Raw genomic sequence first — 70,376 nt, 5'->3', positions numbered from 1 at the left:
AGCCCCGGGCGACTGCACCTGCCGGGTGGGAGGTGGAGGCAGCGGGGCCCCTCCTGTAGGGCTACGGTCCCAGGTGACCGTGGGGCTCCAGGCCCTGGCCCTTAAGCACAGATGAGCTATATAGGGTCCACCTGGGGGTCTCAGGCAGCCAACCCCCCGCCTGCAGATGATGATGCAGGACGTCAGGGCGGGGCTGGAGCACTTCGCCCTGGAGCAGGACGTGGAGCTGCAGACGGGGCTGGGCTTCCGCCTCTCCAGGGCAGGGCTAGTGAGTGAGGGCGGGGGGGGGGGCAGCCCCTCTCTGCAGGCCCAGCTCCCCGAGGGGTGGCCCCTTCTCTCAGGCTCAGTCTTCATGACGTCTATGTAACCCATTTTTCAGACTGGGGAAGAGAGGCAGAGAGCCGTGGGGTTAATTCAGGGAAGCACACTGGCGCGCCTCCTGGGCTGTCTTCAGCCCTTCAGTCTCCTCTGTTTTTGAGATGCTGAGTTAAAGTTCAGGTTTGGAGGCTAGGCCAGCCTTCAAAGGGCAGGTATTGGGGGCCCTCAGGCCCGAGCCTGGGGGCCGTGAGGAGGGGCATGAAGGCCCCCAGCAGCCAGCCTTTGGAGAAACAGCCTTCTTTGCTCAAGGGCTCTGTGAGAAAGGTGAGTGATGGGGCGTGCCTGGGGGGGGGGCGTTGATGGGAGTCAAATTTGCACCTGGGGTGGGGAACCCAGGCTAGGGCAGAATTTGGCTTCTTGGCAGGCCAGTGGCCAAGGGGTGACCCCACTGGCAGCCTGCGCCTCTCTGCAGGCTACTGGGGCTCAGTAGCATTTATATTAGGGTGCTCAGGGCTGCCCAGGAGGGAACAGTCCCCTCTTTCTGCCTTCTTGGCGGTGGGGGTGTTCATGGGGTTTGACTCCTGCCTTCCTTCTAGAGAGGAGAGCGGCATCCCCTCTGCCTCCCCTGCATCCCTGGAATCAACATGGAAGCCACTCCCGAGCCCTCAGGGAGCTCTGTCCCAACCACGCCCATGCCCTCAGAGCTCTGTCCCAACCACGCCCATGCCCTCAGGGAGCTCACAGTCTTTGAACTGCTACAGAAAGTGCCACCACCTCTCTCCCACCCTGACTGTGGATCCAGCTACTGCACTCAGCCATCCTAGGGAGGCCTGGTTCGCCTGGGGGAGGGGAGGCTCAACTTTTCTTCCGGCTCCAGGGCCGCTTTCAGGCTCTTCCTAGAAAACACATCGTTGCCCCCAAACTTTCCTCCGGTTTTAGGGGTTCCCACCCTTCCTGAAGCCTGCGTATAGATTGAGTTTAAGAAATCCATAATGTGCCGGGCGTGGTGGCGCATGGTTGTAATCCCAGCATTTGGGAGGCTGAGACAGGAGAATCGTGGTTCATGGACAGCCTCAACTCCTTAGTGAGGCCCTTTGCAACTCAGTGAAACCCTGTTTCAAAATAAAGAATAAAAAATAGGGCTGGGGAAGTAGCTCAGAGGTAGAATGCCCTGGGTTCCATCCCAAGTACTGAAAAAACACACACCAAGAAATCCATAACGTGGGTGCGCCTGTGATCCCAGTACTTGGGAGACTGAGACGAGAGGATTGCTGGTCTGAGGCCAGCCTCAGCAACCTAGCAATGCCCTGTGGAGCTTAGAAGTAGAATGCCCCTGGGTTTAATCCCCAGTGCCAAACAAACAAACAATAATTCAACGGGCCCTGGTGAGCACTTGCTATGTGCCAAGGGTGGGGCTGGGCATCCGGGCTGCTCTCTGGCTGGTGCCCAGGGCTTGTGCTGTTGGGGTACAAGGGAGCCAGTTGTCCCCAGCCTGGGAGCTTCCGGGAAAGGGGCAAGCCATCCCAGCAGAGGTGGAATAGGAACTGTGGCCTTAAGATACCAGCTCGGCCTGCACAGGGCCTAGCCCCCTTGTGATGGTGGAGGGGTACTGAAGGGAGGCCACTGGGGACGAGCCTTGTACCCTGGGCACTTCCTCTGAGGCCGCAGTGGGCCCAGCTGAGGCTGTCCGCATGTCAAGGACATTCTGCCTGTTCCTGTGAAGTGAGCAGGAGGAGGTGCTGGGAGGCCTCTGCTACATGGCTATCACCCGCCTCACCAGGATGCCCAAGTGCTCTGCTACTCCAAGATGGGCAAGGCTCCCTCCCTCCTGGAGACGCCCCTCACCCGGAGGGCCCGGCCCGCAGGGTGAGCCCTGCGTGGGGAAGGAAGGAGGTTTGGAGGCAGGGGTACCTATAGGAGGCCAGGTGTGTCTCAGGAGGCTGGCCAGGGCTGTCTGAGCCTCAGATGCCGGCTTCTTCTCACCCCAGGAAGCCAAACTGCAGCTGGCCACCCTTCCCCGTGCTGCCCCATCACACGCATTCCACACCAGTCACCCCCAAAGGGAAGGGGGTGTGCTTCCCTCTGCAGTCCTGACTAGTGTACACCCAGACCAAGCTCCCCTAGCGGGAGGTGCCTGAGAGCCGAGGCTTGCCGTGCACACCTGTGGGCACATTATCTTGCCTTTTTAATTTTCTTTTTATTTTTTGGTATTAGGAATTGAATCCAGGGCATTCTACCTCTAACCTCTAAGCTATACCCCAACCCTATTTTTTTTTTTTTGGTGGTACTAGGGATGGAATACAGACACTTTCTACCTCCGGGCTATGCCCCCAGACCTATTTTATATTTTATTTGGAAACAGGGTCTCCCTAAGTTGCTGAGAACCTCACTAAGCTGCTAAGGCTGCCTTTGAACTTGTGCAACCCTCCTGTCTCAGCTTCCCAAGTACTGGGATTACAAGTGTGCACCACCATGCCTGGCTGCCCCCAGCCCTATTTTTTATTTATTTATTTATTTATTTATTTATTTATTTATTTATTTATTTATTTATTTTGGTGGTACTGGGGTTCCTGGAAACCCTTCTACCTCCGGGTTACACTCCCAGACCTATTTTTACATTTTTATTTGGAAACAGGGTCTCCTAAGCCAGCGCGCGCGGCTGGCTTCGAACCTGCGCGATCCTCCTGTCTTGGCCTCCCAAGTACTAGGATTACAGGCGTGCGGCACCGTGCCCAGCCTCTCCTGCTATTTCTCTTATTTTAGAAGAATATTTTGTGTTGCTCATATAAACGGAAAACTGACATCACTTGTTGGAAATAGAGGGTAACTGTAAACATGAAACCACAAGGTTCAAAAGTCTGGCCCCTAAAATTATCTCATGAGGTCAGGTCTGCTCTGGTGTCTACCCTCCCTCCTGGCCTCGGGTCCTTTTGATATCCAAGGGGCTGTTTAGGGGGAAAGCTGCAGCCGCCTTTCACCTCGTCAAAGAATGGAGGTTGTGAATGGGCTTCAGGTCTCATCCTTGAAAAGCCAGAAGGCGCCTTTGGGATTGTCTAGTCCAGTGGTTTTCAAACTGTTCCCCAAAAAAGTAGATGGGGGGGGGAGAGAGAGAGGGAGAGAGAGAGGGAGAGAGAGAGAAGAAGAAGGAGGAGGAGGAAGAGGAGGAGGAGGAGGAGGAGGAGGAGGAGGAGGAGGAGAAGAAGAAGAAGAAGAAGAAGAAGAAGAAGAAGAAGAAGAAGAAGAAGAAGAAGAAGAAGAAGAAGAAGAAGAAGAAGAAGAGGAGGAGGAGGAGAGAGAGGAGGAGAGGAGAGGGAAGAGAGAGAGAAAGAGAGGGCAAGCTGGAAGGATCCCCAGGGACACCCCTCATTTAGAAGGCTCAGGGCTTCAGGGGACCCCTGCAGGTAGCTGTTCCCCTGAGTGCTGACCAGAGGGTCCTGGGCACCTGGAGAGAGGCACAACGTCCCGGCCAGGGAAAGCATTCCTGGAAAGCATCCCCTCCCAGGCCAGCATTCCTAGCCTGCCTGTTCCCAGGGTTCCTGGGAAGTGAGGCCCTTGGCCGCTCATGATGGCTGCTTGCATGTCTTTCTAGAAAGGAAGAATAAAGTTTATTTGGGAGCTGGGAAGCCTTTGATCAGCACCTAAAGCTTTTTCTTTTCTTCTTTTCTATTTATTGATTGATTTTTGCCATACTGGGGGTTGAAACTCAGGGATACTCTATGACTTAGTTACATCCCAGTTCTTTTATTTTTTATTTTGGAGACAGGGTCTTGCCAGATTGCCCAGGCTGGCCTGGAACTTACCATCCTCCTGCCTCGGCCTCCTGAGTAGCTGGGATTACCGGTGTGCTTCTGTGGCACCTAGCTAAGCTTTTTCCTTTGAAAAATGTCACTTAGTAGCTTGGCATGGTGGCGCAGGCCTGTAATCCCAGTACTTAGGAGGCTGAGACAGGAGGATTACAAGTTTAGACCGGTCTCAGCAGCTTAGTGAGACCCTGTTTCAACATAAAAAATAATGTAGAAAAAAGCGCTGGTGGTGTATCCCTTAGGTAGAGCCTACCTAAAAAAAAAGTTTCTTTTTTACGAGCTGGGCATGTTGGCCCACGCTTGTAGTTCCAGTACTTGGGAGGTTGAGACAGGAGGATTGTAGGTTTGCATCCAGTCTCATCTACTTAGTGAGGCCCTCTGAAACTTAGTGAGACTTGTTTCAAAAATAAAGAATAAAAAATAGGGCTGGGGGTGTATTTTGGAGGTAAAATGCCCCTGGGTTCCTTCCCCAGTAAAACACACACACACACACACACACACACACACACACACTCATTTACTTATTCCCTCAATAATCCTGTTGGTTTTATTCAAGGTGTAGACATCATATTACACATGGAGACAGGACCAGGACCAGGTTCCCTCTGTCCTCAAATAATTCTAATGGGGAACAGACTTAAAACATGTATATGGTCGGGCATGGTGGCGCACGCTTGTAATCCCCACGCTTGGGAGGCGGAGACAGGAGGATTGCACAGGTTCGTAGCCAGCCGCACTGGCTTAAAGAGACCCTGTTTCCACATAAAAAGTATATAAAAAAAATAGGGCTGGGATTGTAGCCAAGAGGTAGAAGGGCTTCTAGGAACCCCAGTACCACTAAAACAAACAAACAAACAAACAAACCTCAAACATGTATATGTTTTTTTGTTTGTTTGTTTTGTTTTTTTGGTAGTATTGGGGTTTCTGGAAACCCTTCTATCTCCGGGCTACACTCTCAGACCTATTTTATATTTTAATTTGGAAACAGGGTCTCTTAAGACAGAGAGGCTGGCTTCGAACCTGCGTGATCCTCCTGTCTCTGCCTCCCAAGCACGGGGATTACAAGCGTGCGCCACCATGCCCAGCAAACATGTATGTTTAAATCCATAACTATGGTATATGACTTATTCTTTCTTTCTTTCTTCCTTTCTTTCTTTCTTTCTTTCTTTCTTTCTTTTTCTTATTTTTGTGATACTAGGGAGTGAACCCAGGGGTATTCTGTCTCTGAGCTACAGCCCAGCCCCATTTTATTTTTTAGTTTGAAACAGGGTCTCACTAAGTCGCAGAGGGCCTCACTAAGTAGCTGAGGCTGACCACGAACCTGTGATCCTCCTGTTTCAGCCTCCCAAGTACTGGGATTACAAGTGTACACCACCACACATGGCTCTTATTTTTTATTTTTATTTTGAAGCAGGGTCTCACTAAGTTGTTGAAGTTGGCCTCAAACCTGCAGTCCTCCTGTCTCAGCTTCCCAAGTCCTGGGATTACAGGTGTGCACCGCTACGCCCTACTGGTTTCATTCGTGATAGTAAATATCTCTAACATATCAAAGTAATTATTATTCTCAGATATACCTTATTTTATTTTTTGGAATATTGTTGGGGAGGTGCAGGAGAGGGAAAGAGCAGTGTGAAGGGCTCAAGTGTCCGGAGTCTTCCCTGCTCCTGGGAGAGCGGACCTGATTGCTCTGAGAGGTCGCCTGGAGGCTGAGCTGCTGCTGCCACCTGCTGGCCAAGAGCGGTATGCAGCTCCGAGCATCCAGGCTGGGCAGAAAGCTCCCACCCGGAGACTTGGGTTATGTCCATCTATCAGCTGGGCCAGCGAGTGGAGGTCATTCGGAGGTCTTGGGAAGCTGAAGCCCAGGGCCAGTGCTCTAAGAGGTGCTGTACACTGACCGTGAGCACATAAACTCATCATCGGAAGAGGCCAGGAAACCAGGGGCACCCTTCTGCCGGGGGAGCCTTGCGTTGCGGCGGCTGTAAGGGTAAAAGAGATCCCTTTGGAGTCGTTGAAAATTGGAGTAGACACTCTGATGTTCCATTCGGCTCTGCAAAGCACTGTGTTGCAGGTTTTTATGAAGTGTGCAGTTGGAAACATTCACAATTTCTTGGCTGGAAGGAAGGAATGGGCGGAATCTTTCCTTTCAGAGCTTCCTGCCTGTGAGGAACCTCAGGGCGCTCTTACAATGACTGCCAGACAGTCTGTACCTGCAGGGCTGGCTCCTAGGAGCCCTCTAAATGTGAGACTTGATCTAACCCTTACACACACCACAGCCCAGGCTGAGGACAGCCTCCGCTGTCTCTTTTTTTTATTTGGTATTGAACCCAGGGGCATTTTACCTCCAAACTACATCCCCAGCCCTATTTTCCTATTTTATTTTTATTTTCAAACAAGGTTTCACTAGACTGATGAGCGTCTCACTACTTATTGAGGCTGTTCTCAAACCTGTGACCATCCTGTCTCAGCCTCCCAAGGACTGAGATGGCAAGCGCGTGCCACAAGCATGTGCCACAATGCCTGGTTTGTTCTTGGCATTTCTACCCAAAGGAGCTGTCCCCTGGGCTCTGGAAGCCATGTAGGTTTAGAGCAGAGATGAAAAGAGGGCAGCTAACTTCCCCAGCCAGTGTCGGGGTGCTTGCTCCAGGTCTCCCCGGCCCTGCTCTATTTTCTAAACACTTTTGGGGCTGGAGCTGCCAGATGTGCACACTCATACCCTCTTCCAGATGTGCACATTCATACCTAGACCCTGCTTAGCACATCTTCTTACGATCCACTCCTCTTAGACTGCAGGAGGAGTTCAGATACTTTGCTGTCTTTGGAAAATGTCTAATGACCAGGAGAAAGGCCAGCCAGCGGCTGAGGTGCATGGGAGGGTCAAGGTCTATCTGGCGGGGGAGGCAGAGGTGACTTAAAGATAAGCCTGAGCCGGGTGTGGTGGCGCCCGCCTGCCCGCCTGCCTGTGCTTGTGCTTGGGAGGCTGAGGCAGGAGGATCACAGCTTTGAGGACAACCTTGGCTACTTAGGCCCTCCGCAACTTAGTGAGACCCTGTTTCAAAATGAAGATTAAAATAGGGCTGGGAGTGTAGTTCAGAGCTAGAAAACCCCTGAGTTCAATCCTTAGAAACACACACACACACATACACACACACACACACACACACACACACACACAATGTGAGCCTATTTGTACACAGAGACTGCTGGAATTTCCAGGTGATTACACCCAGAGTGACTTATCTCTTTCTCTACTTCTCTCTTGAAGCCCTGGGACTGTCCCTGGTGTGGCCAAGGTTTCTGTGAGGGTGGCAAGGCCTTGAAGGACAGGGGGCTGGGGAGCTGGGCGATCAGGCGGGGCGCTCGGCAGGGCGGCAGGATTCCCGAGGAGGCTTCTCGCGGTGTTAGCATCTCAGCAGCGAGCATCTCTGCAGCTGTCCCCAGGCCTGTGGTCCAACGGGAAGGTCTGCTATGGCCTAGATGCCGCTTGGTGCGGGGCTGGCTCTGTGACGGGCCGGGCCGCTGGGAGGGCTGACTGATCAGTGGTGTGACTTTGAGCCAAAGTACTCAGCTACACCAGGCCTTGGCATAGCGGCTACGTCCCCAGCTGGATCTTATTTTTCATTTGGAAACAGGGTCTCACTAGGTTGCTGAGAGCCTTACCAAGTCACCAAGGCTGGCTTTGAACCTGCGATCCTCCCGTCTCAGCCTCCCAAGAGTGTGCGCGCCACCATGCTTGGCTTCGTTTTTTTTCTTCTGTGCAACGCTGGGGCCTGCACATGCTCAGCAAGCGCTCTGCCATGGCCCTTCTTGCTTTTCTCTAGCTGGGGGTTCTGAGTTTCACTTAAGCAAGCCCCACCCCCGCTGTTGGCGGGTTCTCCACCAGGGCCCCAGTGCTGGCTGTCCCCATGTCTACAGCTCTGCTGTTCTCCCCTCTCCCCACCCCCATGGTACTGGGTATTGAACTCAGTACCCAGGGGGCATTCTACCTCCAAGCTACACCCCAGCCCTATGTTTTCTATTTTATTTTGAAACAGGGTCTCACTAAGTTGCAGAGGGCCTCACTAAGTAGCTGAGGCTGGCCGCGAACCTGCGATACCTGTCTGACTCCCAAGTACTGGGATTATAAGCATGCGCCACCACGCCCGGCTCTATTTTTTTTTTTTTTTAAATTTTGAAATAAGGTCTCTCAAGGCTGATGAGAGCTTCACTACCTGCTGAGGCTGGCCTCAAATCTGTGATCCTCCTGTCTCAGCTCGCGAGTACTGAGATCACAGGCATGCGCAGACCACAGCCAGTGGATTTCTTTTTTTTTTTTTTTTATGGTACTGGGGTTACTGGAAGCCCATCTACCTCCGGGCTACACTCCCAGACCTATTTTTACATTTTTATTTGGAAACAGGGTCTCCTAAGCCAGCGCTCGTGGCTGGCTTCGAACCTACACGATCCTCCTGTCTCTGTCTCCCAAGCGCGGGGATTACAAGCGTGTGCCACCACGCCCGGCGTGGATTTTTTTTTAATTGCTATTGTTATCTACTGGTTTATCAGGAAGAAAAATGTCACATTTTCTTCATCTTGTGATATTAGGGATTGAACTGGGGGCGTTCTACCCTTGAGCTACACCCCCAGCCTTATTCTTTTTTAATTTTTATTTTGAAACAGGATCTCTCTAGATTTATGATCACCTCACTACTTGCTGAGGCTGTCCTTGAACCTGTGATCCTCTCGTCTCAGCCTCCCAAGTACTGGGTTTACAAGTGTGAGCAACCTTACCTGGCTTTTTCCCTTTTTTATCCTGTCATATGAGACTGCTTCGGAACTATCTTGAGCTTTGATTTCTCTGTTGTACAAAAGAAACTACACCATGGTTACAGAAGAGGCCGGACCCTTGGCTTCCTTGCACATTTGACTTTATGGGCCGCTGAAAGTCCAGAGTTCTTTGTAATGGTTAGACAGGGCTTGACTCACTCTTAGGTCTAAAATAAGCCTTATATGAGCAGAATCCATTACTCTTCAGAAAGCTAAGTATCTCTTGTGGTTTCCTAGACAATTTAGGATTTTTCTCTTGCAGTAAGAATTCCTAAGAAGTCAAGCTATAAGCTCTTTCTCTTTAGTGTTGAAAAACAGGCCATCAGCCGGGCGTGGTGGCGCATGCTTGTAATCCCCACGCTTGGGAGGCAGAGACAGAAGGATCGCGCAGGTTCAAAGCCAGCTGCTTGCGATGGCTTAGGAGACCCTGTTTCCAAATTTAAAAATAATGTAAAAATAGGTCTGGGAGTGTAGCCTGGAGGTAGAAGGGCTTCCAGGAACCCCAGTACCACCAACCAACCAACCAACAAACAAACAAACAGGCCATCATGCCACTGAAGTGCGGTGAGACTCAACTGGTGGGGGTTATTAGAAACTTTGTGTGTGTGTGTGTGTGTGTGTGGTACTGGGGATTGAACCCAGGGGCGTTTTACCTCTGAGCTATATACACCTGGTGCTATTTTACTTTCTATTTTTATTTATTTATTTATGGTATTGGGGATGGAACCCAGGGGCATTCTACCTCCAAGCTACACCCCAGCCCTATTTTTATTCTTTATTTTGAGACAGGGTCTCACTGAGTTGCAAAGGGCCTCACTAGCTGAGGCTGTCCACGAACCGCGATCCTCTTGTCTCAGCCTCCCAAATGCTGGGATTACAAGCGTGCGCCACCACGCCCGGGGTTATTTTTTATGGGAGTCATCAGAAACTAACCCGTGGTCTAGGGAACCAGATGATGTGCTGGTGTAGGGCCTCAGCGCACACCAGGGGGCGCTCGGGCGTGAACCCCCATCAGCCTAACCAGGTGGGAGGTGCAGAGCCAGCCTCCACGTGGAGGTTAATTTCCTTTCTTTCTGTATGTGGACTAGCTACTGAAACCACAACAGGCCTAGGGCAGATGGACTGTGGCTAGAAAGAATTGTCTACAAAGTGGTACAAAGTGCACCTGGACCAAAAGCTAGCATGGGGCCAGTGCGTGACAGTCCCCTCAGCCCGAGTGACAGTTCAGGGCCACACCACACGGAGCACATCTCATGCACGCTGCCCCAATTTCAGCTGTAAATGAGCAATTAAATCAACCTCTTCTGCCGGGCGGGGTGGCGCACGTTTATAATCCCAGCACTCGGGAGGCTGAGACCGGAGGATCGCAGTTCGCGGACAGCCTCAGCTACTTAGTGAGACCCTCAATAACTCAGTGAGACCCGGTTTCAAAATAAAGAATAAAAAAATTGGGCAGGGGGTATAGCTCAGAGGTCAAATGCCTCTGGGTTCCATCCCCAGTCCCACAAAAACAAAACAAAACAAAACAAAATTTAAGCCACTGGGAAAGGAGAGCGGTGGCTATGTTGATTTGGGGGGGGGTGCAGAGAGAACAGTCAGAGGTGTGGGAGAAAGCAGGGGAGGAGTCACGCTTGGGGTCTGAGCGCCAGTGCAAGCCACGCTGGACGGCCCTGGGGCCAAGTGACTTAAGCACGGGAACATCTTCATCCCAGGGTCGCTCTGTGGCTGCAATGCATGGAGAACTCCGCGTGGGACGGGCACAGGCAGACGCCCAGCGGCAGCCAGAGGCCAGTGTGCATTGTAGGGGCCTTTTTCCCTCGGTTCAGGGGCTTTAGAACAGCTGCTATGGATGAGTTCTTACTATGTTATTCCTTGCTGGAATGAATAAATGTACTGAGCCCCTGCGAGGCAGGCAGTTTCTCCCCAATTTACAGCCAAAAGGAAACTGGGTGATCTGCCCAGGGCACACCCACCCATGTCCCGGGTGAGGTTCTGAAGGAGACAAGTGATCAGAGCATGTATTTATTTTTTAAAAATATAGACTGTGCCAGGTGTGGTGGTGCATGCCTGTAATCCCAGTACAAGACACTTTCAAAATAAGAAATAAAATAGGATTGGGGATAGCTCCAAGGTAGAATGCTCCTAGGTTCTATCTCCAGTACAACCCCCCCCCCCAAAACAGACAGACAAACAAACAAACAACAGGTGGTGACAGCGATATGTAAAGAAGCCTAAGTAGCCGCGGCCATCCGCAAACCACGATCCTCCTGCCTCAGTCTCCCAAGTACTGGGATTGCAAGCATGGGTCACCACGCCCCGCTCCAGCCCTGCATTTTTAATAGGGAGGTGCATCATGCAGCTCCCCTGTACACTCAGTATTTCAGAGATTACTCAGGGTTGAACAGAGCAGGAGCAACAGGATTCATCCCCTCACAGATCATGTGCGCCCGGCTGGGAGGCCAGAGCTCCATCCTTCAGGAGCAGAGCCCACAGCATTAGTCTTGCCAAGTCCAGAGAGGCCCGGGATTGCTGTAACTCTTGTGCAGGATGGAGAGGGGGGAGACTGGCCGGCTTGCATGGGGCTGGCTGGATTCTAGGCACACTGCCGGAAGCCTTGTGGAGTTGTCCAGCTGCTGTCCTGCAAGCAAAACCAGCCTTGCTGCTCATCTAGGGATGCTCTGGCCAACACCATGGGATGGGGGAGTAGGGCAAGGCTGTTTATTTTTTTCTTTTTTTGCAGGTCTGTGGATGGAACCCAGGGTCATTCGATCTCCAAGCTACAACCCCTGCCCTATTTTGTATTCTTTTTTTGTGTGTGTGGTTCTGGGGGTGGGACCCAGAGGCTACCCACCTCTGGGATATGCTCCCAGCCCTATTTTATATTTTATTTGGAAACAGGGTCTCACTAAGTTGCTGAGAGCCTAAGTAGCTGAGGCTGGCTTTGAACCTGTGCAATCCTCTTGTCTCAGCCTTCCAAGCATGGGGGATTATAAGTGTGTGCCACCACGCCCGGCATATTTTGTATTATTTTGAAGCAGGGTCTCACTAAGTTGCGGAGGGCCTAAGTAACTGAGGCTGTCCACGAACCGCTATCCTCCGATCTCAGCCTCCCGAATGCTAGGATTACAAGTGTGCGCCACCATGCCCGGCTTGGCAAGGCTGTTTCAAAGCGTAAATCAGGTTAAAGGCAGTTTTCGGCTTTTATAAAGAGATGAGTAGTTACCTCTGCCTCACCCCTGGCCTCTGCAGGTGGCAGTGTGACCACCACTGCAGTCTGGAAGAGTCGCTAATCTTTCTGAATAAGCTTTTAATGTATTCCATCAAAGGTGATTGGGACTGGACATGCCAATAAACTTGGTAGGATATTTGTAGAGGTGAGCCAAAAAAAAAAAAAAGTATCCTCATTAGGCAAGTGCACATCCATTTCTTAATCAAGTTGTTTACTTAGAGATCTAAATCTACAAACCAATTGGTCATCGGCTTCTCTCAGGTCTCCTAAGTGAGGTGATGGAGGGGTCCTTACAGGACTTGACCCGTGGTCTCTGGTGCACCCCCAGCACAGGTGAGCAGAAGCTCCTCCCTCCCTGGGGCATGTGTGTGGGGCTCCCAAAGGCTTCTGGAAAGTCACCCACGTTAAGAATCAGTTCTGCCAGGCGTGGTGGTGCACGCTTGTAATCCCGCGCTTGGGAGGCGGAGACAGGAGGATCGTGCAGGTTCGAAGCCAGCTGTGCTGGCTTAAGAGAACCTGTTCAAATAAGAAAGTATAAACACGGGTCTGGGAGTGTAGCCCAGAGGTAGAAGTGTTTCCAGGTACCCCAGTACCAACAAACAAACAAACAAACAAACATCAGTTCTCACTACCTAATTCAAAGAAGTCAGCTCAGGGAGTTTGCTGTCTGCTGCTACATGTGAGTTAGAACTCTCGCATTGACCAGCATGAAACAAAACCTTCTTAAGGACGCAGGTTTCACATTCGTGGTAATCTTGGTAACATGATACCCTTTGGGACTGATGGCTCAGTAAGCAGTTCTATTCTCCTAAGGAGCTATATTGTAATTAAGTTAAATATTTCCATTATGTCTTAGCATTCTGATTATGGCAAGTGGTCCTAGTTTACTTATAGTAACATAAATGTTAATAAAAAGCATGAGACAGCCCTTTGTGCTGCCTCTGGGCAACAGAAGCACTGGGGGCTAGAGGTAACCAAGAAAGGCCTTTCCTGTTTGTTTCCCAACCCCGCAGTGTTTACGGCAGTGCTTCGCAGTCTCCCTCAGCACCCACACGCAGGTGTTGTATTCCTCTAGGGTGGGGTCAGCATGCTTCGTCTGTAAAAAGCCAGGCAGTAAATATTTTCACTTTTGGAGCTCAACTCAACTTTGCTGTTGTGATGTGAAACAGACAACACCCAGCAAATCAGCAGGGCTGCGTTCAGCAGGACGTCACTGGACAACAGGTAGGGGCAGGATCAGGCCTGCGGGCTGCAGAAGCCTGCTGACCCTGCCCAGGGGCCCAGGAAAGAGGACAGCTTCGGAGTCCTTCCCTCCCCCTCCCATCCCGATTCCTGACCCTGAGGACTGCGGGTGGGTGTGGAGGTGTGCTTCATTAAAGGTAGACCCATGCCGGGCGTGGTGGCGCAGGCTTGTAATCTTAGTGCTCGGGAGGCTGAGACAGGAGGATCCCACAGGTTCGAAGCCAGCCTCAGCTACTTAGTGAGGCTCTCAGCAACTTAGTGAGTCCCTGTTTCCAAATAAAGTATAAAATAGGTCTGGGAGGCCGGACGTGGTGGTGCACGCTTGTAATCCCTGCGCCTGGGAGGTGAAGACAGGAGGATCACGCAGGTTCGAAGCCAGCCGGGCTGGCTTAAGAGACCCTGTTTCCAAAAATAAAAATATAAAATAGGTCTGGGAGTGTAGCCCGGAGGTAGAAGGGTTCCATCTCCACTGCCACCACCAAAAAAAAAAAAAAAAAAAAAAAAAAAAAAGGTCTGGGAGTATAGCCTGGAGGTAGAAAAGCCCCTGGGTTCCACCAAGACCACAAAAAAAAGGGGGGGGGGATGCTTCACAGTGAATGGGCACAAAGCTTCTAAAAGGAAGACTTGCAGGAGTTCCAGCCAAGTTCTTAGTATGTATGTATGTATGTATGTATGTATGTATGTATTTTTGGCACTGGGGAATGAACTCAGGGACATTCTACCTCCCAGCTACACCTGCATCCCTTAAATTTTTTTTTTTTTTTGTGGTGCTAAGGATAGAACCTGGGGACGTTCTACCTTTGAGCTACGCCCCAGCCCCCCTCCCCCTTTTAATTTGGACACAAGGTCTCGCTAAGTTGCTGAGAGCCTCACTAAGTTGCTGAGGCTGGCTTGGAACCTGTGATTCTCCCATCTCAGCTCTGAAGTACTGGGATTATAGGTCCGCACCACAATGCCGAGCTTGGTAACATTGAACTAAAGATAAGGTAATGTAGTACTCCATTGATGACCCTTCTGCGTACTTTCCTTGACCACGAGCGTCTGTTGCAGAATTAAGCTCCTCCCACCAGGGAGCCAGGGGGGGCCCAGGAAAAGGAAAGGGGCGTGAGGCCGCCCCAGAACCCAGGCTTCCAGGGGCAGGAAACGTGCAAGTCAGCAGGTGCTCTGCTCAGGGCAACACGCTGCTGTGTATTTTTTGGGGGGGTGGTCTGGGGCGTCAGAGGGAGCGACCTTCGTGTCTTGGCACAGGGACGGCACAAATGGAGCTGAGCTGATCAACACGCACCCGAGTGTGCGACGCACGGCTAACCGGTGTTAGGAAGGGGCCTGGGTACTTTCTCAGGGTGCTCTGTGGGAAGCATCCACACTGCTCTCTAGAGGCCAATGCCCAAGTCACAAAGTTAGGAAGACAGTGAATATTTTTCTTCCCTGAGTTCTACCACTGGCTACGTTCCCAAACCTTTAATTTTTTTTTTTTTTTAATTTGAAACTAGAGCTGGGGCTGGTGGCACACACTAGTAATCTCAGTACTTGGGAGGCTGAGACAATAAAGAAAAAAGAATAGGAATGAGGGTGTAGCTCAGAGGTAGAATGCCCTCTGGGTTCCATCCAGCCAGGCTCGGTGGCACACATCTGTAATCCTAGTGCTTAGAAGCCTGAGACAGGAAGATCGCAGGTTCAAAGCCAGCCTTAGCAACTTTAGCAAGACTTTCAGCAACCTACCCTGTTTCAAAACAAAAAATAAAGATGGCTGGTAGAGGTGTAGCTTGAACTAAAAGGTAGAATGCCTCTGGGCCAATCCCCAGCACCAGCAAAAAAAGAAAAAAAAATTTTTTTTGAGATAGGGTCTTGCCAAGTTGTCCAGGCTGGCCTCAGACTTCCATCTTCCTGCCTCAGACTCCCAGTCCAGGCTACGTGGACTATTTTGATGAGGGTGGAGGCCCAGAAAACCCACCAGACCAACCCGCCCCTGGCAAAGAAAAAGGAATTTCTCAGGTACTCAAAGATATTCTGGAGAAGGGATGTGCAGGATTCTGAAGTTGCTAGGGAGAAATGATAAATCACACGTGCTCTTACACTAAGTGAAGGTGAATCAAGGTAGCTCACCCTTGCACTCTGTGGCACAGGTTTGAAGCCAGCTTCAGCTACTTAGTGACACCCTGTTGCCAAATAAAGTATAAAATAGGTCTGGGAGGATAGCCCAGGGGTAAAAAAGCCCCTGGGTTCCACCCCCAGCAACCCCCCCCCCCAACACCAAAAAGCCAAAAAACCAAGAGAAAAAACCCGAGTTACTGATTTTTCCTGAAAATTGAGAACTAGCTGAATTTAAATGACACTTTATCATCTTCACATCTTCTCGAATAATAATTTCATGATTGACCACAAAACTCTTTTTGTTAAGTCGCTTTTGAGGGCAAGCCAAGGAAACTTCCAGATAGAACCAGATCGGTGCACTTGTAATTGTTTGGGATTCCAGTGACTTTATTCTCTGGCTCCCTCTCCCTGTCCCAAGGCCAAGCGCACCGGCTGGCCAGCCCAAGGCCGACTCTGCATGTTCCCGCGGCTCCAAAGCTTGCTCGAGGTGGAGGCGTCCGGGTCAACTCACTTCCGCCAGCGCTGCAGCTCTTTGGGCAAACAGAGATAAATGTAAGGCTCCAAGGGGCCACTTCGATGGATGGTTACTAGCTTCTCCCTCTACAGATCATTTCTTGACATTCTTGTTTTATACATTTAGTTTTTTGGTACTGGGGATTAAACTCAGAGGCAGTCTACCTCCGAGCTATATACTTATCACCTCTATTTTTTATTTTCGAACACTGTCTCACTAGGGTGATGAGAGTCTCAATACTTGCCGAGGCTATTCTTAAACCTGTGACCCTCCTGTCTCACCCTCCCAAATACTGGGATTACAAGCATGTACCACCATGCTCAGCTTGTTTTATAAATTTATTATTTATTTACTTATTTATTTTTATTTTTTTTGCAGATCTGGGGATGGAACCCAGGGGCATTCAACCTCCGAGCTACACCCCCTGCCCTATTTTTTATTCTTTATTGTGAAACAGGGTCTCACTGAGTTGCAGAGGGCCTCACTAAGTAGCTGAGGCTGTCCGTGAACCGCGATCCTCTGGTCTCAGCCTCCCAAGTGCTGGGATTTCAAAGCGTGCGCCACCACGCCAGGCTTGTTTTATAAATTTAGAAAGAATTTTGGGCACAAGGAGAAATTTCTGCTTCACACTCTGTGACCTTGGTTAAGAGATGTGAAAATAACACATCTTTTCAGTATCTACCTACCAATACCAGGTATCAATTGAATAACTAATTTCAGATGCTACAACTGTAAAGAAAACCCTTGAGCACACAGAGATTGCGAGTCTTCATTTTTTAAAAAAGAAGTTGTGATTCAGTTTGTGAACTATATTGGCTTTTAGTGTACAAAGTTATTTTTTATGTTGAAAGTGCCAGGCTTTTATCTTTTCAAAATTATGGGAAAATACTAAATACTAGACTTTTCTGGATAGCCTCCTATAATGTCTTTTTTTTTTTTTTAATGGTACTGGGGATTGAACCCAGGGGCATTCTACCTCTGAGTTACATTTTCATTCCTATTTTTTGTTATTTATTTTGAAACAAGGTCTCACTATTCACTAAGTTGCGGAGGACCACACTAAGTAGCCAAGGCTGGCTGTGAATCTGTGACCCTCCTGTCTCAGCCTTCCAAATACTGAATTACAAGTGTGGGCCACCACACACATCTCTATAATGTCTTTGTGTGTGTGTGTGGGTTTGGGGATGGAACTCAGGGGCATTTGACCTCCAAGCTACATCCCCTGCCCTATTTTTTCTTTCTTTCTTTTTTTTTTTTTCGGTGGTACTGGGGTTCCTGGAAGCCCTTCTACCTCCGGGCTACACTCCCAGACCTATTTTTACATTTTTATTTGGAAACAGGGTCTCTTAAGCCAACGCGTGTGGCTGGCTTCGAACCTGCGCGATCCTCCTGTCTCCACCTCCCAAGCACGGGGATTAAAAGTGTGCGCCACCATGCCCGGCTTTTCTTTTCCTTCCTTCCTTCCTTCCTTCCTTCCTTCCTTCCTTCCTTCCTTCCTTCCTTCCCCTCCCTCCCTCCCTCCCTCCCTCCTTTCCTTCCTTTGGTACTGGGGGTTGAACCCAGAGGCTTTCTACCTCTGGGCTATACTCCCAGACCATTTTTTAAAAAATATTTTATTTGGAAACAGGGTCTCACTAAGTTGCTGAAAGCCTAAGTAGCTGAGGCTGGCTTTGAACCTGTGCGATCCTCCTGTTTCAGCCTCCCAAGCGCTGGGATTACAAGCGTGCACCACCACGCCGGGCTATTCATTCTTTATTTTATTTATTTATTTATTTATTTATTTTTTGCGGGTCTGGGGATGGAACCCAGGGGTATTTGACCTCCGAGCTACACCCCCTGCCCTATTTTTTATTCTTTATTTTGAATCCGGGTCTTACTGATTTGCAGAGGGCCTCACTAAGTAGCTGAGGCTGTCTGCGAACCGCGATCCTCCAGGTCTCAGCCTCCCAAATGCTGGGATTACAAGCGTGGACCACCACGCCCGGCTCCATTCTTTATTTTTGAAACAGGGTCTCACCAAGTTGTGGAAGGCCTCACTAAGTAGCTGAGGCTGTCCACGAACCGCATTCCTCCAATCTCAGCCTCCCAAATGCTGGGATTACAAGCGTGCACCACCACGCCTGGCTCTCTATAATGTCTTTTTTAAAAACTATAAAAATTGCCAGGTATGGTGCTGCACGCCTGTAATCCCCACACTTGGGAGGTGGAGACAGGATGATTGTGCTGGTTTGAAGCCAGCCTTGCTGGCTTAAGAGACCTTGTTTCCAAATAAATAAATAAATAAATAAATAAATAAATAAAGAAAGTAAAAATAGGTCTGGGAGTGTAACCCGGAGGTAGAAGGGTTTCCAGGAACCCCAGTACCACCAACCAACCAACCAACCAAACAAAACTATAAAAATCTATTTTTAGGCCAGGCACAGTGGCACACACCTGTCTGAGGCCAGCCTGGGAAGCTTATCGAGACCCTGTCTCAAAAAATAAAAAGGTTGGGAATGTACCTCAGTCATAGAGTACTTGCCTAGAATGTATCAGGTGCTGGGTTCAACTCCTAGTAACACACAAAGGTTAATACTTAAAAAAAACAAAGGTATGTTGAACTATAAGATAAATGAAATCTAGGCAATTTCCTTCTGGGTAAGACTTTGGGCAAGCTGAACTCTGAACCTCATAATTAGGTTTTTTTTTTTTGGTACTGGGGATGGAGCCCAGGAGGATTCTATCTCCGAGCTACACCCCCCAGCCCTAGTTTTTATTCTTTGTTTTGAAACAGGGTCTCACTATGTTGCAAAGGGCCTCAACAAGTAGCTGAGGCTGTATGCGAACTACATCCTCCTCTCTCAGCCTCCCAATACTGGGATTACAAGCGTGCATCACCATGCCTGGCTTGAAGGGTGTTTGTTTTTAAACGTTAAAGCTAGATTAAAGCTGGGCGCAGTAATCCCGGTACTTGGAGGGCTGAGACAGGAGACTGCAGATTTGAGGACAGCCTCAGCAAACAGTGAGATACTCACCAACCCAGTGAGATCTTGTTTCAAAATAAAAATAAAACAAGGTAGGGTATGGCTTGGAGATAGAATGCCCCCTGGGTTCAATCCCCAGTATCATTAAAAAAAAAAAAAAAAAAAGCCGGGCATGGTGGCTCACGCTTGTAATCCCAGCATTTGGGAGGCTGAGACAGGAGGATGGAGGTTTGAGGACAGCTTCAGGCCCTTTGCAAGCCAGTGAGACCTGTTTCAAAATAAAGAATACAAAATAGGGCTGGAGGTGTAGCTTGGAGGTAGAATGCCCTTGGGTTACACCCCCAGTACCGCAAAAACAAACAAACAAAAAATTTAAGGCAGCCAGGGGTGGTAGTGCAGACCTACAATCCCAGTATTTAGCAGGCTGATATAGGAGGATTATGGGTTTGAGGCTAGTCTCAGCAACTTATTGAAGCTCTGTTTCAAAATAAAAATAAAAAGGCCAGGCGTGGTGGCTCACGCTTGTAATCCCCGCGCTTGGGAGGTGGAGACAGGAGGATCATGCAGGTTCGAAGCCAGCTATGCTGGCTTAAGAGACCCTGTTTCCAAATAAAAAATATAAAATAGGTCTGGGAGTGTAGCCCTAAGGTAGAAGGGCTTCCAGGAACCCCAGTACCACCAAAAAACCCCACAAAAAACAAAAAACAACAAAACAAAACAACACACACACAAAAACAAAAACAAACAAATAAAAAGGACTAGGGGTGTAGCTTGGTGGTAGAATGCCCCTGGTAGCGCTGTATGGGGAGTTAATTCACAGTACAAAAGAAAAAAGAAAAGTAGATTAAGACAGTTATAAGTCTTCGGCACACTGGCAGTGACAACTGTGTTCCGTTCCCCTCCCTTTTTATGGCAGAAAGCTGTTTGGTTTCAATGTTAAAAAGGAGTTCTCAGGCAAAGAGGAGAGCGCTTTCCCTCTGGCAGGGAAACAGATTGGGGAGAAAAAGCTGTGAACACCAGGCCTCCCCTGAGGACATGGAGTGGAGACAAGAGCAATTACGTAAATTCCAGCCCAATCTTCTAAAGGCCATTATAAACAACACCTCTGATAAAAAAAAAAAAACCCAGAGCATTAGACAATAGCTAGTTCACTAGGGAAATAGGATACTGCAAAACTGTGATATGGAAAGCCATTCAGAAAATCCCCCCCCAGGCAGAGGACTGGAGTGACCTGTGTCCCGGCTGAGGATGCGGAAAGGCTTACTGAGGTGCTTACTGAGGTGCTTACTGAGGTGCTTACTGAGAGGCTTACTGAGAGGCTTACTGGTGCTTACTGAGAGGCTGAGAGGCTTACTGAGGTGCTTACTGAGGTGCTTACTGAGATGCTTACTGAGGTGCTTACTGAGATGCTTAGAGGCTTACTGAGGTGCTTACTGAGATGCTTGAAGCTCCAGCTGCAGCACAGCATGAAGTACCCTGCGAAGAGCATCGTCACGCTGCCCACGCCGCTCTTCCTGATGGTGGTGTTGCACCTGATCCAGCCTGTTCGGAGGGAGACACGTCTAATCGTTTCTGCACATGGGAACTGCGGCCATCAACTGTGCTATTCAACTTATCCTGCTTGGCTTAGGCAAAGGAATTGCAATCCAGAGAATTTACGCAGCTATACAATATAGACAGGTGTTTTAAACAGATAAACAGGTTGAACACAGAAGATTGAACAAATCAAACTATTTGCCCTTGTGTTTGGGAGCTTGGTTAAGTGGTGGGACAGAGACTAAGCGACTGGTCGACCTTCCTGGCTTTGCAGGAGCCGCGTGCGGGCGAGGAGGGCGGCGGGCGGCCGGGCAGGAACGCCAGCCGTTCAGGGCTTGGCAGCTGCTGACGCCTTAGCTTTGCTGCTCTGTTATGTGCAACTCCGAAAGGGAAACAGACAAACACGAGACGACAACTGTTCTTTTTTCTCCTTCCTGTTGCCTTAACAGCAAACAGTAAGAGAAGCATCTCCCAATACCTGGAGCCAGTAATGGAAGCCAACAGTTAGCCACTCGGGCCTCACCTTCGTGCACAGCTCCCAAGAGCCTCATGAGAGGCGAGGTGGAGGTGGTAAGCCTGGTCGGGGGTTCCAAACGCCTTATATCAGCCGAGCTTCTTTCCAACAAAGGAACTACGGTTCCAAACAGAAGTCACTGTGAAAAGCATCCGAATCCACCCTTCCCCAATGGTCAGCACTGAAGGTTCCCAGGACTGGCCTTACGGAAAGTACATGCTGGATAGGTGGGTTAATGATCTCTGCACTGAAATGGAGTTAAGTGTTGAAAGTAAAATCCATTCTGGGTCAGAAGGTTTTTCAAATGGCTAAGAGAGTCGCCTGGCGATCAGGACCTAGCATTTATTTTTGACCGATGAATACACTGCCCCAGGTGATCTGTGGACACAGGCTTAATCAAATGAATTACACGTAAGTTCTACAACCTGCTAAACATTTAGCAAGAAATATGGTCTACTGCAGTCTGAGTATTCCTTACCTGAAATGTGTGGGGCCAGAGTGTTTTAGATTTTGATAAATCTGGAATATTTGCACATATATAAGGAGATATTTGGGGATAAAACTCAGGTCTATATACAACACAAAATTCTTTGTATCTTTTTAAGTCCTGGGGATTGAACCCAGGACCTTGCACAAGCTAAGCAGGCACTCAGAGCCTGGAGACAATTTCACGTGGCATTTTGTCCCCTCCCCCTTTGGCAGTGCTCCTGTCCATGCTAGGCAAGCCCTTACCACGGGCCATACCCTGGCCCCTGTCTTTTATTTTTTTTTTGGTGGTACTGGGGATGGAACCCAGGGGCTTTTCTACCTCCGGGCTCTACTCCCAGACCTATTTTTTATATTTTATATGAAAATAGGGTCTCACTAAGTTGCTGAGAGCCTCACTCAGTAGCTGAGGCTGGCTTCGAACCTGCGCGATCCTCCCGTCTCAGCCTCCCAAGCGCTGGTATTACAAGTGTGCGCCACCACGCCCGGGCCCTGTCTGTGTTTTGACTGAGGCATGTTCTGTGAAGTCAGGTTTGGGATTTTCTACTTGTGGTATCATGTTGGTACTTAAAAAGTTTCAGGTTTTGAATTTTCCGATTTGGCATGCTCAATCTGTATTATAAATAAGTTACTGTGATCAGCTACTACTATATACAGTAAACATATCCGTTCTGTTAGACCACTGGTATTGCTGGCCAGTAAACCTTCCTAGTATGTTCAGTACATGAATAACAGGTAGAACCAGAAAAGAAGGCTGTGTAATTCACGTTTTCCTGCACCTGTTTTTTCCTCCACGTTTGTGATGACTGGAAGGTAACTTCTATTACTGAGGGCTCTCTGTCTTGGCACGGTCAGTCAGGACAAAGGACAAACTAGGCAACAGTCTCACCACCCTTAGCAGGGGCGGCACAATTGCCGAGGATGTAAAGATACTAACCAAATAATCATTATTTTAAATAACAATGAAAAGAATCATACTGGCTTCCAATGAATGACACAGATCATTCTTTTGCAAAGCTAATGTCTCTTAATGCATGAACCGGACATGGTGACACAGGCTGAGACAGGAGGATGGCAGGTTTGAACCCAGCCTCAGCAACTTAGGGAGGCTCTCAGCAACTTAGACCCTATTTCCAAATTAAAAATAAAATAGGTTGCCGGGCGTGGTGGTGCACGCTTGTAATCCCCGCACTTGGGAGGCTGAGACAGAAGGATCGCGCAGGTTCGAAGCCAACCTCAGCAACTTAGTGAGGCTTTCAGCAACTTTGTGAGACCCTGTTTCCAAATAAAATATTAAAAAGGTCTGGGAGTATAGCCCAGAGGTAGAAAGCCTCTGGGTTCTACGCCCAGTACCACCAAAAAAACCCCCCAAAAACCCCTAACCAAATAATCAGTATTTTAAATAACAATGAAAAGAATCATACTGGCTTCCAATAAATGACACAGATCATTCTTTTGCAAAACTAACGTCTCAGTGCATGAGCTGGGCATGGTGACACATGCTTGTAATCTCAGTACTTGGGAGGCTGAGACAGGAGGATGGCAGGTTTGAACCCAGCCTCAGCAACTTAGGCAGGCTCTCAGCAACTTAGACCCTGTTTCTAAATTAAAAATAAAAGAGGTCTGGGGATGTAATCCAGAGGTAGAAGGCTCCTGGGTTCCATCCCAAGTAACACACACACACACACACACCCCCCAAAACCATAGCACAAGGCATGGATGGCCTCAGGAACCCCGCCTCAGCAGCGTGAGGCCCAGTGGGGCTTGGACCCATTTCTCCTTATCCAGTCAGGTGAACTATTTACTTCCAGTCGGAGGTTTAGGCCGGCTCCCGTGATGCCATGAGACCCTGAGCTGGGATCTAGAGACAGCCAGGGGAGGCTGCCCCTGCGCCCTGCACCACAGCAGGCCTTCAGGCGTGGGGCCAACGGCTTCCCTGCCGGCTGCCTCAGGCTCCTGGGTTCTGGCTGACCCCGCCAGTGAGCCTCTGCATGGCCTCTCCTGACCCCGTCCTGTTGACTCACCTTCATCACCGCCCTCACACCACAAATCCCACCCAGGGGCCAACAATGCTCCAGCCACAATGACTCTATTCTCTAATGTAGCTATCAAAACCTCTAGCCAGGCTCGGAGGTGCAGGCCTGTAATTCTAGTACTTGGGAGGCTGAAATGAGAGGATCACAAGTTCAAGACTAGCCTCAGCAACTTAGTGAGACCCCGTTTCAAAATAAAAAATAAAACAGGGCAGAATGCCTCTGGGTTCAAACCCCAGTACTCCCGCACCACAACAAACAAAACAAAGAAACTACTCTGTCTAAAATTTCCTGTTGCCGGGTGTGGTGGCGCACGCTTGTAATCCCAGCGCTTGGGAGGCTGAGACAGGAGGATCGCGCAGGTTCGAAGCCAGCCTTCTCGGTTTAAGAAACCCTGTTTCCAAATAAAATAAGAAATAGGTCTGGGAGTGTAGCCCGGAGGTAGAAGTTCCCTGGGTTTCATCCCCAGTACTACCAATAAAATAAAATAAAATAAAGTAAAATAAAATTTCCTGTTACCCTTCTGGCCTAGTCTGAATCCCAGATGTAAATCTGATTCACCCCCTACGTAGGCTTTAAGTTGCTCACAAGCTCATTTTCCTGAGGCCTGAAGCTGTGGTGTCTAATGCAGATTCTCTTTTCCCAGACTGTTCTGTTTCAAAATAAAAAATAAAACGGGGATGGATGGGGGTGTGGCCAAGGCAGAATGCCCCTGGGTTCAATCCCCAGTAACACACACACACACACACACACACACACACACACACACACACACACACACACAAATGTAATTCTTAGCTGGGCATGGTGGTGCACGCTTGTAATCCCCGCGCTTGGGAGGCTGAGACAGGAGGATCGCACAGGTTTGGAGCCAGCCTCAGCTACTTAGTGAGGCTCTCAGCAACTTAGCGAGGACCCTGTTTCCAGATAAAATATAAAACAGGTCTGGAAGTATAGCCCAGAGGTAGAAAGCCCCTGGATTCTACCCCCAGTACCCTCCCACTATACACACACACACACACACACACACACACACACACACACACACATTTTGGATCTTGCTTCAGAAACAGTTTCTGGGGATGATTCTTGGCAATATTTAATTAAAATTACCCCAACTGATTTTTTTCTTTTTTCTTTTTTTTTTTTTGCAGTGCTGGGGGTTGAAATTGTTTTTATTTATTTATTTTTTGTGGTACTGGGGAATCTCTAAGCACTCTACCTCCAAGCTACACCTCCAGCTCTTTTTACTTTGTTTGGAAAACAGGGTCTCGCTAGGCTGCTGAGAGTCTCAAGACATTGCTGAGGCTGTCCTTGAACCTGCCATCCTCCTGTCTCAGGCTCTCAAGTACTGGCCACCATGCCTGGCCTGGGAGTGAAATGGCTAATTGTCCAGGATGTAGGAACAATGGTTAATTGTTCCAGGAATTGAGGAACCAAGGATGTAGTTCTCTCCTTAAACTTGAGCCAGCAAAGCCAGGGCACCCTGAATTCTGCAGACTCATCTCCGAGCTCAGCCGAGAGCACCTCACGGCTGCAGAGGACTCGGGAAGCCTCCTCTTGAAGGAAGGAGGCCACGTACCGCTGAGGGCCTTCAGACCTTTGCACTTGTTGAGTTTTGACATTTAAATCGACATCTCAAGTCTGTTTTCCCTAAGGCCAGGAAAACTCTCGGCAATAAGTCCCTGCAAATTCTTTTTGCTGAACCTCAAAAAGATGATTCCTAATGCTGCGGAACTTTTATTCCGAATCAACTAAAACCGGACTCAGCAGCATCCTCAGAAACACCCGTCTGCTTTGGCATTTCCTATGTTGTGAAACACCATTTTTCTCTTCAGCCAGATGAGAATTCTTTTGGCTCTGGCATCTGTTATCAAAATGTCAAGATCTTCTGTTCTGCCTCTCAAGGCCCAGGGACTGTTCTCATCTGGTGAACTCACTGAACCTGACTCGGCTGCCCTGCAGTAGAGGGCTTGTTTCTGTGACAGGTGTCCCAGCGCAGGGAAGTGCATCTGATTTACTCTCAAAGCCCATGGACCAGTTTGGTAAAGACCACCAGGTCATGTTAGGTGCTATCCATTAGCTGGAAACTGACATTAGGAAGTTATTTTATTTTCTGAAACTCAGTTTCTTTGTCTAGAGAAGATAATGCCAACTTCCTAGGACCGGCATGAGGTTATGTGAAAAGACCTCCAGAGGCCCCCAAGGGTCATGCCTGAACCCCGGTGCCTGTCAGTTCAGGTCCTGCCTTCTGTGCAGAAGGAGTAAGTTGGCTTCCTGAGAGGAGGAAGGCAAATGACCGCCGCGGTCTTGCCTGAGCGAGGGAGGGCATCGCTCATTCTCTTGTATAAGAGGGTGCGGACAGAGCTGGGTGTGGGGACCGACCCTTGTAATCCCAGCATTCGGGAGGCTGAGTCAGGATCATAGTTTGTGGACAGCCTCAGCTACTACGTAGTGAGGCCCTTTGCAACTCAGTGAGACCCTGTTTCAAAATAAAGAATAAAAAATAGGGCTGGGGGTGGAGCTTGGAGATAGGATGCCCCTGGGATCCACCCCCAGTACCACCAAAAAAAAAAAAAAAAAGGTGCGGATAGTAACATCACGTCAGAGCTTTATGAGATTAAATGTGAGGATACGTAATGTGCCCAGCATGACAGTCATCACCCACCAACATTAGTTCCTCCTCTAAAATGAAAAGTAGGAAAAAAAAGTGGATGCATCAGGGATGTTCCTTGGCATTGTAACAGCTAGAAGAGGAAATAAGCCTTGTGTACTAGGAAGATTTATCATGAGGTGAGTGTCTACACATGCAATTGAAAAAAACAGAGAAACGGAGCTGCTGCAAGCGCCTGTTCCCCTCACGGGGCGTTTCCTACAACCTGGCGTGGCGGGAAGGCTGGCGGGAGCCCCAGGACACTGGGCTCCCCTCGCATCCCCCTATTGGCAACGCGACAGCGGACGGACCACTTCTCCCTGCGCCTGGTCCATCAGCTGCCAGACGGAGACGGAAGTGCCGGACACTGCAAAACACTGCAGATGTTAACGCCACTAAGAATGCGTTTAACATGGAGCGGGAGCCTGGCTTTGGGACAGCTTTGTACAAAAGGCCTAGATGCAGAACTTGTATTTAGTGGGGTTGCTGAAGAAAAGTAGCTTTAGCTAGCAATGCTTTTCCCTTAATATGCACCCACTGAAACCCTTTAGAAAGGGCCAGTTACAAGGGCTGGGCGTGGGGCTCAGCAGTACAGCAGATGCTTAGCACTCCCGAGGCCTTGGGTTCAGTCCCAGGGCCCTGCCCCCGCCCCACAGGTAATTACAATACCAAGAAAATGCTTTTGAGACCAGACAAATAAAAGTGTAGTGAGTGATCATTTGCTTAACTATTGGTTTTGAGGTGCAAACCCATTGTGAGTTGTACTAAGTCTCCTGTCAATATAAGCCGGAAGCACCAAAGACCATTATTCAGGAGACAGAATGATGCTGTTGTGTGCCTCTAGGAAGTCTTAAAAGCAAAACCCCCCAAGGCTTCCCGACAAGGAAAGAGACCCGCTTTATCAATTGTCACCAGAAAGGTAACCCTGTAACTAAACGTGAGACAGAGAAGGAAGTGGGCAGAGCGGAAATGCCTGCGGGAACTTGCCAGCTCCTGATTGGGCCTTGATCTACCCTCGGTCACCTAATCTGGCCGTCAGCCAGGGGCACCCAGGAAGCTCCTGAAGAGCCTGACAAGCCAGGTCGATGTCCAGCGTCCCTCCCTGAGCGCTCCCACCCCACCCTGCAGGGCTCGAGTGCAACCTCAGCCTGCCCTGGGTCCTGATCTCTGTGGCTTAGCTCTCCAAGTGCACAGGCTCCTACTCTTTCTGCCACACCCTCCACCCTGGCCCTGATCCTCACTTGGCTTCCTCTGCCACCAACTGCCTGTTATTCTTACACGGCCAATTTTAACTCTGCCATATACCCCCATATCTTCAAATAATTTTTTTTTTCTTGTGGTACTGAGGATGGACCCAGGGACATTCTACCTCTGAGCTACACCCTCGGTCCAATTTTTTTTGAAACAGGGTCTCACTGAGTTGCAAAGGGCCTAAGTCGCTGAGGCCGTCCATGAACCACGATCCTCCTGTCTCAGCCTCCCAAATGCTGGGATTACAAGAGTACGCCACCACGCCTGGCTTCAAATAATTTTGAACTGCATCTTCTACGCCACTCCAAATTTCTAGATGTTGCATTTGATTGTATATCTAGAACCTATTTTCTGTGCAACCTGGTCCCAAATGAATTTTGAGCACACTGCCTTTTCTATCCAGGTGAATTCTGAATCCTTTATACTTTGCTTGAGTCTGTTAAGCTTTGATACACATTCAATTTCTATCAGCCAGGCCTCTCCCCAATGTAGAAACTCAACTGCTACCAAGATTACTGGTCTACCCTGGCCCAACATTCAACTCCTGGTGGAGTAGTGGGATTACCTACAAATCATTCCTGGGGCAAAGAGGAATGTTTTCACAACTTTAGGGCACTGGGCTCCCTAGGTAAAAATAACCTATATGAATGAAAATATTAGTATTCTGAAACATACTCAAAGGGCACAGAACATTCTGGATGGGCTCAATGGCTTCTGTAACTGAGCTTGTTTACCTTGTGAGAGACTTTCTCCCTGGGGACTGGCAGCGTGAGCCTTCTGGGCAGCTGAGTTCCAATACTGAGGCTTCCCTGGCAATACCCCTAGTCCGAGATAACCAGGATAGAGCTCTGGAAACCACTCCAGCCCCACAGAGCCGGCAAGGACCTTTCTGTTCGCAGCACCCACGTGACTGATGAAGGAACTTGTAGAAACGTGGTGCTGGGCTACACAGGAAGACTGCGGGTACCCAGCGTGCAACACAGGAGGCTGCTGGCTACATGCGGGCTCCAGAGAAGTTTGTCCCTTCCTCTCCACTAACAACTTTACATCGGGGACTTGATGACAGTTGTGGAACTGTGCTTCCTCTTCTTGAATAGATTTCACAGCCAGGGAGGCAAGACTTTGAGTACGTGCTTGTGATACAGAAAGCAACTCATGGTAAGCTCCCTCCTGCAGAGCAAAGCCACTTGGAAGTGGGCCTTCATCTTTGGGTTTCTTCTCCGTGGCTGAACCAGGAGTGTTGTAGTGCTCAAAGCCCTGGCCCAGGGAAGCCCACTCTTGCAGTTCTGTGGCGGGCACGCTTCCCTCTGCATGTCCTTTGCGTTCACGTGCCCCTACTCCAAAGCCAAGGCCTTTTTCCTGGGTTTCCTTGACTTGGATTTTATCTGCTGGGCTGATGTGAAGGCCCACGAAGAGTGATTCTGAGTTCTTTTCCTGAGTGTTGGCATCTCTCACGTCAGTAGAGACTCCCGGGAGGCGACTTCTTCCTGTGGAACTGTTCTCTTTGCTCCACATGGATACTCTTACTCTTTGGACCCCACTGCTGAGATTCCTTGGGGAATGAGAATAATCGTCAGTAGGCAAATCTAGTGATTTTACGAGAAGTCCCTGTCGTGGGGCATCAACTGTGTCCAGTTTCATTTTCACAGAAGTGGTGGGTACATCATTAGGCACAGGTGAGGAATATTTTCTATCCTGATTTGACAAAGAAGGTTCCACTGAACCAACCAGCAGAGGTGCTTCCGTCTCTGGAGGATGAGACTCACTTTCCTCTGACCGAGGCAAGTCTTTGGCAAGCTCTCTTTCAGGAGAGGGGTTATCAGATGGATAAAACTGAATCTTAGTTTCCTGCTGTAAGGCAACCTTTGGTTCGATGTGTTTTAATGTTCTGAAGGAGAGCTGAGTTTGATCCTTGACACCCTTGTCTGCCTTGACAGCTCGACCTGCCTTTGTAGCACTGGCTCTTTCTGAGCTCACAGATGGGAGTGGAAAGGATGAAACTGTCTGTTCTGGTTTGACCCCTACCAGTTTGGTAGTTCGTTCTTTACTCTCTGCCTTTGACTCTCTCCCTTTGGCTTTAATTAATTCTTTGGTTGGCCCCTTTGCTATTTTAGCATGTGGAAAAGTAGCTGCTTTGGACTGATTCTGATCAGTCGGTAAAGTAGGCCTGACCTTACAGTATGGCAAGTGGGATTTTAATCGTTTAAACGGCTTCTTGCAGTAAGGACACACTTCCATTCTGGGCTGAATATCACAAATTCTCTTCCTGAAAAAGGTAAATGTGAGATGATGAGAAACATATAGCTTTTAGAGTAAATACCAGTATCTTACGTGTGTATTTTACTTTTTACACTCATTTGGAACAAACTAGGTTAAAGGAAACTTTAAAAATGTTTTAATTCATTCTTTCTTATACAGAGGCAAAGAGTAGACATACTTTGATTCTTTCTGGTTCTATTTATTGTTGGTATTTTACATTTTTCAAATTCCTAAAGATCAACTATATGAAAGAGTCAAAGAGGTTTCTAAACATTCCTAATGAGATGAACAACTATGTCTAGTAGATTAATACTTATAGCCAGATGTGGTGGGATACATTCCTATGACCCCAGTACTCGGAAGGCTCGCAGGACAAAGTTATAGGATAGTCTCAGCTACTTAGACCCTGTCTCAAAAAAGAAAAGTGCTAGGAGTATAGTTCATGGTACCAATCCCCAGTAACCCTCTCCCAAATTAAGAGGTGGTCGAAGGAAAAGATGTCCAAAATACCAGCCAAAATACAATGTTTGCTATTTCAGTTAGTGCAAGTTAACTGGATGTTACATGAGAATAAAAAAATTGTTTCAAAAGTCTTAAATACATCACTCAGGGTTGAAAGAGGAAAGAATAAAAAACTCAGGTCAGGATCCAAAGATTATGGAATAGAGGTTTCAAAACCAGTACGAGGAAATCCACTGTGGTACAAGAAGAAAACGTTAGAACTCCCGTTGTTTAAGCATGAGAAATGAATCTATACTAATGTTCGGCAAGTTATTCATATTCTATAATAAAAATGTGCATGCATACCCCCACATATATGAAGTGTATATATGGCACACAAATAACATATATGAAGAGACGTAATCTCCAGCCTTTTACTTTTTTTTTTGGTACTGGGGATGGAACCCAGGGACATTCTACCTCTGAGCTACACTCCCAGCCCTATTTTATTCTTTTACTTTTGAAACTCACTAAGTTGGGGAGGGCCTCATTAAATTGCGGAGGCTGGCCCCGGACCTGTAATCCTCCTACCCCAAGTACTGGGATTAAAATCGTGCGCCACCACGCCCGGCTTCCACGCAACACCTTAACGTGGTTGCCTATTTCCTTACCCCAGCTCCTCCAGTGGACGAGGATGCTAATTTTGCGGTTGTTTCTCCCAGATCCCCATGCTCCCAGGTCACCGTTCCCGAGTTTGGCAGAAGGAAACTTTAACGTCAACCTGTGTGAGACACAATCAGAGAGTTATACGGCGCCCCATAGTAAGCGTGGCACAGAACCGAAAGCAATACAAACCGGGTTCTGTGCCTGGCAGTTCCCGGGGACGTTACGGGAAGCAGCGAGTTAAGACTTCACCAGCCTCCAGGCACCAGGCGGATCTCGCACATCACACTCACCTCCACGCTCTCTCCCCCGCCGGCCAGCACACGTTCCCTCCCCCTGCACCCCGCCTTCATCTGGGAGCAGCTCCGCTCCTTCCAGCGGGTGGGCGGGACCTCAGGGAGAGCCAGGTCCGGACAGCAAGGGCTCAGCGAGCTCCTGCGCCGGGCACGCCGGGGGGGTTCGCCGCCCTCACGCCCACAGCGCGGATCCCGCCCCTCCCGACTCACCGCAGAGCAGCGCCCAACCTCGGGAGACCTGAAAGTCCAGGTATCCGAACTCGTCGACCCCGGGGCCGCCCGCGAGCGACTTCCCAACCCCCGGACCCGGGACCCGCGGCAGGCCGTCCGCGTCGCTGCCTGATGGGACCCGCCTAATTCTTTCGAATTGTTACCTCGCGGGGGATTAACCCCTAATACTCGTATCTATGACTGTGCGCAGTTTAATTTATTTGCAGCCTGCCTTGCCTTTTACACCGTGCCTCGTTTTGGCTGTGAACAGGCGAACGCTAAGGCCACCTCCGAAGAGGTCCTCTCCGGCGGGCCCTCCCGTCGCACCTTCCCCCGCGAACCCGCCTCTTCCGGTGGGCGGGATCACCGGTTGGCGCGGCCGGCCTCGCGCCACTGCGCAGCCGCGAGGGGGCGGAGCCACGGCGGCTGCGACATGGGGGGGCGCGGAGGAGACGCCGGAAGTAGCGGTGGTACGGGTCCGAAGGAGGGGTACTCACCGCCGGCAGCGTCCACCCGCGCGGCGGCGAGAGCCAAGGCCCGAGGAGGTGGGCGTGGCGGCCGCCCAGACACAGCCTCCAGTGTTCGCTCTGCGCGCGGGGCGGCGCCGCGTCCCTCTGCTCCTCCAGCTGCCATGAGCGAGCGCCTCCGCCCCAGGTGAGAGAGGGAGAGAGAGGGGAGAAGGGACCCCCTTCCTCTGCGGTCCCCGGCCTCAGCGCCGGGGGCCGAGCGGGCGCGCGGAGCGGGGTCGGAGCAGCCTGGGCCCCGCGGGGCTCGTCTGGGCCGCCCTGCGGTCGGGGCCGGGGAGAGGGATGCGCGAGTGCCCGCAGACTGGTCCCTGTGGGGAGCCGCACGGGCGACTCTCTGGGGTCAGCGTCTCCCCTCATCCCATCCTTATTTTTCTACTTCTGCGTTTCCTATGTCGATAGACGCCTGTCTCTGTTCCCGGAAGAGAGGCAGTGGCCCCAAAGGTTCCCTGTCCTAAATTTAGGCGGTGGGGGGATGGGAGGAGCGTCGGGTCTGGGAGGGGAGCCCCTGAAGGCGCCGGCGAGGGCACCGGCGGGCAGCGGCTGGCTCCCCCAAGGTCAGGAGCGAGGGGGCCGGGCTTAGCCCTGCGGCTGGGAGGGATTAGGGAGGACCTCGGGACTGTGACTTGGACGGGTGACCCGGTGGGTTGCGATCGGCTGCCGGCGGTGGCATTAACAGCAGGGTTCTAAACTGTTTGGGTGCAGAGCCGTTTGACTCCGGAGGCGGGAGGTAGGATTGTATTGCGAGGGTTGCGCACCACCCGGGCCCCTGCACACCTGGGTCTTCACCAAGGGATTAGTCCCAAGTTGAGTTCCCCCCTCCTTTCCTTTGAAAGTTGGAAAGTTGGGATGCATTATTGAGAGTGAAGAGGATCCGCTTTATTTCACGTGATGAAAATTTCTTATCATGGAACTTGACGTAGAAACCTGTAGACCACCAAGTCCTTTTTTTTTTTTTAAATCCATTTTTCATCAAGGAAACATTTAGAGGGATCGGTTGATTTACCTAGGTCTTTTCAGGCTCACTGGTCTTTTATTTCATAGTAGTTTCAGGCCTAAGTAAGGTGGATCATAGAATTGTCTGGGTAGGTTACTAAGCTGGATCTTTTTTGTTGTTATTTTCATTGGCTGTGAATGTCATTGGCAGTTTTCCCACAACTTCTGTTCTCTGAAATGTAGTTATTTCTTGGCATTGAAGTTTTCAAAGGCATTTGAGGTCATTTGGTCCCATGGTGAAAATTTAGGATTCCCAAACTACATTGGATTATTGATTATTGGGTTATGTAGCTAGTGTGTTATAAAGCCTCTCCTTGTATAGGAGAGTGAGCTAAATTTGAAATTATAAGGTGCCTGCCAAAATTGTAACTGGTCCAGGCATTAATGTAAAAATGTATAGTCTGATTATTCTGATAGGAGAAGGAGCAGTGATCTTGCCAGTTATTAACAGGATTGTTGAATGGTTTGTATTAGGCCAAATAGAAATTATGGCCCAATTACAGTCATGCTATAAGACTTAGGAACAGGTTTTTTTTTTTTTTACATAGTAAACCTATTTTATTGACCATATTTTGCTTCCCAAACCCAGTTTATACTTTTGATACTCTCTTGGAGTATCTCACATATCTGAAAAAAAGTTGGAATATTTTCTACCAAAAAAAGAATTCTCATATCTGATACTGTATACCAATAATAATCTGAATGTGTTTCTACTAATAGCAGATTCCTTTGCCTAGTAGGTATACAAATAATGTCAACATGTGTATACTGGTAATTTCTTTACTGTTGCGTCGTTTGGTCTGGACAGGCTTTTCTTGCCTACTTTCTGCCTTCTGCTTCACGGGTGAGGATCAGCTCTGCCAACTCCATCTATCTTACTATCGCTGCATCAGTTTGTATCTCTGGATCTGTTTCCTCAATTTTAAGATGGGTTGATCTAAGTGGTTTTCAAACTGTTCCATAGAAGACTGTGATGGCCATATTTAAATAGGTATGTGGCAAGGGAGTCTACTCAATAATAGATGCTTAACTTTTATATATTCTGAGAGTCCTTTTTCCAGCAAGAAGCAAGAGTTTCATTAGTTTTTTTTTTTTTTTTTTGTGGTACTGGGGATGGAACCCAGGATCCTTCTACCTCCGGGCTGCACTCCCAGACTTATTTTTATATTTTTATTCAGAAATAGGGTCTCACTAAGTTGCTGAGAGCCTCACTAAGTAGCTGCGGGTGGCTTTGAACCTGCACAATCTTCCTGTCTCAGCCTCTGAAGTGCTGGGATTACAAGTGTGTGCCATCATGCACACCCAGATGTTCCATTATTTTTTGAAAAAAAGACTTTGAAAACGAGTCTCATACTCTAAGGATGCTTCTCTGCTCAGGTTCTAGGAGATAATAAGAAGGTTGGAAAGAAATGAAACGCAGGAAAGCAGTGGAGTCAGCTATCCTGTGAAGTATAACACATGCCGAAGAGTCGTCATCAATTACAGGGTGCCTGCCCAAATTATAACCTGGCCTGGGCATTAATGTCAGAAGGCTGTAATCTGACAGGCTGTACTGGCAGGGATGAGCAGAACGCAGTAATCTTGACAAGTTTCAAGATTGTCCAAAGCAGAATGTGTCAAGGATGGGCTCTGCTAAGAGCCTCCAAGAGGGAGAGTGAAGAAGAGGTAGGGCGCATTCTTAAACCATTGGCACCCAAAGAAGAGGACGGGCCACAGGCCAAAGTACTTGGAGAAATCAGCTGGGTGTGATGCAGGGCCATTTAATGCAGCTTTCCCAGAGTTTAGTTGACATCCCCCAAACCAGCTCACTTTATTTTGATTCCCCCCCCCCCCCCCCCCGTGGTTTTGGGGATTGAACCCAGGGGAATTCTACCTCTGAGCTACTCTCCCAGTCCCAGTCCAATTTTATTTTTTATTTGGAAACAAGAGTCTTGCTAAGTTGCAGAGAGTCTCACTAAGTGGCTGAGTCTGGCTTTGAACCTTGTGATCCACTTGTCTCAGCTTCCCAAGTACTGGGATTACAGGCATGCGCCACCACACCCAGCCCGCTTTGTTCTTAGGTCTTAAAACTTTTTTTTTTTTTTTGCAGTGTGTGTGTGTGGGTGGAACCCAGGGACATTCTATCTCTGAGCTACACTCTCAGCCCTATTTTTTATTTTGAAACAGCGTCTGGCTGAGTTGCAAAGGGCCTCACTAAGTAGCTGAGGCTCCCCATGAGTCATAATCCTCCTGTCTCAGCATCCTGAATGCTGGGATTAGAAGTGTGTGCCACCATGCCTGGCTTTATTTGTTTGTTTGTTTGTTTGTTTGTTTGTTTGTTTGTTTGTGGTACTGAGGGTGGAACCCAGGGGCTTTTCTACCTTTGGGCTATACCTTCAGACCTATTTTATACTTTATTTGGAAGCAGCATCTCACTAAATTGCTGAGAGCCTCACTATGTAGCTGAGACTGGCTGAGAACCAGCTGAGACTGGCTGAGAACCGGTGCGATCCTCCTGTCTCAGCCTCTCAAAAGTGCCCAGATTACAAGCTTGGGCCACCACGCCCCACTCTGGCTTTAAAATTTGTTTTGAAGGCCAGGCGTGGTGGCCCATGATTGTAATCCCAGTACTTGGTAGCCTGAGACAGGAGGATCACATGGGTTTGAAGCCAGCCTCAGCTACTTAGTGAGGCTCTCAGCACCTTAGTGAGACTCTGTTTCCAAATAAAAATATAAAATAGGTCTAGGAGTGTAGCCTGGAGGTAGAAGGCCCCTTGGGTTTCATCCCCAGTACCACACACAAAAAAATTATTTTGACACTTAACCCCCTTGACATTCTTGTCACTGGAAAGACACATCCATCCTTACCAATGAGGAAATGGCAGATTTAGGCTGGCTCCTAAGTTTGGTTAGAGTGACTCAGCAGCCCAGAGCATAATCAGCTGTTGACACACTGGTGAAGGGGAGCTCGGGGACCAGCACACAGCACACAGTCATTGGCTCTCAGCAGACATTGCTTTGCTACTGTAGCACATTCCCACCTGAACTCTCTGATCATATTAGGATGAAAGTAGAAATTTCTTGGTCCAAATTTATGTTAGTAGTTCATCCGATAAATGATCATTAACCTGGTATTCATTTTAGTTTTTCACCTTTAAGTGTTCAAAAATAGCGTGTGTGAAAGGTTTAACCTCCTGAGAGAAAGATAAGGAGTAGAAATGATCTTATTTTACAGATAACTGAGTCTTGAATTAGGTAAGTGTTGTAGCCCGCGGGTGCAGCAGGTTGGTTAAAGCTTGGTGGGACTCACAGGCTCCTTGTGTGCATTTACGAGTGGACCACTGCACCTCACTGTATGGACAGTTGTGACAAAAAGTCAGCCTGTCATTCCACGTGTGAGCTGGGCCCATTCTCAGTGATGAAGTTTGGTGTAGTTAGAGTGTTACAGAGCACAGGGAGTTGAGCCGAGGCTAATAACGTTTCTACAACGTCCAGACTTCAACTCCGAAACTCTCAGATTAAGAGTCCGTGACAGAAGGCCCGGTCCACTCGCATAGGAAGTTAGCTGTACAGAAGATACTATGCCCTCCAGCTTACATACTTAAAACAGAGCTGTTTGTCTCCCTAGCCTTTTGTCTCTTAGCTGTAGAAATCTGAACTTTAAGCACGTTGATTACATTAGACGTATGCTTTGTACACCTGGACCTCTACCCAGTAGAACTTTCAGCAGTAAAGGAAAGTCCTGTATGTGAGCTGCTCACAGGTTCTACTTGTAGCCATTTTGCACTGGAAATGTAGCTAATGTGACCTAGGAACTGTATTTTTATTTTAGTTCATTTAAATTTAACCATGTGGTTAATAGCTACAGTATTGTACAGTATAATTCCAGACAAAAATTATATCTCTTTTAGCTGGGCATGGTGGCGCAGGCTTGTAATCCCAGCGCTTGGGAGGCCGAGACAGGAGGATCGCACAGGTTCAAAGCCAGCCTCAGCTACTTAGTGAGGCTCTCAGCAACTTAGTGAGACCCTGTTTCCAAATAAAATATAAAATAGGTCTGGGAGTATAGCCCAGAGGTAGAAAAGCCCCTGGGTTCCACCTCTAGTACCATCCCCCCCCAAATATATATCTTTTAATTTGTTTCCTGGGGGGGGGTGGGAAATGAATTTAGGGGCTTTCTACCTCTAGGCTACATCCCCTTCCTTTTTTAATTTTTTATTTTGAGACAGGTCCTCATGAAGTTGCCCAAGCTGGTTTCAAATCTGCAGTTCTTCTGTCTCAGACTCCCAAATAGCTGGACTGATAACAGTTAATTCTTACATAGAGTGCATGTAAATTTTATCTCCCTCACACATCTGAGAAGAGCACTTGCCTCAGAAAGATCTGTGGTTTTTCTTTAAAAATTTTAGGCAGTGTACACTATGGCCACAGTAACAATGGAGTGACATGGTAACTGTTCTGATAGTGTAGCCAAAACAAGTCACTGTGACCAAGAGTTGCTTTTCCAGTAATAGCCCAGAAAAGTAATTCCTCTGGAGGGCATAGAGCTCTTGTTTAATGGGATAATTGTGAGAAAATCAGGGAGAAGAAAACTAAAATTGGAGGCACTGTGAACTTGTGATAGTCAAAGGCGCCACCATTTTTATAAGAATTTTAGCCCGATGTGGTGGCGCATGCTTGTAATCCCAGCATTGGGGAGGCTGAGACAGAAGGATGGTGATTCGCGGACAGCCTCAGCTACTTAGTGAGGCCCTTTGCAACTCACTGAGACCCTGTTTCAAATTAAAAAGAATAAAAAATGTCTGGGGGTGTCGCTTGGAGGTAGAATGCCCCTGGGTTCTATCCCCAGTACCGCAAAAAAAAAAAAAAAAAAAAAAAAAAAAAATAGGGCAAATAAGCAAAGGCAGCGACTCCTCTCTTAAATGTTGTCATATTAAAAGAAAAAGTAAGGTTAGGTAATTTGGAATTGTCATTTCAGGAAATATAGAAAGAAGAAAACATTGAGTTCGAAAGCTTAGACATTTATCTCACCCTTTTTTTTTTTTTTTTTGCGGGTCTGGGGATGGAACCCAGGGGCATTTGACTGCCCTATTTTTTATTCTTTATTTTGAAAACGGGTCTCACTGAGTTGCAGAGGGCCTCACTAAGTAGCTGAGGCTGTCCATGAACCGTGATCCTCAGGTCTCAGCCTCCCAAATGCTGGGATGACAAGCGTGCGCCACCACACCCAGCTCCCTTTTCTTAATTTATTTCCACCAGATGGTTAAAGTTGTCCGGCTTCTCTTTAGAAATTAGTCCTGCCGCCGGGCGTGGTGGCGCACGCTTGTAATCCTCGGCTTGGGAGGCAGAGCCAGGAGGATCGCGCAGGTTCGAAGCCAGCCGCGCGCGCTGGCTTAGGAGACCCTGTTTCCAAACAAAAATGTAAAAGTAGGTCTGGGAGTGTAGCCCGGAGGTAGAAGGGCTTCCAGGAACCCCAGTACCACCAAAAAAAAAAAAAAAAAAAAAGAAATTAGTCTTGCTAACTTAAGCGTGACCTTACGGCTCTGGCCTTATATTTTTATTCTTAATGCCCACTGATGCTATATTTCCAACTTTTATCCTATGGGATATCATAATTAAATTTTCTCCCATGAGAGGCCAAATTTATATGTTGTCTGGTATACAATTTAAGTGTCTGAAAGGTGAATTGTCGGGCTTGTTTTCCTTTGTGTTTTAATTTCAGGAAAAGGAGAAGGAATGGCAATGAAGAAGACAGCCATCTTCCCCCCCAGACCAAAAGGAGCAGTAGAAACCCTGTCTTTCAGGATTCCTGGGACACAGAGGTAGGAACTGTGCTCAGAGTCTTCACTGTTTTTACTGCTTGAAGTAGATAACCCTATTTATGTCATGTTATTAAAAATAAATTTATTCCAAGAACAAAGGTGATCTTGATTGCAGTGCTTTTAGCCTTTTTTTTTCTTTTTTGAGTCATCCTTTTTGGATGTTACTTACCCTCTTCCCAGCAAAGAGTGTGCTGCTTTTGATTCCTGTTTGTTTGTTTGTTTGTTCGTTCTGTCTCTCTCTCTCTCTCTCTCTCTCTCTCTCTCTCTCTCACACACACACACACACACACACACACACACACACACACACACACACACACTTACACCTTGTATTTATAGAAGTTTCATGGACTTTTGAAAGCCTATCTTTGAATCCCCATTTTATATGTTAGCAATGTTTATTTTCTGATAGTTTATAAGCCACTAATTGTCTAGTTAAACCTATTTGCTGCTTCAGTTCAATAGAAATTCGAAGCAGGCAGAATATATAAGGTAAATGTATGCAAGTATTCACTCACATTTCAAGTATTATTTTTACTTTTTATTATTTTCTAGGAAGAGCTCCTGCTATGGGTTGGGGAAGGGAGTTGACGTTTTCTGTAACTGAGGCATACTTCAGTATGCACAGCGGAGAGATGATTTCTGCAACTGGAAGGCTACTCGGTGGGGAAAGGTCTCTAATGTTAAAGTAATGCTGCTATTAAATTATGTACCACGTATCTATATATTATACGCACACACACATGCACGCACACACACACTTTTTGCGGTACTGGAGATTGAACCTGGAGCATTCTACCTCTGAGCTCCATCCCAGCCCTAAGTAGCTGAGGCTGGCCACAAACCTACTATCCTCCTGTTTCAGCCTCCCAGGTGCTGGGATTACAAGCGTGCACCGCCATGCCTGGCTTTGTACCTAAAATTTATGAACCTTAAAAGTGGTCACAGTAATTGAGAAATGCCACAGTGACAAAGATTCCTAAGCCATAACCTTATATTTCACAGCAGAATTCTTATACACTCAAATAAGTTATACTTTAGCTAGTTTCCAGTCACAGGACCTGACTCATCCCTTGTCTTTTCTTACCAGCAATCGAGTCACTCCACAGGGGGAATCAGTAACCCATGTTCTGACACTCAGGCGCAGTTGAGGAGCGAGCTCAGATTAGAAGCCGCCTTTGTGGAGACTTGAGTTCCTGTAGCTTTTTTTCTCCCTTTCAAAAGCTACGTATCTGCTTTTTCTTTTATGATTAACAGAAAAGTAATTGAGGTTTTGTTTAATGGAATAATTAGGGAATCCCAGGGATGAAAGAAAACCAAGGATTAGTGGCTGCGTGAACATCTTATGATGAAATGTTGAGCAGTAATTGAGGTCCATTACTCCTGTGAATTGTAGGGCTGTTCATTAAACCAGTGCGCAGAAGTCACGCTCATGGCGTCAGCGGCAGCGTTCCTTCCCTTGGATCTGTGTGTAAATACTGCTGTACCATGCTCATGTTGGCTCAGAATAGTGGGTCGAACTCTTGTATTTACCCTTCCCCTGTCTGCAGTATTGATGCTTAGGGACAGAAATAGAAATTATCTGTGTGTGTGTGTGTGTGTGTGTGTGGTCCTGGGGATGGAACTCAGGGGCCTCTACCTCCGGGCTACACCCCCAGCTTATTTTCTATTTTATTTGGAAACAGGGTCTCACTAAGTTGCTGAGAGCCTAAGTAGCTGAGGCCGAAGTAGCTGAGGCCGGCTTTACACCTGTGCAGTCCTCCTGTCTCAGCCTCCCAAGCGTTGGGATTACAAGCGTGCGCCACCACGCCCGACTTTTTGTTTTTTAATTAAGCATTTCTGTTCTTTTAAGTAAGCCAGATATCTTAGTATTAGTCTTTTGTTTTGTTTGTAGAAGGTGATCTTCACTCAGTTCTTAAAATCTCTGCTTTAGTATCCCAGAAGAGAATGATGTCTTGTGAATCAAAGCTTCTTGGGCCATGTATCTTGTTCTGACTTGTCCAAAGAAACTCATCCTCGAGGCACTCTAAACATTAGTCTGAAATATGGACTAGATTTCTTCTTTATAATTTAAGGTCACGGCAGGACCTTTCTCTGAACCACCGGGGATCCGCTCGCGGGCTGTTATACCCACTAGTTTCAGACTTGTTGGGCCTTCACCAGCAAGTTGTATTGCTGTTGTGTTGTGGTGCACTGCGCTTCCAGGGGGGTGGTAACGAGAATGGAGGCAGGTGAACAACGGGAGCCGAGAGGCAGAGGGCAGGGGAATCTTCAAATGGAAAGTAAGCCCTGAATACTTGGATTTCCCTATTGGAACAGATTCCTTTATTTTTATTTTTATTTTTTGCAGTGACGGGGATGGAAGCCAGGGCCTCATGCTTGCTGAGAAAGTGCTCTACCATTGAGCTATGTCCTCAGTGTTTAGAATAGATTCTTATGGCTGGGCGTGGTGGCGCAAGCTTGGAATCCCCACGCTTGGAGACAGGAGGATCGTGCAGGTTCGAAGCCAGCCTCGCTGCTTAAGAGACCCTGTTTTCAAAAAAAAAAAAAATATGAAATAGGTCTGCGAGAGTAGCCTGGAGAAGGGTTCCATCCCCAGTACCACCACCAAAAAAATGAATAGATTCTTATGTTATGTTTGTAGCACAAAGACAAGTTTAGAGGCATTTGGCTCCTTGACAATTATATATAAGAGAGGAAATAATGAATTATTAATTTTGTTAACTATGCAATAAAATATTGTTATTATTATTAATTATGTGTTGTACTGAGGATTGAACCTGGGAGCATTCTTCCTCCAAGCTATATCCCCAGCCCTGTTTTTTAGTCTTTGTTTTGAAACATGGTCTCACTAAGTTGCGGAGGGCCTCACTAAGTAGCTGAGGCCAGGCGCATGCTTGTAATCCCAGCATTTGGGAGGCTGAGACCGGAGGATCGCCGTTCAAGGACAGTCTCGGCTACTTAGTGAGGCCCTCTGCAACCTAGTGAGACCCTGTTTCAAAATAAAGAATAAAAAATAGGGTAGGGAATGTAGCTTAGTGGTCAAATGCCCCTGGGTTCCATCCCCAGACCCACAAAAAATAAAAAAAATTAAAAAAAAAAGTAGCTGAGGCTGGCTGTGAATCTGCAGTTCTCCTATCTCAGCCTCCCAAATGCTGGGATTACAAGCATGTACCACCATGCCCAGCTTTATTAGTATTATTAATAAAAATAAAAATATTACTATTTTTGTGGTATTAGGGATGGAACCCAGAAGCGTTCTACCTCAGCTATACCCTAGTCTTTTAAAATTTTATTTACACACACACACACACACACACACACACACACACACACACACTTTTTAGGTACTAGAGATTGAACCCAAGGGCATTCTACCTCCAAGTTGCACCCAGCTCTATTTTTTATTCTTTATTTTTGAAACAGGGTGTTGCTATGTTGCGGGGGCCTTAGTAAGTAGCAGAGGCTGGCCACAAATCTGTGGTCCTCCTGTTTCAGCCACCCAAGGGATTATACTTTGCGCCATCATGCATGGCTATTTTAATTAATTATTTTTCGTGCTTGGGGATTGAACCCAGAGGCCTTCTGACTCCAAGCTACACCCCCAGCCCTATTTTTTATTCTTTATTTTGAAACAGGGTCTTGCTAGGTTGATGAGAGTCTCACTACTTGCTGAGGGTATACTCAAACCCGTGATCCTCCTTTCTCAGCCTCCCAAGTAGTAGGATTACAGGCATGCACCACCATGCCTGGCTTACTATTTTATTTTTTTTATTTTGAAACAAGGTTTCATTAAGTTGCAGAGGGCCTCCCTAAATTGCTGAGACTGGCCCTGAAGCTGCAATACTTCTGTTTCAACCTCCAAGTACTGAGATTACAAACATGACCACTGTGCCTGGCTAAAATGTTATCTTTTTAATTTTAAGAGTAAGGCCAAGAGGTTAAGACTCTTTAAGACTAACCTTAAAAAACCATTAAGAAGCCAGGCGTGGTGGTGCATGCTTGTAATCCCAGCATTTGGGAGGCTGAGATAGGATCCAGGTTTGCGATCAGCCTTAGCTACTTAGTGAGATCCTGTTTCAAAATAAAGAATAAAAAGTAGGGCTGGGGGTGTAGCGTGGAGGTAGAATGCCCCTAGGTTCCATCCCCAGTACAGGGGGAAAAAAAGAAACCATTTCCTTGGCCTTCTGTGAAATACTTAGGTTTAGAATTCATTTTTTTAATATATTGAACTTTCATTTTCAAGGAATTTGTTTAAATTCTGCAATAGTGAAAATTGTTATTTATAAACTGGACATGGTGGCACATGCCTGTAATCCCAGTACTTAGGAGGTGGAGACAGGAGGATCGTGGGTTCTTGGCCAGTCTCAGCAACTTGGTGAGATTTGACTTCAAAATAAAAAAAAAAGAAAAAGAAAATAGGGCTTGGGAATATAGCTTGGATGTAGACCACTCCTGGGTTCAATCTCCAGTAACACACACACACACACACACACACACACACACACACACACACACACAGAGTTAATTTCTGAAAGTTACTTTTTCTCCTAAATGTAATAATATGTAAGCGTGTGGCACCATGCCCGGCTTAGCTGGTTAGCTTAGCTTTCCAAAATAATTTTTATTTCTTTCAGAGCAATGTGAAACAACATCAAATAGAGTGAAAAAATGTGGAAATAAAACAGAAGTGGCTTACCCAGGACAGCCTGGGCCTTTTCTTGTCTCTGCTAGAAGGGGAAACATTTTGATGTTAATACTAAAATCCCAAGGGTATTCTTAATGGCAACACAGAGGCTTGACAAAAAAATAAAAAACAAAAAACCCCCCCAAAACCAGTGCGTCTATGTCTCTTTAAAATTAGGATTCTATAAATCTATTTAACGGAGCAGAATTAGGTGTTAGGTGGTTTTAAGACTGTAGTGTGGATTTAGAAGACAGTGGGACAGTTTAGCCACTTGTTGACTGACTGATGGACTGATGGTGGTGTGGGCTGGGCGCAGGGCCTCCCACGTGCTAGGCAAGCACTCCACGACTGAGCTGTGTCCGCAGCCTCGGCCTGATTTCTTTAAATGGTACAGAGGTACAGAAAGAGGCAGGAAAGGTGTCACCTGCACTTCTTTTAGAACCTTGCTTATTTAGAAAGTGGATTTAATTAATCCACTGAATTAATTAGAATTGTGTGGTCTCACCAGTTCACCAGTGTTAGCAGACTGGAGCTCTCTGAACTTACTGGGCATTTACACATTGCTGTATGTTAGATGATCTAACAGCCTTGTCGAGATCATCTCACATTGAACACAGATCTTGTAGCAGCCTTTGAATGAAAATGAACTTCATTATGACTCCAGAGATAGCATATGCGGTGGGTAAGATTTCTTTTTTCTTTTGAGGGCCAGTAAATTAAAAATTCCAGTGAATGGGGAGATGTAGGTGAAGGGAAGCTCGGGCTTAAAAGAAGATAAAAATTACTGAGCCGGGTGTGGTGGCGTATGCTTGTAATCCCAGGACTTGGGAGGCTGAGACAGGAGGATCGCTGTTCGCAGACAGCCTCAAATAAAGAATAAAAAATAGGGCTGGGGTGTAGTTCAGAGGTAGAACGCCCCTGGGTTCCGTCCCCATTACCGGGGTGGGGCCCTTTGTTCATTTGCTGCCTTTATTTTAGAAGTAGTCCTTAGAGGTGTGCAGTTCTTGCTGTGGTGTAAGTGGTTATCTCTTAGGCTGACTTCATACCGGGAAAAACTCCCCGGCCTTCGCCTGCCCGTAGGACGCGCCCTGCGCCTTTCCTGGTGCTGAGCGTTCTCGAGGCCCCTGCCACTCCTCGGCACTCGTCCTCGCCCTCTGCACTTCCTGGTGGCCGCCGGCTTTAGGCTGGTCATGAGCGCGCTCTTTCCCGTCCTGGCCCCCTTCACTCCCTCACCAGCCGCCTTCGCTTGTCTGCACCCACCGTGGGTACTTTCCCATCGGCCTTTCCCCCTATTTTCTAGGGTCCTGGCTTTCTCCTTGGCTTCTCTAAAATATCTGGAGATGCTTTCCGGTGCTCATGAGGCAGCGAACGTTTAGTGAGCACCTGCTGTGAGCGGTGCACCTCCTGGGTGCCCAGGGTCACCTCAGCTCCTGGAGTCCTCCTCGTGCCTGCCTGGCCTCTGCTTGATGCTTGGGAGCCCTCCCGTGGGCTCGCCTGTCTTCTGGCACACACCTGCAGTCTCCCTCCAGGGCTGCGCGTGGTGACATGGCCGACAGTCAGAACCTCGGCAGGAGGACTCGAGGCTCTGGCCCGGCCTCACTCACCTGCATGCTCTGCCCTCACCACTTCCTCCTGCCGGCTTCTGGCCACCACTCTGTCTGAGCTTCCTCTAGAACACAGCTGTTCTGAGGCTGCCTCTGTGCCAGTGCATCATCTCCTGACCGCAGGCGTCCTCTGGGCCCAGTGGAGACAGCGCCCTTGGGAAGCCTCCGCACCGCCGCGAGCGTTGCTGGGTCCGTCACTAGTGGCCGTGGCTGTGTTGCCGGCACTTTCCCTGGATTCCACTCAGCAGCCTTGGATGGTGGAGCCGCCTGGTGACCGGCCGCCCGTGTGCACAGCGGGCCTCGCTTGTTTGCATAGCAGCTGGCAGGAGGAGCGCTTGTGCCCTGCAGCTCAGCGGGTCTTGAGGTGGACCCGGCCTCCACGCTTTTTACAGAGTGATTCCAAAGTTGACATCAGGAGAGTTTTCTTCTGTTTGCACCCAGGTGTCTGCAGTTACAAGTTCATATGGTAGACTTTGTTATTGCCTACAGTCATGCAGAATCCTTTCTTTTTGCTCTTCAACAAAACAGGACTCCTAAGATGTCTTTGTTGTATATTGTTTAGAGAGGCTCTTGGCTAGAGTTTTCATCAATTTATTTTCCTTGTGTTCATTTATTTGCAAAGGGCTTTTATTTCACATATCATGGTCTTACTCTCTTTTGACTGATAATACAAATTTGTCATGAAAATACCCTGGTCAGGTGTCAGCATGAAACCTGAACGGCTAATTCAGAGAAGAGAAAATGAACTGTATAATGCTTGTCTACTAGGATAGCAGTTGTAACTCCCAGGACCATGTCCCATCAAGTCATTCTCCCTTCCCCTAGCAGTCTGATACTGAAATGCTTCAGCAAGTGAGGGAAATGCAACTTTTTTTTTTTTTTAACCTATTTCAGCTTTTTGATTTAGAAGACAAAACAGTTTTGCTTTACTGTATTTCTTTTCTTTTCTATTTTTGTGGTGGTACTGGGGATGGAACCCTTCTACCTCCGGGCTACACTCCCAGACCTATTTTATATTTTTAATTTGGAAACAGGGTCTCTTAAGCCAGAGAGGCTGGCTTCGAACCTGCGCGATCCTCCTGTCTCCGCCTCCCAAGCGCAGGGATTACAAGCGTGTGCTGCCACGCCCAGCTTTCACTGTATTTCTTAAGGCTCTCATAAAGAATCACAGTTTAGTTTTAAGCTGGGTGAGGCGGTACATACCTTGTAATCCCAGCATGTGGGAGGCTGAGACAGGAGGACCACAGTTTTGAGGCTAGCCTTAGTAATTTAGGAAGACCCTCAGCAACTTCAGCAACTTACTGAGATCTTGTTCCAGAAAAGAAAATAAATAAATAAATAAAAGGCTGGGGGTGGAGCTTGAAGATAGAATGCCCCTGGGTTCAGTCCATAGTATCAAAAAAAAAAAAAAAAGTTTTCTGCTTCCCAGGTTAAAAGTAAATAATGGTCTTTCCTCTGTTCCGTGATGAAGACCACTTTGATGGTCGCAGTGTTAAGATTCCAGTAACTTTCTATTTTGATGCTCTTCTATAGAAATGTTTTATTTTGTGACTGCGTACACACCAGATATATTTGTGAGTCATTGAAGGAAGCCTCCACAAAACACTCCTCCCTCTCTTGCTTTCCTGTCCCTTTTCTGTGCCCGCTGCTGCCCACCAGTGGGTTTCACCCTCTCTGCAGCGTACGTTGGGCTAGCTTCCCGCTCATCTCGACTCTGCTTTCAGTGGCAGCCTCCCGGGAGCACTGCCTCCTATGTGGCAGCCTCCCGGGAGCACCGCCTCCCTGCTGGAGACCGGCAGAGGAGAGGGTCAGCCCGCCCGCCCTGCTCCTTGGCTGAGCCGGCGGTGCAGAGCGTCCCGGCCTCTCACATCCGCGAAGCAGGACTTGGGCTGCAGAGCGGGTGCCGCCTGATTCTCTTCTGGGGAGGGATGAAGGAGAGGCTGCGAGGCCGTGTTCTTAGGGGTCGTCCCTGCCAGGAAGGGTGGAAGTTCTTAAGTAGGTAAGGGGGGTCAGTAAAACTGTCTTCCTAAAGTCTTACTGACAGTCAGCACTTGCGTTTTTTTAAAGTCTCAGTGGTGAAGTTAGAAGTAACTGAAGACCTTATTCTTTTTTGTAATAGTATTTACTCATGATCATTTTCCCCTAAAAGTATTTTTTTGTATAAGCTTTAGAAAATGTAGATATTTTGACTAAAATACAAGATCTAAACTCTTAAGTGTTTTGGCATATATATCCTTCCAGACTTTTTTTTTGGGATTGAGCCCATGGAATTCCACCTGAGAAATACAGCCCCAGCCCTATTTTTTATTCTTTATTTTGAAATAGGGTCTCACTGAGTTACAAAGGGCCTCACTAAAGTAGTAGCTGAGGCTGTCCTCGAACTGTGATCCTCTTGTCTCAGCCTCCCTAATATTAGCTGGGATTACAAGTGTGCGCCACCACACCCCCGCTGCTATTTTATTTTATTATTTATTTTTGCAGTACTGGGGCTGGAACCCAGGGGCATTTTACCTCCAAGCTACACCTCCAACCCTATTTTTTTTCTTTACTTCGAAACAGGGTCTCACTACGATGTGGAGGGCCTCACTAAGTAGCTGAGGCTGTCCGCTAACCGCGATCCTAGGATCTCAACCTCCCGAATGTTGGGATTACAAGTCTCAGCCACCACGCGCAGCTCCAATCCTATTTTTAACTCTTTATTTTGAAACAGGGTCTCACTTAGTTGCAAAGTACATAAACCTTGATCCTTCTATCTCAGCCTCCCTCATGCTGGAATTAAAAGCATGCGCCACCACGCCTGGCTCCTATTTTAATTTTTGAAAGGGTCTCACTGTTACTGAGGCTGCCCTCTAACCTGTGATTTTTCTGTTTTAGCCTCCCAACCACTGGGATCACAGGTGTGGGGCTGCACCAGACTCCTTTTCAGACTATTTTGGATGTAGACATTAAGGAAAAATGTTTTAAAAATCAGCTGACATACTTACTATACATAGTATTAAGTATATATTAAAAAGATGTGAAGATGCTAAAGCCTTTCTACCTTAGAATATGTACATTTTATCATTAATGGCTGAATACAATTTTGTCATATATGTATACAACAGCTATTTGACCAGTTTCCTATTGTTAGATGTTTGTTTCCAATTTTTAGCTATTATAAATAAGGCTACACTAAACATTTTTATATATGCCGCTATAAAGTTGTTTAAGGATTTTAAAAATGAACCAGAGATTGCAAGTATACTAACCCTGTTTTTAAATACAGAAATTTTCTTAACCCTATTTTAAAGAACTTTTACCTTTTCCAAGTAGTATCAACATTGCTACTCTAGTGTGAAATGAATGAGATGAAAACTTATCTTCCTACAGACTGATTCTAGTTCTTGCCTTGATTTTCAGATAGTACCTGTAACGAAAAACAGTAAAGAAAACAGACTAAGAGGAAGCAGAACGTTCTGCGCGGTGGGTTATGACTCAGCGTAGCGACCTCTTTTTAAATATTCCTGACATTAAGGTGTATGTGGGCATTCTGGGATAGTACACTAGGTGAGGAGAGGCTTCGTAAACAGTTTTTGAATTAGTCTAAATAATATTTAATTGCATTTAACCTTGCCATCTGACCGCATCCTGCCCTTTATAATCCTTTTGTGAATTTTCTTACTACTTTTTTTTTTTTTTTTTGGTGGTACTGGGGTTCCTGGAAACCCTTCTACCTCCGGGCTACACTCCCAGACCCATTTTTATATTTATTTGGAAACAGGTCTCTCAAGCCAGCAAGGCTGGCTTCGAACCTGCAAGATCCTCCTGTCTCTGCCTCCCAAGCGCGGATTACAAGCGTGCGCCACCACGCCCAGCTGAATTTTCTTTTTAATTGCAGTTTTCTTTTACCTGTGGGCAGTGGGTGTGTTTGTGTTTGTGTGTGTGTGTGTGTGTGTGTGTGTGTGTGTGTGTGTGTGTGTGTGGTGTGGTACTGGAGGTTGAACCACCGAGGAGCTATACCCCCATCCTGTTTATTTACTTAGTTATTGCAGTTCTTGGGTTGAACCTAGATGCATTCTATTTCCAAGCCACCCCTTAGCCCTGTTTATTATTATTTTGAAAAAGGGTCATACTAAGTTGTGGAAGGGTGATCCTCCTGCGTCAGCCTCCCAGGCACTGGGACTACACCGCATCCAGCTCATCCTGTTTTATTTTTAGTTGAGACAGGGTCTCACTAAGTTGCTGGCCTCAAACTTACCATCCTCCTGCCTCAGCCTCCCTGTTTTTGGGATTACGAGCATGCATGACCGTGCCTGACATGATCTGTGTTAAATAATTTTACATGACCTGTGGGTCAAGATTTGAGTTTTGAGTTATTGATGATGGATGCTTTGTGAACATTTTTTTTTTTTTGTACTGGGGATTGGACTAATGGGCATTCTAGCTCTGAACTATACTCTCAGCTCTTTTTATTTTGAAACAGGGTCTTGCTGAGTTCCTGAGGCTAGCCTGCAATCCTCCATCTCAGCCCCCACCCCCAGTACTGGGATTATAGTAGTGTACCACCACGCCCAGCAATAACTGCTTTCCTTTTTTGCTGCTCACTTATCTCTAGGAATATTGTTAGATGTGACTTTGGCCAAAAAATGAATAGAACTAGGACTTAAAAATTCAATTTAAAGGTATTATATGGAGCCATTTTATTCATTACTTTTTTTAAAAAATAATGAACGTATAATAACCACATTGCAAAATAGTTATAGTAAAGGGTAGAAAAAAATGGTCTTTTCATTCTAACAAAATGACTGTGATCTGTTTTCTTTCCAGTCTTTTATGTATAAACATCACATATTATAAACATATATTTCAAAATCAATGTCTTTGTCAAAGGGAACATAAATTTGGGTTCATCAAAGGGCCAGGTTAAAAAATCTATACCAGATCATTCATAATTAGAAGCCTGACTTTCTCATGCATCGATTCCTTCCATTGTGTTAACTCGCAGAGAATGATAGTTTGTGCTGAGTAGTTACGGGATACCGTTAAGTCTTGGATGAAATGATCACTAAGCAGCACAGGTTTTAGTTTTTATGTGAACTCGTGCTCAGAATTCATCTTGTTATGGGGAACAGACACTTTTTTACCTTGCACCAATGACTGACTTCCCTGGAGGCTGAGAACTCCCTTCTGTGGTCATTGGAAATGCTGGGGCGAGCGGTAAAAGCAGTAGAGGAATCAAGATGTGGTTGAACCCGATCCCCGAGTCCTCACACTTGACACGACGGGGGAGTCTTGAGGGTAGAACAGGGTCTTGGGTGAATGTGTATAGTTGACTGTGAAGTCCACCAAGCGCTCATGCTGGCACTCGGGTGGCCAGAAAGTAGCCTCCAGGAGGGTATCACACGTTAAACTGCAGCAAAGCTCGCATGCAGCCAAACAGACTGACGGTGACCTGGCTCTTCCTTGTCCTTGCAGTCTTCGAGCAGCGACAGTGGCGGGAGCAGCAGCGGCAGCAGCATCCACAGCCCCGACAGGGCCAGTGGCCCCGAGAGAAGCCTGAGCCAGGTCATCCCCGGATCCAGCCCCAACACCCCTCAGCCCATGCCCGAGCAGTCTGCACTGTGCCAAGGCCCTTACTTCCACATCAACCAGATGCTGAAGGAGGCCCACTTTCACAGCCTGCAGCACCGAGGACGGCCTCCCACATGATGTGCCGGCAGTTTCTTGCCTTCTGTGAAGGGACAGTGCTGTGCAGATTTGATATTTCAACTTATAATTTGTTTTAAAAAAATTGCACACAAAAATGCCTGTTGGCTTTTCAGTCTATATTTGAAATAACAGGTTAACAGGCAATTGTTTACTTGTGGTTTTGCTGCACTATTGCAATTTCAAAGGGGCTTTGAAGCAATTTTTTATAGGATTCTCTTGAAGGAGGGTATCATTTCATGTTAAGGTAGTGGCGTGAGGAAATCTCATCTGTGTGTTGCGTCCTTAGTGTCCTGTTCAGACTTGACTTCCAGATCTGTCCATTAGAAATTCACTTTATGTTCAAAGGGCCTTTTACAAACGCGGGATCGTCAGTTTTTTTTTAATTTAATAAACTACTAGAGTATCTAGTTTCCATGAAAAAACATAAGTTTTTTTCCCCCCCAAAAATATAGAAAGCTTGATTCAGTTTTGCACTGAGATTAAGTGCCATTCTACCTCTTGGTCTGGAGACGTCCTATGGAAAGTACTCTCTCTGTTGCAACAGGAGAAAGTCAGATCCAGTTTAGACCGTGGAAGTGAAGCACCCGCCCTAGGAATGGTCGTCTCGTTGTTATATATTTGTATTGCCAGGGAGAATCTCCTTCAGACTCTACATACCAGACTGTGAGGTCCTCCAGAGTCTACACCTCAGGCTTCAGCAGGATCTACCGCACAGTCCCCAGAGTCAAGAAAATTACGTAGTGAACTGTGTCTTAGGAACTCACCTGATCAGCAGCGTATGTGACCTCACTGATCATCCCACCCTGCAGTGTCGGCCTGGAGGCACTGTGGGACACCAGTAGAGCATGAGCTACCCGAACTGGGATCTGGTCACAAAACCACAAAATTGTTGGGTGAAGATTAACTTTCTGCTTAAAGTTGCCCCAACCAGTGAGTAAGGGGCCACGTTCTGTCACTTCAACTCGAAAGGCTGGTGTGGCTTAGAAAGGAAACAGCAGAGGCACCTTCAGAAGTACTATTTATTTAGAGAGGATGTGTTCCCACGTTATTTAGTCATACTAGAGAGCCAGCCGAGCTTGAATAACGAAGGCGCAGACGAATCGTCTTCCTCACTGACGAGCTGTCGGAACAAGGAGCCAGGAAGCACCGGGTCCCCCGCCCTGGAGAGTGCCGGGGGGCCAACCTGCCATTGATGTGGAGGAAGTGCCTTAGAGTCCACCCGCAGCCCCATTTGCTCCCGCCCTCCCTCCCCTCCCCTCAGAGGCCACACAACACACAGCAGAGCTGAGAAGCGCGGATGGCTCTGGAAGAGGACTTGGTTTCTGTCAGGATTTGAAAAGGACCTGGGAATAGCACGGGCTTTTATCACGTAACAACGCTGGTGAGAACTGTCCTAGAAGTGCGTAAAGGTAGGCACCTCCATTCCACGGACTGTTCTCTAAGAATTGAAAGGCCCTGTGCCGTGGAATCTGGTGTCATGGGGGAAGCTGTAGCACAGGCCATGCTTACAGAGCGTGGTGTTTGGGTAAGAGATTTTTCTCTTTTTTTACTACTGTCTCCCAGGTTTTATAACTAAGACGTTTGACGAGGATTTGGGATCTTAATGGGTTTGATGGCAGGGAATATGGAAAGGACACATTGCTAATAATTTGTCTAACAAAAAAGCAAACAACGACTAAATGCTATAAGAAGACACGCTGATGGAGCTCTCCAACACAGGGGTACACAACACAATTCAGAAATACCCAGGAGGACTGCTGCAGGCTTAATGGATGGCGTCCTACTGAAACAAAATGTGTATTAACAAGAAAAGGAAAAACTTGAAGAAGCAAACTTCCATTTATTTCCCACCCAGCTAAGAGGTGTGGAAGATATCAGCAGAAGGAGAGGATGTTCTCCAAACATGTGCAACCACAGCATGGGTCGGCAGTTAACTCTTACTCTGCTAAACACAAGGAACCATCTCCATCCGGTCTGGCACATTTTCGAAGCCTTGCAGCCTGGGGCACATTGCTCTTGAGGCTACTCGGTAGTGTCCATCTTTTAAATCCTCTATTAGCTCAAGCTAGTAAAACCCTGTACTTCTCTCGCGCCGCCATTAAAGCAGCACTAGTGCGTTTTGTCCTTCGCTTCTTTCTGTTATTTCAGAGGGAGCTGAGGGGGTGGCTTGGTGGGAGGTGGGGACGGGATCAACAGAAGGACCTCGTGGCCTCGGCACTAACCTGGTCTTTTGTTTCGATGTTTCTGCTGGCTGACTTAGCCTTCCGAGTGCTTGTCATGCTCAGTGGAAGAAGTCCAAACCTCCAAGACAAGAGGAAAGAATTTCAGTGGCACGAGCAGGCTGCTCCGGGCCCGGGGACTCTTGGGATCATTTACCTGATCTGACTCGATGCCAGCGGCAGGATGTTATGGGGCTCCTGGGAGTTGAATGTGCTGCTCCGGGGGGTGAACTGATTTTCTGTACCAGTAACTAGTCCGAAGAGAACCTGGCGCACGAGAAGGGTAGTACAGAAAGATCACTTCTCTGCTAGTTAATGAGCACTGCTTTATTCTAACGTGTTTAGAATAGGGGGCTGTTCTCCAGTGTGTTAATGCTTCAAATCGCTTTTCATCACTGCCATTGACCAGAATCTCATGGTCACATAGTTCTTTTAGTCTCTTTCTGAGGCTTGGATGAAACTTTAATAATCCTTACCTACAAATAAAGGAGTCAGATGATGGTTGCCCAGCGTGTGGGATTTTATCTAACCCTCTTAGGATCACACTCAGCTGTCTGTCTCTTTCCCGCTCCCCACACTGCACCCTGGAGGATTAAGTCCTGGAGCAGGTGTTTGGCAGTTTGGGGCTGGTGGCTCTTGAGTTTGTGACCTGACTTACGGATGTCCGCTGCACCAGGCGATGGAGGTTGCTGTTGAGGTGTGGTGTGAAAACATCCAGGTCAAACGGATCGATGAGCGCTTCTAGGCAGTCAGTCACTGTCTCAATTCTGCAAGAAGGATCAGTATCGTTACTCATCCAATCTTACAGTATTTCCTAGCTTTTTAGATCCTAGAAGTAGTTATGCTCAACTGAACTGCGGGCCGTCATGATCAACCTGAAGTGATGTCTCATAAGTCAAGTCTCCTCCTCGTGTTCTGTTCTTAGGGGGGAGCATTACGAGCTCAAATTAGATCCAGCAGCTGTGAGGCTGACTCAGGAGTGAAGGCCTGCCTACTTCACTTGACCACGGAGTTTATCCAGCAGGCAGCCATATCTAACGTGCTGGTAACATGAGCACTTGCAGCTTATGACAAAGCCAATAAATACCTAGAAAAGGGGCGACAGTGTGCCTCAACATACAGTGGGGTCACGTTCCAATAAATGCACCGTAAATCCAAAGTATCAAAAGCTGAAACTGAACAGCAGAGCAACAGCGTTTGTTAGAGAATATGGGTGGTTTGTGGTTGGGATCGCAGGCCCGCCTGGTAGCTGCACCTGCTCCCCACTCAGCATCTTGAGAAGAGTATATCACACTGCTAGCTAGCACGGAAAAGATCCGCACTCAAAGTACCATTTCTATTGAGAGCTTATTGCGTACCACCCTCGTAAAGTCGACAAACTAAGAGGAACCCTTCCTGTAAGTGGGGACCTGTTGCATGTACCTGGGAAGGGGCCGCTGGGCCCCAGGAGAGGCGCCATACCTGGAGCTGGGTTTGTTTCGGCCACCCTTCACCTCCTCTCCCTTGGCTGTCAGAACCATGCTGAGGTAGCGCAGGTCGTACAGGAGCTGCAGCGCCCGATTCTGGGTTACTGGGAACGCACCTTCTTTCTGCAAGTGAATTCCAAGGTCCCACTAAGAGGTGGCTCCTCAGACTGCAGAGTGGTATTGAGAAGTCCTTCGTACTCAGAAGGCCAGGTTACTCTCAGAGCAACAAACAGGTTACAGTAAAAGCCTGGTCTTAATACTAAACTAACAGCAGACAGGAGACCTAGCCCTTTAAACAAAGGCAAGCCAGGCACGCTGGTGCCTGCCTGTAATCCCACTAATGCGGAGGCTGAGACTGGAGGATTGTACAGTGTTCGAGGTAAGTGTGTGGTAAGTTAGTGAGCCCTAGTTTCGAAATAAAAAAAAGTGCTGGGGGTATAGCTCAGTAGTAAAGCACCCCTGGGTTCAATCCCCACAAAAGTTCCAACATACACAGGCACACACACAAGCCTCAGTGCTGCAAAACATAGGTCCCAAAGTGGGCCACACCGCCTCCCCTCAAGGTGCTGGGACCAGATACAGACATAAAAGAATGAATTTGTTACTTCATTTCTCTTTATTTAAAAAGGTTTCAGCCGGGCATGGTGGCGCACGCTTGTAATCTCCGCATTTGGGAGGCTGAGACAGGAGGATTGCAGTTCGCTGACAGGCTCAGCTACTTAGGCCCTCTGCAACTCAGTGAGACCCTGTTTCAAAATCAAGAATAAAAAATAGGGCTGGGAATGTAGCTCAGAGGTAGAATGCCCCTGGGCATTCCTAGTACTGCAAAAAAAAAAAAAAGATTTCAGGGGTTGGGGGTCAGTTTGGGAATTTATGCATAGATGGTCTTTTTAAAGAAAAGGCTTCCTGTGTGAGAGAGGTAGAGGTATTGTGAAGAGGCCCAGGAGAGAAGACTCCTGAATTCAGAAATGGTCCCATCTTAGAATGTTGCTAATGAAAAGGGAACATGAGCCAAGGGCAGAAGGTAACACAGAAGCCAAGAAGACCGAGAAGTTGGCGACAAGGGCTCACGTTAAGCTCGTGCCGCGTGGACCAGGAGCTGTGCTGTCCATGCCTCGATCAGCCCCGCGGTCGGCATGGCGGCAGGAGTGGGTCCATTTTATGGGCGAAGAAAGCAAAAAGCCAATGACTTGCGGTGAACAGGTGGTGGTGCTGGGGTTGGAGGCAGGTAGGGCCTCTGTTCCTGGTGAAGGCCTTTATCTTTACTGCCTGCTGCGTCAGACCTTTCTGCCCCCCGAGACCGGGTGCAAGCCCGCAGAGCTGCAAGCCACTCCTGACGCTTGGAGTCCATTAGAGGAGCTCTGTTGGCGCTGAAGCCTGGGCCCGTGATCTTCAATGCTTCCCGCCCTCAATGCGGACTGCTCACACCCGAGGAAAAGCTAGGTAGGTAGGTAAGCAGGGGGGTGTGTATGTATGTATGTATGTGTGTATGTATGTACTGGGTGGTACTACAGGACTGAGCTCAGGGACAGTCCACTGAGCTACTCCCCAGCCCTTTTTATTTTGAAACAGTCTCGCAAAGTTACCTCACTGGCCTCGATCTGTTTTTAACTGGAAAACACGCAAACACCTACCTTAATCTGCTTCTCTTCTGAACGTTTCTCATAGGCAGCTATTACTTGGTCCATGCAGCTTTTCAGCATCTCTTGCAGGGTCACCTTTGGCAAGGCATGGCCTCCAACCCGATTAATTTCCTGGCATAAGCTGAACAGGAAGGATTGTACGTACCAGGATGGCTAAAAGAACAAAGAATGTCGAATTGCCAGCTTGCATCGGTTAAAGGACACAGGAAAAATGTTTTCCTTAGAAGGCACACACACCAGGCCCTTGCCCTCCCAATCAAGTGTCTTAACAGGAAGACCATTCAACAGACAAAGCGACCTGCGACATTATCCTTTGCAGAGTTGGAGGGTGACCTTCCAGGAGGCACTATGCTTTATTTATTTTGGGGGGTACTGGAGATTGAACCAAGGGGCATTGGACCTCCAAGTGATACACCCCCGGCCCTATTTTTTCTTTATTTTGAAGCAGGGTCTCATTAAGTATCTGAGGCTGCCTGTGAACCTGCGACCTTCCTGTCTCAGCCACCAAGTATTGGGATTACCAGGGTGAGCTGCCATGCCGGGCTCTGGCACACCCCCGGCCCTATTTTTTCTTTATTTTGAAGCAGGGTCTCATTAAGTATCTGAGGCTGCCTGTGAACCTGCGACCTTCCTGTCTCAGCCACCAAGTATTGGGATTACCAGGGTGAGCTGCCATGCCGGGCTCTGGCACTGTTTTACATTGCCGATTTTGCTTTCCGGTGTTTCTCTAACAGCCCACGCTACAAAAGGAAAGGCTCAGTAACCAACTTCAGAACAGTCCACTACTTATGTGCTCTTGAATCCACTCTGTCCTTGAGATAAAGTTACATTTTACTTTCAGCTACTGATCTGAAGTTGCATGTTGAATCGTCTAGAATTTGTGTGTGTGTGTGTGTGTGTGTGTGTGTGTGTGTGAGTGACACCAGGGATTGAACCCGGAGGCACTTTACCTCTGAGCTACGTCCCCCAGCCCTATTTTATCTTTATTTTTTGTGGGTCTGGGGATAGAACCCAGGGGCATTCGACCTCTGAGCTACACCCCCTGCCCTATTTTTATTCTTTTTTTTTTCCTACCTCTGGACTCTACTCCCAGACCTATTTTTTATTTTTTATTTGGAAACAGGGTCTCACTAACTCACTAAGTAGCTGAGGCTGGCTTCAAACCTGTGCAATTTTCCTGTCTCAGCCTCCCAAGTGCGGGGATTACAAGCATGCACCACCACACCTGGCATTATTCTTTATTTTGAAACAGGGTCTCACTAAGTTGCGGAGTGCCTCACTAAGTAGCTAAGGCTGTCCGCAAACTGTGATCCTCTGGTCTCAGCCTCCTGAATGTTGGGATTACAAGTGTGCGCCACCACCCCTGGCTATTCTTTATTTCTGAAACAGGGTCTCACTAAGTTGTGGAGGGCCTCACTGAGTAGCTGAGGCTGGTGGCCAACCTGCGACCATCCTGTCTCAGCCTCCCGAGTACTGGAATGACAAGTGCGCGCCACCACCCCGGCTTCTAGGATTGTTTTGATTCCTCCAGGTCCTTGTGACGGTGCGACATGCTCACCTGTGTTGGGAGTCGGATCTTGGATGTGACACTGCTGCCAGACTCCGTCTCCTCCTGAATTTCTAGCTCATCCCAGTGGGTGGCCGTGGCTAGGACTGAGCCAGCGTCATCTAAAAGCAGTGACTGGGTGAATCCGTGAATCAGAACCTGGTGATACAAAGCGAACATGCACCGAGTGCTTGAAAGCTTTTGTACAGTTTAAAACTCCCAGCACATCCCTGAGCGTCAGCTTCGGGGTAGGGTGTGGGGTGGTGGGTGGCCAACACCTCTCCTTCTTATTTTTATTTTTTGTTTTTGTGGTACTGGGGATGGAACCCAGGGGCATTATACCTCTGAGCTACATCTCCAGCCCTATTTTTTAGTCTTTTTTACTTCTTGAAACAGGGTCTCAGAGTTGCAAAGGGCCTTGCTAAGTAGCTGAGGCTGATTATGAACAGCGATCCTCCAGCCTCAGCCTCCCGAAGGCTGGCATTAGAAGCATGTGCCACCATGCCCAGCTCAGCACCTTTTTTTTTTTTTTTTTTGCAGTACCAGGGATGGAACCCAGGAGCATTCTACCTCTGAGCCCTATTTTTTATTCTTTATTTTTGAAACAGGGTCTCACTGAGTTGCGGAGGGCCTCACTAAGTAGCTGAGGCTGTCTGCAAACTGTGATCCTCCAGTCTCAGCCTCCCGAATGCTGGGATTACAAACATGCGCCACCACGCCAGCTCAACACCTCTCCTTTTGAAGTTACCACTATCAGCCACGGGAATGGGGTTGCTGGCCACCCTGCTGGCGTGAAATGTCACCATTAAGAGACCAGCGGAGACTACAGGGACCGTGCTACTTTACAGACCTCTGTCCAGGCAGAAAGCCTTTCATTACCATCTGACAGAACGGAAAGACGCAGGTTTTCTGCCTGTAAAACCTACCCTAGAAACAAAGGGAAAAGGTTTTACATTTGAGCCACCTCTCAAATGTAAAAGGTTTTACATTTGGCAGGGGGAGGTGAGAGTCACTGTACGAAGCAAGCACTGCTCTCCCTATTTACTGGGGTCCGTGAGACTGGGGTCGGGTAAACGTGAGGCCCGCCAGGTCCTCCAGCATCCGTCACTCACTTTCACAACTGCTGAGCTCCAGACCCGGTAGCCCATGACGCTCTGCTGGAGGAGTACTTCTTTAATTTCCTGCCACTTGGCCTGCGCAGGAAGGATTTGCTGGGCTTTCCCCTTTCCCTGCTTTTTCAGAGTCCGGGCCTCCCTCGCTGGTTTGTCGGCGCTCTCGGACTTTCCCACAATACACTGCTTCAGGTGGGGGCACAGTTCTCCCAGGTACTGGCAGAGTCTGGCCATGAAAAGGACCGCGTGCAGCTTGGTGCCGCGCAGGACATCCTGCTGGCATTCCGCGGCTGCCTCGATGCTCTGCAGCTCTGCCTGGATGCAGTCCACGATGTGCCTGATGCAGGCCACAGAGTGTGTCCGCAGCATGTCCTGCACGGTCCCCGCGTCTGCGTATCTGTCAAAAGCAGAGTTCTTGGCCTGGTGCGCAGGGGCAGCATCTTTGGGCAGTGGTGCGTCGTCAGCGGGGAGGTATGCCAGGAGGTCCTCCAGCTTAACCTTCAGTTTGGAATCCAGGGCAGAGCAGAAGCTCTGTACACAGGGGCTAACAGCTTGCGCTTTCATGGAGAGGCCGCTACTAGCAAACTGACCCCGGCTGGCCACGCTGACCCAGGCCGCATCCGAAGGCAGGTCACTGGGACTCTCGGACCAGAGGAAGAGAGACATGTTCTGCTCAAAGTGGATGTGTTTGTTTGGCGTGGAGCTGCTGCTGCTCTCGAGTTCCTGCAGAGCTGAGACCAGGAGCTCTTTGGAGCTGCTGGAGATGGATTCAAAGCCTTCTTTCGTCAGAGTCTACAAGAGAATGAGAGGAAAGTTCTAATCACTGTTCCTTGAAGGAACAAACAAGATTCAATTCAACAAACAATAAATTGGGATTCAAAACTAGAATCCCAATTTATTTTAGCATTAACAAGGCTCATCAGCACCTTCAGAAAGGTGACACGGAGTGGCAGAGACTAAAGAGGCCACCGCCGATGGGTGCGGGCTGGTTTCTGGCCACCTCGCAGAGGCCTGCTATCTTTTTATTTTATTATTTATTTATTTATCTATCTATTTTTAAATTTTATTTATTTATTTTTGGTGGCACTGGGGGTGGAACCCAGAGGCTTTCTACCTCTGGGCTACACTCCCAGACCTTTTTTATATTTTATTTGGAAACAGGGTCTCACTAAGTTGCTGAAAGCCTCACTAAGTAGCTGAGGCTGGCTTCGAACCCGTGCGATCCTCCTGTCTCAGCCTCCCAAGCGCGGGGATTACAAGCGTGCGCCACCACGCCCGGCTCCTGCTGTCTTTTTAGCTCTAGAGTCTGGCTGTGTTAGGAAGTGGGGAAAGAAGACACGTGGGGAGGGTCAGGCTGCTCCTCAGCCGGTCCAGAGAGCACATGAGGGCTACGGGTAATGGTGGCCGTGTGGCCTGCCACTGGACCTGCAGTCGGTCCAGGAACAGCTGCTGCATCATGTCCTCCCAGAGCAGGAGGGGCTTCTCGAGCAGCCTCTGGCACACCGCCTCCCAGCTGTGACTGGCCGACTCGTTGGTGAGCAGCTCCCACAAGGCGTCGCGGATCCCTGCAAGGCCGTTCATGCTCCTCACGTACAGAAGCAGGCTGGTGACCCCGTTTTTAATGTCTTCTTTACACCTGCAATGAGAGCATTTTCCCCATTCCTTTCTCATTGCAGTACTGCAGATGAACACAGGGGTGCGCTAAACCCCAGCCCTTTTTATTTTTTATCTTGAGACAGGGTCTCACTAAGTTGCTGAGGTGGCCTCAAACTGGAGATCCGCCTGCCTCTGCCTCCTGAGTATCTGCGATGGCAGGCGTACGCCACTGTGCCTGGCATGTCATTTGTTCTGGGGCTTTGATGCTTTATTAAGAAAAATGAGCTGGGTGTGGTGGCGCACACTTATAATCCCCGTGCTTGGGAGGCGGAGACAGGAGGATCATGCTGGTTCGAAGCCAGCCTCTTAAGAGACCTCGCTGGTTTAAGAGACCCTGTTTCCAGAAATATATATAAAATAGGTCTGGGAGTGTAGCCCAGAGGTAGAAGGGTTTCCAGGAACCCCAGTAGCACCAAAAAACAAAACAAAACAAAAAAAACCCACTAAAAAAAAAATAAAAAGAAAAACGGGAGGACCGCATTTGAAAATTTCTTACGTATATAGAGATATGAGAGTGTTCACAGGTACCTGTCAGCATAGCATGATTCTGGCTGGACTGGGCATGGAGCCTATAGCCTCTCACCAGACTCACTCTTGCTTCCCTGGTGATAAAAGGAAGTCCAGAGCTCCATGGAATGGCTTCAAAAATCAGTGCAAAAATCAGTGAAAGTTTAGGGGTTACAGAATGCTTATACAAAGAGAAATGTAAAGCCTCTATGTAATATTTGAAAGACAAATTCTTTTTTTTTTTTTTTTTTTTTTTTTGCGGGTTTGGGGATGGAACCCAGGGGTATTCAACCTCCGAGCTACATCCCCAGCCCTATTTTTTTATTCTTTATTTTGAAACCAGGTCTCACTGAGTTGCAGAGGGCCTCACTAAGTAGCTGAGGCTGTCCGTGAACCGTGATCCTCTCTGGTCTCAGCCTCTTGAATGCTGGGATTACAAGCATGTGCCACCATGCCTTTCAAGAATTTGAAAGACAAATTCTTACTTGCTTCTCCCCCATGGGTAGTGATGGGCCCTGAGTGACCGGCTGGCACGGAGCATGTCACCAAGTAGCTGGGACTCTCTGCTCTTGCCTCACTGACCCTTGTACGGCGACATCCTGGGCCGCATGGGGAGCCGGCCCGTGGATGCTCTCTGCCTACTTACATGTGGATCCACTTCTGCAGCGTGTCTCGCAGGTATTCCTGGCTGATGGGGTGCGCAAGTGTTCGGAGCGCTGGTTGGAACTCAATGATGGATGCCGGGAGATGTCTGAACCAGCTGCAGAGCTTCGTCTCCCCTTGCAGGACAGTGATGCCCTTTCCTAGAAAAAAGGCCCAGTGAGAAGCATTTAGCATATTAAAAACGGACCTAGACAGAACTTCAAAAAGCATTTCCTTTTCACTGGGTAGGTCAGACTAGATCCTTGATATAGGGTAAAAAGTGCAGTGCCTGTCAGGCTCTCCTTCATCGAGGGGTGTGGCAGCTACCCTACAACTCTGGCCATCCTAGTGGCCGAAAAGGAAAGACCAGGAGGAGAGGAAGGTAAAATGCAGAAGGAAAAAAAATGAGAGCTGTAGTCCTTAGTCTTTTGTTTTTTTCCCTTGAGGTGAGGGTTCATTACCTTACCCAGGCTGGCTTTGAACCCCAGACCTTGGAGATCCTCCTGCTCCAGTGTCCTGCACAGCTGGGCCTATGGGTGTGTGTGTGTGTTACCATGCCTGGCAGTGCTTGACTTTTTTTTTTTTTTTTTTGGGTGGTACTGGGGATGGAACCCTTCTGCCTCCGGGCTTCACTCCCAGACCTATTTTTTTATATTTTTTTATTTGGAAACAGGGTCTCTTAAGCCAGCGAGGCTGGCTTCGAACCTGTGCGATCCTCCTGTCTCCGCCTCCCAAGCATGGGGATTACAAGCGTTCGCCTCCACATTTTAAAATGTAGCTCTACATTTTAAAAGTAGAACTAGCTGGGCATAGTGGTGCACACCTGTAATCCCCGTATTTGAAAGGCTGAGACAAGAGGATTAGAGGTTTGAGGTCGGCCTCAGCAACTGAAAGTAGAACTTAAGTGGTCAAAAAGTTCGAGTTCACTGTTTCCCTTTCTGAGCCATTCTCCTGGCTTCCCGTGAGGAAGAAGTAGGGGCCACCCATCCTGATGAGTGAGCTGCTGGCAGCACCGCACCCGGGGTTCACTGTGCTCTGGGGCCAGGCCCCTCTGGGGTCTGAAACACAGGCCCTTGTTGTTTTCCTATATCAGACCACACTCAACATCTTAATAAGTGCTGGAGGGAAACCAAAGCATAAAGAGGTGGGGCCCTGACTGACGTGGCAAAGAGGAGACCGTGTGACACTCAGCCAAACCACACTCCCTCCCACCGCTGGCTGTGGTTCTCAATGTACTCTGCTGAAGCTTCCATCTGGCCCTGGAGTCGTAGCAGTCCACGACACACCATCCTCCGTCATTTTCTTTGCTTACTGATGACATCCATCCCCACAGCGTCAAATAACTGCCACGCGCAGATGCACTGCAGATATCCGTCTCCACCCAGCTCTCTTGTTGCTCAGCCCTGGGCCCATAGTTGCCTGGACCGCTTAGGTCCCATCTCAAGGTCTCAACCGTCTCCGAGGTCCATCTTCATATGCAAGCCCTTCTGATGGCCCCTCAGACCAGTCCCTCTTCTAGTTAACTTGGACATCTCCCTTCCCCATGAGGACATCTCCCTTCCCCATGAGGACATCTCCCTTCCCCATGAGGACATCTCCCTTCCCCATGAGGACATCTCCCTTCCCCATGAGGACATCTCCCTTCCCCATGAGGACATCTCCCTTCCCCATACCCTATACAGCCAAGTCCATCACCAGATCTGCTCTTCCCCGACAGGTACATGAGCAGTCCAGTGAGCTCCATCTTTACGCTCCCTCTGAGCTCAAGCCCAGTGGCTGACCCCTGACCACGGTGGCAGCCCGAGTGAGTTCTCAGCATCTCTGTACCCCACAGAACTCCACTGCTGCACAAAAGCCAGCTGCATTTATTTCATTTCAGTTGGGATAAATGCTACCCAGTAAAGGATGCACAGGGACATATAACGGAGAACCCCCGCCAAGCCTGGAGGCTATCCATTGTTCTCTGGGTAACAGTCCAAAGGCCTGGTCCTTGCCGGGCGTGGTGGCGCACGCTTGTAATCCCCGCGCTTGGGAGGCGGAGACAGGAGGATCGCGCAGGTTCGAAGCCAGCCGCGCTGGCGTAAGAGACCCTGTTTCAAAAATATAAAATAGGTCTGGGAGTGTAGCCCGGAGGAAGAAGGGCTTCCAGGAACCCCAATACCACCAAAAAAAAAAGGCCTGGTCCTTAAAGCTGGGCCCATCACAGTCTCCTCTCATTCTGCCCTCCTCTCCTCTGCCCCAGTCAACCTCTGCCTCAGTGGCTTTCCTACATCCTCCTCACCTCAGGACCTTGCACGTCCTCTTCCCACTGCCTGGAACTCTCTTCCTCCTTTCCTTGTCTTCCTCCCCTAACTCCCTTCAGCTTTCAATGTATCTGCCTAGTTATCTGGTACTGGGGATTGAACCCAGGGGCATTCTATCCCTGAGCTACAGCCCCAGCCCTGTGTTTTCACTTTGAAACAAGGCCTCACTAGGTAGCTAAGAGTCTCACTACATTGCCAAGGCTGCCCTTGGCCCTGCGATCCTCCTGTCTCAGCTTTCAGTTTAAACATCCCTCTCCCAGGAACGCCATCTCTGAACCTGGTAAGTTTCTTTCATTCAATGTTCCCTAAGGAATTCAAAGGCAATTGTACTTTGTATTTGTAGCAACGACCAGTATTGACAGTAAACAGCTGTTTGCATATTCATGAGTTCAATATCTGCTTCTGCTCCTGGGCTGTGACCTCCCTGAAGGAAGGGCTCCTATCTGTCCCGTTCCCTCCTCTGTCCCCAGAGCCCATCATAATAGCTGATACAGGTAGATGATGGGTAAGTATCAGTTGAACGACCAGAGAAAGGGTGGTTAAGCGCTCACCAGTAGGATGCTGGCCTGTGACGGTCTCCAGAGTAGAGAAGAGCAGACCGCATGGCAGGGATGGATCGGGCAGCGCTCCTTCTGGTAAAGTGTAGAACAGCGCGTGGGCTTGCTTCAAAGTGGTGGTCAGCAATTCCACTAATGAGCAGATCTGGGCCTTGATACCCGCACCTGTGAGAGGAAGCCATGCTATTTTAAACAGCTGCCTTTGGTACAGTTAAACACAGCAGACTCTGGACACCACAGTCCCCTCAGCTCGCCCTGCTCCAGCCCACGGTTAAGGATCAAGTTCTGCAAAGAAGCCACGCCCACCATGGTGCGGCTGGTTGAGAAGTTTCTGGATTGTCGTCTTTCTGGCCAACAGGAAGTCTGTGAGGGCTTGGCGGGGAGAGCTCTCCTCTAAGAGGATGATGGAGCAGAGGGCCTCGGCCGTCGCTTGGTCAGACACGGCTTGGCACTTGAGCAGCATCTTACTCTCATGCAGAATGGTTGACCTAGAAAGATGTTAAAGGGGAACACGACTTGTTACCATTGGGGTGAAGAGTCGGGGTGTGTCGGAAGGCAGTCAGGGAGGCCCGGCTTTTCCAAGGAGCCACTTACCGGAAGTGGCTGGCAGCCGCCACCTGCCGGATGAGTATCGGGAACCGTGAGAGGATGGGGTTGAAGCGGGAACTGGAAGAATCCAGCTGGAGCAGGCCGTGCAGGTGGCAGCAGAGCAGGTAGAGCTGCGTGGCCTGCAGATACTGAGAGGCTTCCACGGAGCTCCAGATCTGCTCAGGGATTTCCAAGAGCAGCTTGATCTGGGCAGCCATGCTGTAGAACTTCTCCTGGGACGCTGGCTGTGGCTGCAGGGAAGGGCAGGCGGAGGGGAGTCAGAGGGGCCAAGGAAAGCAAGGCCGGAGCTCTGCAGTCGGGCAGTGTTAGGACTTGAGCGGTCACTCGGCAGGACCGGAGGGCAGGCAGCAAGGCACCTCAGTTCCACACGGGGTTATCAGTGGTTCTCTGGATGTCTCGAGGTCAGGGAGCCCTGGGGGCTAGCCCTCACGTGAGATGTTCATTCAGCCTTTCTACTTTTACTCCTGCTCCTCCGAGGGTGCCAGGGGTATCTCTGCTGCCTGCCTCGCTTCTCCACCAACCCTACGTTAGCTTTAGTCTTCAGGCCTCTCCTCGTCTTGGTCTACCCTCTTTTGTCAGGATTCTTTGCTCTTGAGTATCCCCTCATGAATATCTTATACATAAAAGGGCTGGGAGGAACTAGCCTACTAGTTTAGGCCTCTTTATGCTCTTCCCTCCCCACCACAGAGAATGCTGTAGGAAGGCCCTCATCATACGTCAAATGCCACCATCTTGAGCTTGGCCTTCCCAGGCCCCAGAGCTGTGGGGAAATGCATTTCTGTTCTTTAAGAATTAGCCAACCTCAGATATTTTGTTATAGCCGCATACGTGCACTGAGATGGCCATATTTCCAAATCTCATCTGTCCTTTATGACTCTGCAGTAAGGCGCTGGAAAAGACCCAAGCCTCGAGCCACTCCCTTCAGAACTCTATGGTAAATGGATGATTATTTTGGAAAGCAATCATCTTTATTTTAAGATGTTTCCTACTGCTATTCTGATCTACTGATGTTTTTCCTGTCAATTTTCAATAGATTTATTTCCTCAACAAGGATGTAACCTTCAAAGTAGGAATTGTGGGACCTGATTGTTGTGCATAGAGAAGGCATTCAAATGTTGTGGGTTTGACTGAGACTATATCAGATAATACCTATTAAAATCAATACTTCTGTCATCAGGCATAATACAAGGTAGTCACTTAAAAAAACTGGAAGCATCATCACACAGAAAGTCTGGCCACCTGGAGTGAGAAGGGCCATTTACTTAATGTATAGCTTAGGGAGGGATAAGGTTGCTCATTTCAAAAACTTCTAAATAATTTTTTTTTTTTAAACAGTACTGGGGATGGAACTCAGGGGCATTCTACCTCCAAGCTACACTTCCATCCCCCCCCTTTTATTCTTTATTTTGAAACAGAGTCTCACTGAGTTGCAAAGGGTTTTATCTCCCAAATGCTGGGATTACAAACATGTGCTGCCACGCCCTGCTTCTGAACAAATTACTTTTTTTTTTTTGGTGGTACTGGGGTTCCTGGAAACCCTTCTATCTCCGAGCTACACTCCCAGACCCATTTTATATTTTTAAGTTGGAAACAGGGTCTCTTAATACATCAAGGCTGGCTTCGAACCAGCGCGATCCTCCTGTCTCCGCCTCCCAAGCGCGGGGATGACAAGCGTGCCCACCACGCCGGCTTCTGAACAAACTTCTTGTTTACCTGATTTACCCATGCTGTTGGTTCACTTTGTCCAACCCTAGGTCAACATTCTTTAGCGAGGCCAGCTGCGGTTTCAGTATTAAGATGTTTACCGCCCCATCCTTTCACATCGGGTCTAAATACTAGTATTTGTGGGGATGGATGAAGACCGGATGACCTGAATTAGAAGAGCCTTAGTTTCCTAGGATGAAAATGTCCGGCTATTCAAAGAGGAGGGTGTGAGGGCTGGCGCTACCCTCCGACCCCCAAAGGCTGGGGCGGCTATTTAGAAGTTTTATAAAACAGAGGACGCTTTCTGGGGGGGCGGGCCAGGAGAAGGCTGGGGTAAGGAATAACTTGAGGGAAGGTCTGAGCATCAGGAGAAATCAGTTCCCTGAAAACCACCGTCAGGGGGTGGGATACAGGGAAGGGCTGGACGGTCTAGAGAGACCCCTGGCGTTTTCCAGCTGCAGCGGGGAGGAGCGCGCCGGGAACGCGAGAGAGGCGAAGGAGCGCGGCCCGGAGGCCGGGCAGGCCGGCCCAGCGACCCCGCGGAGCCGAGGACGGGCTCGCAGGCTCCGCCGCCAGGTAAGGGCAGGGCGCCCGCCGGCCGGGACTGACCTGCGGGGCCCGCGGGGGCTGGGGCGCGGCCGAGCCGGCCTGGCGGAGGCGGGCGCAGTACTGGTCGGTGGCCTTCACGGCGTCCACCAGCCCCTCGGCGCAGCGGCGCATCTGGCCGATGGTGTCGGCCGCTTCGATCAGGTCGCGGTAGCGCTCGCCCACCATCTGCCGCAGCTCCTCCTTTTTATGCTCAATCTCGGCCCGGACCTGGCGCTCCAGCCCGCGGATCTCCTCGGCTCCGTGAGTCTCAAAAAGCGCCGCGGGGTCGCGCAGATCCAGGCGCTTCAGCGCCGGGGAGGCGGCCACGGCGGCCATGGTGCCCGGTCAGCCGCCCGCCGGCCACTTCCGCCCGCCGGCCCCGCCCCGGCGCCATCTTGGATGGGGGCGGAAGCGCTTCCGCTCGCCGGCAGCCATGTTTGTTCGGGGCGTGGAGGGGCGGGGCCTGGCGCGAGGGGGCGGGGCCTGGAGGGGCGGGGCTGTTCCGGTCCCGCGCGCACTTTTCCTGGTGAGGTTGGACCGTAAGCCGGGATCCGCCGCGTCCCTGCCGGGCAGATCCACCGTGCATCCTTGCGGTGGCCTGAGATCCCTTCTGGCGCACCTGGGGCCTTTCCTGCACGGAGAAGAGCTTTGCTGTTAGGCATCCGCAGCCTGATATGGCCACGCCTCCTCCGGCCCCTGTGGACGGTCGCCGCGCCGGATCAGGGCCTCCCTCCTGTAACCCCGTGACTTCGCCATCAGCCGCCCCTTCCCCTCGCGTAGCCCGCAGCCGCTGGAGAATTAGCTGAATGCAATCGCAAAAGAGCAGTTTACGTTTTTTTTTTTTTTTTTCTTTTTTAAATTTGTCATTACAGTGGTGCCTGATCTTCCTTTAGCTTCTCTTTCCTTGGGTGCTAATTACTTTTTTAGGGCAGGGATGACCATACTGCCTGAGGGGTGAAGGAGCCCTTGGCGTTGACCTAGTGGTAATAAAACGGGAGATTATTGGCTTGTTTCTCCTAAGTCAGTTCAAGACCCTTCATTTTAAGAGTTTATGGGGAAGGTTTCCTGCCCCACTATCGTGAGAGAGTATGGTCAGTCTAGGCCCTCGGGTTTCCTCTCCCACCTCCATTATTTTGAGGCAAATCAACAAACTTCAATCTGTAAAGAAACCATTAAGTGATGGTATTCTAGTTTACCTGGCAGTAGCCCTACCACGTAGGGAATATCATTCTTTACAGCTAACAGATGGTTAACTCAAGACCCTGAGAAGCAAACAGTTTTACTCCATACAGTTTTCAAAGCCTGTCCACAAAACCATCTAATTCAATCCATACAGACCTCAGCTCCCATCGGTGGGAGCTGATAGTTCCTGTTCTATTCATAACAAATAGTTCCTGTTCTATTAATAACAAATACGCAGAGAAGTTTATTTACTTGCCTACATCACATAGTTTGTAAGTAACAACGCTTGGATCTAGATTTTTCAGCTGGCTCTGGCCTTTATTCTACTCCCCCCCCCAATCCCAGTACGCCCCCTGCTGGTGGGGCTGCAGTTTGCTGGCCCTGCCATCCCAGTCCACCTAATCAGGATTACTCTGTGGGCCCAGCATTTGTAGTCTCTGTTCTGTGTTGGGAATGTTCACCTCTGTCTGGGATCTTTTCCCAGAATTCTGTTTTGGTGGTACTGGGGTTCCTGGAAACCCTTCCACCTGTGGGCTACACTCCCAGACCCATTTTTATATTTTTATTTGGAAACAGAGTCTCTTAAGCCAGCGAGGCTGGCTACCAACCTGCGCGATCCTCCTGTCTCCGCCACCCAAGCGCGGGGATTACAAGCGTGTGCCACCAGGACTTTTAGAGCTGTAGTGCAAGTCTGTGTCCTGGGACCGGCCAACCAGACCCAACTGCTTGGGGCTTTGAATGAAGTACTAGTGTTGTAGGAAGCAGGGATGTTGGAGATTTCATTCTGGTGTTGGCGGGATCAGCTGCAGCATGCAGGGGCCTCAGCGGTGGTGAAGCCAGCTGCAGCTCCCAGGTGTCAACACAGGGGATGGTACTGGGGTGGCTGGGGGCACCCACCAGGATGTCTCCCCTACAATCACCCTGAGGCTTACTTTGATTAAGTTCTAAATGCCCCGTTTCCCTCTGTTCCTGCCTGTCCCCTCAGCGGGGCCTCCCCCACTTTCCTAGGGATTCCGTGAGCCGTCTGATGTCTTGTAGGAAAAATTCATTTCTTTGAAAATCAAAACTGGTGTCTGTGGCTTGCCCTGGAGCCCTTAACCAACACCTAGTCCTTGAGTTTCCAGCTTTGTGAGCGTGGCTGGAGCCTTTCTGACAGCAAGGGAGGGGAGGGGAATGCCTGCCTGCCAGTTAGGATGTGGGGCCCGGGGCTTGGGGGGGGGGGCTTGCACTTGTGCGCAGTGCCTGCAGTTTCAAGTAGGGCAGAGCCAGCTGCCAGCTGACTGTGTCCTGGAATCGGGGTTTGCTTTCCCTGGCCTTGGTTCTGTGCTTCCCTGGCTGAGTTCCTGTGACTCACCTGAAGATGCCACTGTTGCTCCTCTCCCAGCAGAATCGAGCACCGTCAGAGGCTGTGGCCTAACTTTCTGGTTAGCCTGAATCCTGGGAAAGCTACCGAGGCCTGAAGGAAATGAGTTTTTCCTCCTTGCCTGCCAAGCTTCCTTTCCTTTCCCTGGCATCCAGGGAGCAGCCCCTCCTCACCTGCCCTCTGTGGCAGGGATTGGGCAGAGAGCTCAGCTACAGGCTGGACCAGAGGGCCAGACATGAGAAAGTCAAGTCTTTGTGCTCAGGGTCTTAGGGGGTACACGAGTATTGCCATGGTTTAGTTTTGGTGTAGGGATGAGTGCAGGGTGTAATGATGGTGGTGCTTTAGCATCAAGCTTCCTTTTACCTGATTTTTATATATATATATATATATTTTGGTATTGGGGATGGAATCCAGGGGCATTCTACCTTCAAGATACATCCCCAGCCCTATATTTTATTCTCTATTTTGAAACAGGGTCTCACTGAGTTGCAGAGAGCCTCACTAAGTAGCTGAGGCCGTCCATGGACCGCGATCCTCCTGTCTCAGCCTCCCGCATGCTGGGATTGCAAGTGTGCGCCACCACGCCTGGCTAAGCTTGCTACCTTCTATCTGAAGTCTTTAGTTGTAGAATTTAAACATCAGATGTTTATTTATTATTTATTTATTGGTAT

The 70,376-nt window shown here is 48.7% G+C and overlaps 3 protein-coding genes across 4 annotated transcripts; 1 reads left to right on the top strand and 2 right to left on the bottom strand.

Moving 5' to 3' along the window:
* Positions 1 to 15,996: 15,996 nt before the first annotated feature.
* Positions 15,997 to 29,686, bottom strand: MTNAP1 (mitochondrial nucleoid associated protein 1; the record flags this gene model as incomplete). Its single annotated transcript, XM_080714116.1, has 4 exons — positions 28,174 to 29,686; positions 21,026 to 21,133; positions 20,401 to 20,508; positions 15,997 to 16,019 (listed from the first exon to the last, which is right to left on the bottom strand). The coding sequence occupies exons 1-4, from the start codon at positions 29,675 to 29,677 to the stop codon at positions 15,997 to 15,999; spliced, it is 1,743 nt and encodes a 580-aa protein (XP_080570242.1). The 5' UTR covers positions 29,678 to 29,686.
* Positions 29,687 to 31,741: 2,055 nt separating this feature from the next.
* Positions 31,742 to 50,608, top strand: VCF1 (VCP nuclear cofactor family member 1; the record flags this gene model as incomplete). 2 transcript variants are annotated; one of them, XM_080712417.1, is made up of 4 exons in its annotated part: positions 31,742 to 31,962; positions 38,530 to 38,629; positions 48,320 to 48,382; positions 50,375 to 50,608. In XM_080712417.1, the coding sequence occupies 4 exons, from the start codon at positions 31,742 to 31,744 to the stop codon at positions 50,606 to 50,608; spliced, it is 618 nt and encodes a 205-aa protein (XP_080568543.1). The 2 variants fall into 2 exon arrangements, with proteins under 2 accessions (XP_080568543.1, XP_080568544.1); XM_080712418.1 differs by lacking the exon at positions 48,320 to 48,382.
* A 1,045-nt stretch (positions 50,609 to 51,653) lies between these two features.
* On the bottom strand, positions 51,654 to 67,554 carry COG1 (component of oligomeric golgi complex 1; the record flags this gene model as incomplete). The annotated part of the gene is made up of 14 exons (XM_080712339.1): positions 67,182 to 67,554; positions 64,854 to 65,098; positions 64,566 to 64,747; positions 64,254 to 64,424; positions 61,404 to 61,560; positions 60,020 to 60,230; positions 58,595 to 59,386; positions 57,495 to 57,641; positions 55,928 to 56,089; positions 54,289 to 54,416; positions 53,486 to 53,594; positions 52,985 to 53,094; positions 52,831 to 52,909; positions 51,654 to 51,791 (listed from the first exon to the last, which is right to left on the bottom strand). The coding sequence occupies exons 1-14, from the start codon at positions 67,494 to 67,496 to the stop codon at positions 51,654 to 51,656; spliced, it is 2,946 nt and encodes a 981-aa protein (XP_080568465.1). The 5' UTR covers positions 67,497 to 67,554.
* Between the last annotated feature and the right edge of the window lie 2,822 nt (positions 67,555 to 70,376).

The sequence above is a fragment of the Muscardinus avellanarius genome, assembly GCF_963383645.1.
Source record: "Muscardinus avellanarius genome assembly, chromosome: 16".
Taxonomy (NCBI): domain Eukaryota; kingdom Metazoa; phylum Chordata; class Mammalia; order Rodentia; family Gliridae; genus Muscardinus; species Muscardinus avellanarius.
This window is presented reverse-complemented; position numbering and strand designations above follow the sequence as displayed.